The sequence below is a fragment of the Leiobunum rupestre genome, chromosome 5 (genome assembly GCF_980474605.1).
Source record: "Leiobunum rupestre chromosome 5, qqLeiRupe1.1.hap1, whole genome shotgun sequence".
In the NCBI taxonomy this organism is placed as follows: domain Eukaryota; kingdom Metazoa; phylum Arthropoda; class Arachnida; order Opiliones; family Sclerosomatidae; genus Leiobunum; species Leiobunum rupestre.
Genome location: NC_143388.1, coordinates 31,322,184 through 31,382,982, shown reverse-complemented (window position 1 = coordinate 31,382,982; position 60,799 = coordinate 31,322,184). Strand labels below are relative to the sequence as shown.

Here is a 60,799-nt window from a genome sequence, read left to right as displayed (position 1 = left end):
ATTTCATATATTTCATATTCGAGGTCACTATTGAGGTTTACGCTCGGGAATAACTCTTCGCTTAAAGAATATGGGTGCGGATTTGGTTTGAAATTGGCCCGGTTGTCTACGAATTCCATTGAATATCTGAAAGCCTGATCACTATACCCGTAATCGGTGTCCAATTCTGTAGTTTTTATTATATACTATAGCAGGAATCCATACTTCTACTTGGAATGCTTATCACTGCAGATTTTCGTCTCGATGTGGCTGACGGTTTTTTTTTTGACGTCACTATGTTAACTTAACAACAACAACGTGAGAGGGGAGCGCGCGCAAAGGGGATTTTTTATCTCGTAGGCGGGGCCCAAGCGGTCAGAGTGATCTTACCATACGCAATTCGCCAGGATAAGCATTCCAAGTAGAAATATGGATTCCTGACTATAGTTATTACCACTGTTTTCAGATTAAGTATTACAAAAAGCTGTACTCAGTTTCATATTTTTAACTGATTACCGATTTAGTACCACCAAAGGCTGTACTTACAAGGAGACGACCCGAGGTGTTACACACCGATTTTGTTCAAACTCGGGGGATTGGTAGACCTTCATGGAACTTGAAAAATCCTAAAGGGAATTTATTCAGTAGGCAACGGTTTTTCCATGGCAACGAAAAATGTTTTTGACAACATAAAATGGAAATTTTTCCTATTTATGCCATATCGGTTCATTTTCACCCATTTGGTTCAAATTGATCAAAATGTGATCAATTTTGATTTTCTTCGTTAATTTTTAACAATTTTTTTATAATTTTGGTATTTTAAAACTTTTCAATTTTTTAAAATCTTTCACAGGGGGGGGGGGGGGGACCCTTGGAATCGGTCTAAAATCCATGTTATTTTCAATGGGAAAATTTCCATTTCATGTTGTCAAAACATTTTTCGTTGCCATGGCAAAACCGTTGCCCATTGAATAAATTCCCTTTAGGATTTTTCAAGTTACATGAAGCTCTACCAATCCACCGAGTTTGAACAAAATCGGTGTGTAACACCTCGGGTCGTCTCCTTGTTAGTATAGGCCAGTAATCGGTGTAAAAGTCTGAAGCTTTGACTGTACTTAATTAAGTGATGACGTAACTAAATACAGATTTAGTATTACTAAAGGTAGTACTTCGTCTCATATGCCCGTAATCGGTGTACAAGTCTGTAGCTTTGACTTTACTAAAACCTTTACCTAACTGATTTAATTACAGATGTAGTATTACCAAAAGTTGTACTTAGTTTCGTATGATAGTAATCCGTGTACAGGACAGTAGCTTTGACTATATACTAAAGTGATTATATAACTGATTACAATTTTAGCATTACCAAAGGTTGTACTTAGGTTTTGTTATGTAGTAGAGAGAACTTGCATAATATGAATTTCGTGATTTCGTGTAGAGAAATCACGTTAAAACAGGCCTGATTTCATGATTACATTCTGTGATTTGTTACAATGGACGCTTCAATAAAAGATACTCAGTTTCTACTCCCCTCTCCAAATTCATCTGGGAAGGAACTATTTCCGGTCGGTTGGTTAAACGGTTAGAATGGCTAGCCAAAAAGTCATATTTAAGCCAATTGCAGACGCGTTTTTGCCCTCATGAGAATTTTGCGTCAGATAAGAAACGCGTCGGCTCACGTGTTTAAGGAACATACTAATGTTAATTTTCGATAAAATATTTTAAGGTAAAATATATAATGTTACTAAAATTAAGTATAAGAAGATAATATTATTATTATTATCATCCTCTTATGGTATAAATAATTAAAATTATATTATTATATTACCGGGCAATTTTAAGGCTTCTCATGGAGGCAGAGTTAATTCATTTCGTATAAAATTATCGTTCGGAAAAAGATGAAAACTAATCAGCTAAAAAATCAGCTAGGCTAATACCCAAGGCACCACCTTAGGTCTAAGTCATCAAGCGACTTTTGAAGCCTTTAATTCCTTACGGTATGAAACAAGTGTTTCCTTTTAACCAGGTAACTTTTTTTGGCATGTTAAGGCTTAGCAAAAAACCGATGTTATTTTCGAGAAAAGTTTCCAGCTTCTAATATTTCAACAAGCACTATATAAATAGTAACTTATGAGTCCTGGCTGTCGGAAATATTACTTCTTGGCGATTTCTGTGAAGATGTTTTATTTAAGCGCCTATTGAGTTATTTATTTCTTGATTCCGTATAGAGAAATCACGCGAAAACAATAATAATTTTGTTATTTAGTTTTATTATGTATTACAGAGATATCGAGTAATATGAAATGAAGTCCAATTCAGTTATTTCATTATTTAATATAATGAAAATAGCGAGAAAATCAGCCTGATTTCATTATTACATTTTGTGATTTATTACATAGAAATCGCGTGATATGAAATGAAGTCCAATTTAGTTATTTATTTCATGATTCCGTATAGAGAAATAGCGTAAAAACCAGCATAATTTCGTGATTTTTTTGTGATTTATTACAGGAAGACCACGTGATATGAAATGAAGTCCAATTCCGTGATTTATTTCATGATTCTATATAGAGAAATCGCGTAAAAATAAGCATAATTTCGTGATTTATTACAGGAAGACCACGTGATATGAAATGAAGTCCAATTTAGTTATTTATTTCATGATTCCGTATAGAGAAATCGCGTAAAAACAAGCATGATTTCGTGATTTATTACAGGATGATCGCGTGATATGAAATGAAGTCCAATATCGTGATTTCGTATAAATAGATAGCGATAAAAACCTGATTTTTCGAGTTCTATTTTAGGATATTGTACACGATTTAGCGTGGGATTTTGCAACATTCCGACAGCATACGAACCATCAAACCTGATTACAAAACAATAAAATTTATCTTGAAGAGTTGTATCTGACTGCTCAAATATTTCCGTTTCCCAAAACGTAGCTACAGAATAAAATTAAATTGTAAAATTGTAGCTTTGATGAAAAGTATAGTATAAAGGTAAATATTACAGTGTGACTGACCAAGCGTGTGCTCGCTAAAGAGTGTCGGAGAGAATTATTAACCCCCCTGAGGTCCACACGATCCCCCCGAACGAAGCGTCGATTCTATAAAATTGTACAATATAATATTTTGGAGGGGGAACGCCACTAGCGTCAAATCATTCTTAAAAATTTGGAGTGTACGCGTTCCTATCTGTAAATCCAGGAGGGTTGTAGAAGCCAGGTCAAGTACCGGGGACCACCATTCGAATCTTGTACAAATAACATTTTTTAGATCATATAATGCGCATACTGGTTCGAGATATTAAAATTTCAATATAAAATGGTTGTGGTATAGTGGTCTTTGTCCTAAAAACCCAATCTGTCCATTCTACTAAAGACGGTCCCAATCTATATTACTTATTTTATTCAACCACAGATTTAAATGAGACGTCATAATAGGCAGGAAGAACTTAACTTTAGTATACAGATAGCGAGGGCTCTGAAATTCGTACAAAACCCGAACACTCTAGAGAAAAATGATTTTAGAAATATGGGAATCAACTTGGAAAATCCCGAAGATCTCTAAATCTGCATAAAAAATCATAAATAAACTAGGGGTGCACCGATATATCGGCCTATATTTCTAATATCGGTATGAGACAATATCGGCTTAAACGAGGACGATATTGGCCGATACCGGTATTAGAAAAATATTTTAAGGAATAACTAACTAATTATATTATTTTAATTGATTGGCCGCGCCACTTAAGCCAAACTTCAGAAGATAGATCATACCTTTTTAGACAGGGGGTTACGAGTGTAAACAAATAGAAAACAACAATATTCGATTTGTGATAGAAAATATTTATCAAGTCAAATGAAAAGAAACATATTCGGATATGCTCTTGCAAACTTTTTTTAATTAAAAATGTGAATAAAATTGTATGACAGTGCACTTAACTGTCTTTTACAATTATTTTATCATATACACTACTGTTATGATAGATAACTTTGTTAATATCGGCTGTACCCATATCGGTGCATCCCTAAAATTAACGCGAAAATCGTACTCTGAAATCTCAAAATCAGTTTCTGATTTCTGAAATCGCTTTTAGATTTAAAACCCCATACGCAAAACTTGCAAATGTCGAATCCAAAATGTGGTTAAATATCACAAAGTCGATATGCTATTCATTTTATGTGACTTTAATATTTAAAAACCTTGTTGTATGAATTAGTTGACTACATAAAATCCCGGCTTTTCTCTCGATTTTGGAGATCCCGCGGACTCATATTTTTTCCGCAAATCTTTGCGTTGCGTTTACCTGATTTAGACAAAAATGCTCCGACAGTTAAACTAGGTAATTAACTACTTTAAAAGAAAAAGCACCAGGATTGACAAATTAAAATATATTTAAGAAACCCAAGTTTAACAAGTGCTTTCTACCTGGAAAAGCCAATGTCAATGTAGGTTACCAAAGTCGTTTATAAAATGGAAAGGTCTTATGGAAATTTTCCACAGGCCACCCAAAAGCTCCAAAGAATCTTATAAAATGGTAAAGGCTTATGGAGATTTTCAACCAGCCACCCAAAAGCTCCAAAGAATCTTATAAAATGGTAAAGGCTTATGGAGATTTTCAACCAGCCACCCAAAAGCTCCAAAGAATCTTATAAAATGGTAAAGGCTTATGGAGATTTTCAACCAGCCACCCAAAAGCTCCAAAGAATCTTATAAAATGGTAAAGGCTTATGGAGATTTTCAACCAGCCACCCAAAAGCTCCAAAGAATCTTATAAAATGGTAAAGGCTTATGGAGATTTTCAACCAGCCACCCAAAAGCTCCAAAGAATCTTATAAAATGGTAAAGGCTTATGGAGATTTTCAACCAGCCACCCAAAAGCTCCAAAGAATCTTATAAAATGGTAAAGGCTTATGGAGATTTTCAACCAGCCACCCAATTGCTCCAAAGACTCTTATAAAATGGTAAAATCTTATGGAGATTTTCAACAAGCCACCGAAATGCCCAAAAATTCTTATATATATATATATATGGAAAAATATTATGAAGATTTTCAACAAGCCACCGAAATGCATTTACAAAAGCTCAAATGTCTATTGGGTGTAAATATTTTGTAGTTGACACACGGCTAAAATCACAACATAATTTTCATAGATAAGCGCAATTTTAAAGATACAAGAAACGCGGAATTCTACTTAAAAAGTAGATCACCCTGAGCAAAAACGCCTTGACGGTGACAATCGGCGCCAAAAAACTGTATTAGGCCTAACGGGAAATTTTTGCCATGGCGTTTTTGATCTAATCAAAACCAGCCCTTAAAGGGAGTACGGTTCAACGAAATTTAGGATTTCCGCCACCAGGTTTAACAGAAGTTAGTGATCATTGGCGCTAGTTACGTGTAAAACCAAGTCTAAACGCGTGTTAACGGGCGTTTTTTTTTGGTTAGTTCATACTCATTATAATAAGAAATATCGCGTAGGAGGAAGAGAACTGACCATTGCAAAGGTCAGAAGGTGATTGCTCGATCATGAGGTCGAGGTGGTTGGGCGTGTGGTGTCCGACTCCCCTGCGGTGCAGTTGAGCTCCGGGGCTCCGGTTCTCCAAGTTGGGCTTCCCGGCGGCCAGCGCTGTCGTCGATCGAGGGGCTGGCGCACCCCCGCTGGACGACAAAACTCCGAAAGTTCCGATGACGGCGGCTGATGGACGCCCGCGGACGACCGACAATGACCTTTACCACCGCCGCACCACGAACAACGATGACTTCCAATCTACGAAACGACCAAAACACCGACATTAGTACCACTTTTTCATTGATATATGCGCTAATTTATCCAAAGATTGATGGCAAATGTGCCTATAGAAGCGACTTAGTTCAGTTGAATATGTTTTCTTCGCAGGCTCGACGTGGATTCCGTTGGACGCGAATTTCCGGATGCTACACCGCTTCACGGTTGAGCCGCTTAAAGATATATATATATACATATATATATATATATATATATATATATATATATATATATATATATATATATATATATATATATATATATATATATATATATATCTAGGCCTATATACTAAATACTTCTGGTTTTAAATGTAACTTTAGTTTAAGAATCGAAGGCATACCCAAATTACAATATGAAAAATTAAATAAAGGTAGAATTAATTTGTTTATATATTCCAACCGCTTCTAGCATTCCCAAATTTCAATTTCAAAAATTAAATTAAGGTAGAATTAATTTTTTTATATATTCCAACCGCTTCTAGCATTCCCAAATTTCAATTTCAAAAATTAAATTAAGGTAGAATTAATTTTATTTATATATTCCAACCGCTTCTGGCATTCCCAAATTTCAATTTCAAAAATTAAATTAAGGTAGAATTAATTTGTTTATATATTCCAACCGCTTCTAGCATTCCCAAATTTAAATTTCCAAAATTAAATTAAGGTAGAATTAATTGGTTTTTTAACTTTCTACACTTAATTAACTTGTAAGAAGACTAGCAATTGTTTAATTAATTAATAAAGCTATAGAGAATTCGATCAACTATTTTGTTTTAACCAAAGAATCGTTCAGTAAATTAATAAGAGAAAAACGTAAATAAAATCAAACCAACCTTTATTTCTCCAAATATATCACGTTGCGATAAAACACCGTATTTCCCCTCACTCGCAATATCAATACAATTAGAAACGACGTTCGAAAACCACGGTAGAAATTCGGACGACAACTGGCATGATTTTCGTCGCCTAAGCTTCGAAATGGGCCGACTAAGTTAGCCGGAGCGGAGAGTCGAGAGTTGGATGGTGAAATCATAGGTGAAATCCAACGCAGCCCGAACATCCGGAGAGCGATGGGAGGGGGGGAATCGGAGGAGGGGATGGAAGGCGGAGGTTCGGAAGATGCTGCGCCTCGCTTCTCCACTGCTCCCGAAGAGGGCGTTACCTACCAACTGACAGACGGAAGCGACGGACCAATAGGAAGCGAGGGATGCGCGGAAACAGAAAAATGGACTGAAAAACCATCAGATAGTGTCGACGGAGGGTGGAGAAAGTGAAGATTTTGCGTATATTAGACTACATTTTTCTCCGGGTTGTTTTTTTGATATTGTTTAAGCGTAAGCCTGAAGGGTTGGGGCACTTTTTATGCACATTTGGGGCTATTTCTTTTTCATTTTCACTTTATCTAGGGGTTGCTTTTTGTTCTCGGTCCAGGCGGGGGGTGAATACTTTTCTTTTCAATAGTTATTGTTCCAAGAATTATGCGCTGGGGGGGGGGGATTAAGTTATATGAAAGTGAAAGGGGGACACCAGGCTGCACCGAATAATACCATTTCTCCACTTCCCTATTGCGTATTTTTGGTACGCTCCTAATGTTTTGTCAAGTAGGTTACAGCACGTCCAAAAAGAGAATTTTGGAGAAAGGTTTGAGAAGCTTATATACATTTTTTGGGGGAAAGTACCCAATATGAGTTGAGGACTTGTTATATATAAATATATAAAAACATTTCTTTACCTAATTTATACACTTTATTATATTATATTTTCTGAGACGGTTGAGGTTTTACAGATTAAATATAACAGAAATGCAGAATTAATAATTTTGACAGAAATAACAGATACCAAATCTTAATAAATATTAGGGTCTACACTTTTTATTCAACCGAAAAAACCTAAATATTTTCAAGTTTCATAAGATATTTCCAAGTTTATAAAATATTTTCTAGTTTCGTAAAATATTTTCAAATTTCGTAAGCTATTTTCAAGTTTCGTAAGATATTTTCAACTCTCATAAAATATTGTTAAGTTCCATAAGATATTTTCAAGTTTTGTAAAATATTTTAAGTGTGAATTTTTTAACTGAGCCTGATTTTGACAATAACACTTTCGACTTGGACCTGCACTAGGGGGCTCTGTGCTGAAATAAGCCGCAACTACTGAATAACAGTTCAATGAGAATTTTTCATATTTATCACTTATTGTTATACTTTGTTACAATGTTACTTATGGCATCACAAATTGTTATACTTGGTTTTAATGTTACTTATGGCATCACAAATTGTTATACTTGGATTTAATGTTACTTATGGTATCACTAATGGTCATACTTTTTATAATGTTACTTATGGCATCACTAATAGTTATACTTTGTTACAATGTTACTTATGGCATCACTAATGGTCATACTTTGTTATAATGTTACTTATGGCATCACTAATGGTTATACTTTGTTACAATATTACTTATGGTATCACAAATGGTCATACTTGGTTATAATATTATTTATGGCATCACTAATTGTCATACTTTGTTATATTGTTACTTATGGCATCACTAATGGAAAGTAATGTATTGAAATTACGAAAAGTTCTATTAGTAGATCTATTTAGTAAACCTACTTTTAGCAAAGTAGGTTAGTATAGCATTTCTAAAACTCGCTAAATTTCCCACGAGATTCATCCGCTGAAGCCAATAAAAGCTAAACGCGTTGATATTGAAAGTCAAAAAGCATGTGGCGTTATGAAATACTAACATTGACCAATTTCGTGGCGCGTCAAGTGGGACAGTGTAGTGCGCTATTAAATATAGAAGTTAGGGACCAGGAAACATTCCCACAGTACTTGTAAAATTGTCCGATTGCACAATGGAATCAACAGGGTAGAAATTAAACGCTTATATAATGCAGAGTCTATCAAAATACATCTCTGTCTGGCGCGCTCTCCTCTTCCGTGTTTCGCGGAGGTAAATATCGACGAGCGGGGGCCCAGTGGCGACATCTCTCGCCGCCTTTTCCTCCCCCTCACGCAAAATCCGAAAAAAAAAGCCCGCTTGGAGGCCGTTTTTCCGGCCAAGTGAAGATTCTCACCGCTAGAACGAATTTGAAACGACGCTGCGTTCCCCCCCTCTCGCCCCCTTTATCCAGGGCCGCTCATCCGTGATTCTGGTAATGCCACGGTCACGTGTTATCACATTCGACAATTCTATTTAGTTTTATCGGCAAATTTTATTTCTACATTTGTCGAGGATCAAACCAGGATGCTAGCTAGCTTCGAGAGATCATGGGAAAATTTCCTCTACAATAGGAAGATTTAATTTATTTTTCATTTGTAATTCAATTGGAAAGTAATTGAGTATTTATGCACTATCGTGTAATCCCCTTTTAGGCCTTGGTTCGAAACTGTTCTATTTAAGTATACCCCTTTTAGGCCTTGGTTCAAAACTGTTCTAGATTCTATTTAAAAAGCGATATTGATGTGAGTATCATTGTAGATCTAAGCGGGAGAAGATCCTTTGGCAAGATCTAATTTGAAAATACTTTTAGAAAATACTGTAATTAGAATTTTCAATCTAAATTTAGCACTTTTTATATTATAGAGTAGTAGCACTAAGTAGCTTTGGCCATGGCCGCCATTTTGGTCGCAAATTTTTTATCTATAGGAAAGAGCATGGACGTCACAGTGCCATCTTGGATGAAAAATATATATATATATTTTTCATCCAAGGTGCCATTGCTCTATTAATAATGATAAATGATTCGCGAATGAAACGTAACGGCGCTAGATTATCCAAGGTGGATTACCCGACTCCGAGGTTTCCCCTATGATCTAGCGTCTGCTACTGAAAAATATAAAAGTCATAAGAATGTTTTTTCTTAAATAAATTTATCAAAATATAAGCAAACGATGCAAAAATTATATTAAAATGCAAGTATCATTATTTATAAAGTCAAATTTACGAATAACGAAGAGGAAAAACTAATAGCGTCTGCTTTAGCCACTACATATCTAGGTTTCAACGGCGAACCAAATGGGGCGTAGTGATAGTTTTCGGTCACGAATAAACAAATAATAATACGAATGAAATGTAATTATTATCCTTTATATTAATATTATATAAAATATCGTATTTATAATAATATAATAATAAGACGACCGAAGCTATAGGCTTCGAGCCTAGGAATTATAACGCCATCTGCCTTAATATCACTCAACTAATTATGTGAAGAAATAGCAGACTACTTTTCAATTTCGTTGTTTTTCGGTTGAAACTTTCAGCTGTTGTGCAGAGATAATTTTGAACGAGCAGACAGCTTTCATGTATTCCATTTAAAATTCGGTCGGTAGGCGGCGATACTTATGACCCAAAATTTAAACTACGCACGAAGCCTATTAACCGTTATTTCGCTTTCTCGGAGGACATCTTGTATATCCTCTTTCGTAATGTCATTGGGGACGCCTATAGTATTCTTGTAAACTGAAGAGGCGGGTGATTTTCAACTAATAACCAGTGCCGTATTTCCGCCTAGGCCAACCTTGGCCGGGGCCTAGGGGCCCTTCAGTGACCGTAATTACTGTATTCGAAGGCATAAATCTAGAATATCACTCGTCATTTATATTGGAGAAATTCCTAGGTAGAAGATTTTGTTTTAAAATTAGCAAAATTTCTGCCTGGCAGTTTACGGACGCAGCCTTTAATCGCAATGTTGCATAATTATCGCATATTTAGTCGACGCCTGTTAAGAGCTTTTATTTAGTAATATAACCGTAGAGCTCAGACTTCTACGCTGAATTAGGGAAATTCAGGCACAGCCTAGTTCCAGGGATAAGAGTAAATGCAGCGCGTGAAAAGGGGGCCCAGACTCCTTATCTGCCTATGGGCCCAGGATCTCTAAGTCCGGCATTGCTAATAACTATATATCCAATATACTCTTAAATAAAACCTGTTCAGCGATTTGCCATAAAAGTAGTAATACAGAGAGCCAGGACATACTTGTAAAAGCGTTATATTTTAAAGCTCCATGTAGAAGGGCTCGTTCAATTTCGCACGCGCCTCCTGAGAAAAAAAATGCGCTCGCATTTTCAACTTTAGCCTTACAAATAAAACCATATACTAACATAAACACGTGACTTTTATTCAGGGAACGAATGAATGAATATTTTAATTAAACTTATTATTTACCATGGTGAATATTAGTAGAAATTATGTTTAATTCAGAGAAAACGGCATGGTATTAGAAGATAAAACTTATTTTATACAAGACGTTTCGAGCCGAGGCTCTTCTTCAGTCGTTCGTTAGTTTTAATTTGATTTAAAATTTTACCACGCGCCATATTCAAGTTCTAATATCACGCGAGCAGAAGGTCAGCGTGTTAAAAAATAAACAAAAGTTTTACTGATTTTAACAATTTACGTGTGTAATAGAATCAATGTAACCGATAAATCCAAAGTATATGTAAGTCAGTGTGAATTATTAAAATATAAATATAAAATAAAATAAAATTTTAAATCACAATATTACCCCAATTAGTTACTTCTTGACATCCTTTATCTAAATTTAAATTACCTAGTTTACGAATATACAATCCTTCATAGAATTTTCTTTTGTACCAATTGGTTTCCCGTTTTAAAATTTTGTAATCATCCCATTTAATAGAGTGGTTTAACGTAGACCAAATATGTTTTGAAATTCCGTTTTGAGCCTCGGCTCGAAACGTCTTGTATAAAATAAGTTTTATCTTCTAATACCATGCCGTTTTCTCTGAATTAAACATAATTTCTACTAATATTTTAATTACCTTCCAAAAATACAATGGTCCCTTTTAAAACAGGGAGGAGTTCGTATGACTCGTAGGTACAAAGTATATTAAAATTTAAAACTAAAATTTTGAAATACAGAATATATATACACCGTGATCAGAAAATCTTCGCTTTTTAATAGCTTCGCTTCTAACCCATTTCCAAAAGTCTATTCCAGGGACCCCAGAGGTCCTATAATTCCTATAAAATCCTATACTTTCAAAAATGTCCTATCACATCCTATATTTTTAGAAAAATCCCTAAAAAGTCCTATAAAATCCTATAATTTGATATTTTGCCCATTTCAAATCCCGCCACTCACGACGTCAGTAAATTGCTAAATTCCTATACCAAGTCATTCTTGTCTATACTTTTGTTATTGTTGACATGGTTAGCTATTATAGTATATTTTGGTGACAATATGGCGAGAGGCGGATCACTTTGTTACCGGGTGTCCTAATAATCATGATTAAATTTTTAATTATGATTTAATCATGTTTATTTTTTGTACAACCTCAGCTACAGATTTAATTTTAATCTAATCTAATCATGATTTAATCATACGAGGGTGTTCTAATAATCATTGGAGTGAGCTGCCCCTCGTAAAATGGTTAAATACTTTCATTTTTTAAAGTGAAAATCAAAGATTTATTTCTCTAAATATAGATTTGGTTTTTAAATGCATAAAGTTAGTAAATGAAATAGCATCTGTAGTCCTATAAAATCGTATAATTTTGTAAAAATAGTCCTATAAAGCCCTTTATTTTTAGAAATATAATCCTATTTTTCCTATAAAAATATTGAAAATTTGAGTGGGGGCCCTTTCAGAAACGCATGGGGGTAATTATTCTGAAATCATCAGACTTTGCTGCATGATAGCGTATGTAACATAATTACTCATAAGTATGCCTCTGTATAACATTTCCGTATAAAAAATTTCAATGAGACTTTGTTTCAGACGGAACATACAATAAGTGGACCCACAAATGCAAAAAATTCATATAATCATTGTGCTATTGAAAAGGTTACCATGGCACGAGCTAAATTATGGATTGTTAAAGATTAGTTAGAAACGCTAATTTTCGTTTCCCAGCACTAAAGCTGATGACGCGTTTTTCGTCACGGAGTCGGAAATGACGTGATTTGCATCATATCCCGTAAACAAGGTTTCATTAAAGGAAATGCTTTTATGACATACTTATGAGTGCTTATGTTACAAATGATGATAGTAACAGATTTTAACAAAATTTTTTTGTGGATTCATCTACCTCTACAATGAAGATTTCCGAAGTTAAAGAGATAGTGTCAGAATTTTCTACGTATATGAAGTTTTTTCATCAATTATTTAAAAATATAGTAAAGAAAAATATAGCTATAAAACATTTGGTATAAATATAAATATTCACGATTAATTTAAAATTTTAAAATAGAAAGATAGCGTAACTTTTTTTTATCACATACTGTCTACGTCATAGATAGGTTGATGTTTATTGGTTGCTACTAGAGCGAGATGGAAATAGAATTTTTAGGGGATTACAGGAGGAAATTTTACTCCCATCGCTTTCTTTTGATCCGAGTTTCCCGCTTTCGCACGCTTTAAGACCCTCATTCGATGGAAAGTAATGGAAAGATAAGCCACTTTTGTTGTTATTATTAATGCAGGAAGGAACTGCACAATACACGGTCTTCGGTGCTTTCGGTGGCATCTTTCCGTAGAATATAAATATTGTTATAATGACTACGTATAAGAAATAATGATATAATTTATAAACAATACCTTGTTATCGATTTTTTCTTCAATTTCTACTTTGAAAATAATATTTTTACACGTAGCCGACTAGCCGGCTCGTGAAGTCGTGATTCGAGACAGTGGCGTAGCTAAGACCCGCGAGGCCCCCCCGCAAAACAATATTCGGAATTTTATCCGGTATCTAGTATATACTTTGATATGAAATTAGGGGGCCCCTAAAGCTCCGGGGCCCCCCCGCACTGCGGGGTCTGCGGGGGCCTTATCTACGCCACTGATTCGAGATTCTCGAATCGCGTGGTCCGCGAGAAGAAAGTCAAACAACGCGCTTACAAATCCTCTACGCGATAGTAGAAAAAGACTACTGGAAATTCCCCGCCGCTCGAGCGCGCCGAAATCTACCAAACTCATGACGTCAACAATCTGTGAAGTTTTGCGCGGCTATTGAAATACCATTATTTTACATTAAAATATAAAACTAAATACTAATTGAAAGTGCTAATATGTATATATATTCTGATTCAGGACTTAAAAATCTATCATAACGTGTAAGCCAAAGAACAAAATTTTAAATTAATCTGAGTTGGCACTATCTCTTTAACCGGAAAAATTTCAAACATTTTAAAAGTGAAGAATCATTTTTGAAAGTTAAAATCTGCGCTGAAACGTCGCATCCACGGTCCGACTTCTTGCCTGGCCAATACGTTGCCACAATTTTGGACCGTAAGTTATATTTTGAAGTTGTTAGAGAAAAAATGAAGAATGCAGAGAATCACTTATTAGTTTATTCACCCCCACGGAATATCGAGCTCTTACAACTGGCTAAATGAACCTTGGTTTTCGGAATTTTACATTCTTTCTAGTTCCACATCACCAAGGTGTTTTTTATATTACTATATTATTGCCATAAATAATTGGTCAAAAATGAGAAAAATGAAATGAAATAATCCTTAGACCAAAATGATATTTTACAAGAACGTTTCTGTGTATAAGAGGTTGCACTGAAAAAGTCTTCTTGAACATACACCAAAATTAAGCCAAAAAAACTCAAATTTCAGAAAAACAGAACTTTTAAAATTTTTGAAATTTTTCCGGTAAACTTCGGAAATCTTCATTGTAGAGGTAGATGAACCCAAAAAAAAGTTTGGTTAAAATCTGTTACTATCATGCAGCCAAGTCTGATGATTTCAGAAATAATTACTCAATATCGACCATTTTTGACTTTTTGAGTTTAAATGTTCCTCATACTAATTTTAGGGCGCTAATTCTAAAATTGAAGTGTGGTCTAGTTTTTGAGATTTGAAAATGCAAAAACGCATTAAAATCGAAAAGTTTCGAAAATACTCCGCAGAAACGCATTAACGACCGGCGGCAATTTGGAGACCCCCCCCCCCCCCCCTCGGGCCTACCTTTTTAAATTTGACTGTACTAAATTTCCACCCCCTTCTCGACCCCCCTCGTAACATTAACGTACTTCGACTCCCCCTTGACGAATTTCTGGCTACGCCACTGAAGAGTCGTCATATCGTATAATTTCGTCTGCTCTAATTTCTTCAGCGTTAATCGTTGTCATATTTAAATTGCGGACTAAAAGAATCTCCCAACAACTAGTTTTCAAAATACAGTAGTTTTGTTATATTTCATAAAAATGGCAAAAATCGATTTATTTCGAAATGCCATTTTTGGAGATAATGCGGTACTGAAACGTAGGGCAGCCTACCTTTCACCCGCTTTCCCATTGGTGGAAATAGCTTAAGGTCGGTTGCACACATGTCTGCGAAATTAGCAAAATTCTTAATTTCGCACACGCTTCGTTTGCTCGTGCGCGAGCTAGGTTTTTAAAACGACGCATGCGTGCGCTCTCGAAATCGCTGGCGATCTTTATGTGTGCATCCGGCTTAACTCCTCTGGTGGCGCCATCTAATCTGTACTCGGGTTAAGTTTTCCATTTAACATAGCGGACTTGAAATCTTTATTCTAACAATTATTTCTGTATTATAATCTCTTGTTTGTTTGTATTTTAATTTACTTGCATTGTTCGCTACAGGAATCCATACATCTACTTGGAATGCTTATCCTGGTGTATCGCGTATGGTAAGATCACTCTGACGGCTTTGGCCCCGCCTACGAGATAAAAAAATCCCTTCTGCACGTGCTCCACTCTCACGTTGTTGTTTGTTAAGTTAACATAGTGATGTCAAAAACACCGTCAGCCACATCGAGTCGAAAATCTGCCGCGATAAGCATTCCAAGTAGAGGTATGGATTCCTGTTGTTCGTTAAGTTAGCATAGTGACGTCAAAAAACCAGTCAGCCACATCGAGTCGAAAATCTGCCGTCCCCCCCCCCCCCCCCGGGACGCGAAATATTAAAAATCTCCTCTATTACAAACTATTTAAATCCCACGAAAATACACGTTTAATTTTAACATCACAGATAAATTGTAATCAATCAGGGTAAAACGTTGTAAATAACAAATGAAATGACGAATAATGCAGCGACTTGGCGGGAGATTTCGGGAAGTGTCAGACCGTGGGAGGGGATGCGGAGTATGATTCGGAAACGGGCGGTTATTAGGAGGTCGCCCTCAAACTGGAGACCCCGGGTCACGTGTCAACTGGCACTAAACAAGACCGTCTATACGCCCCATAAACCGGGCAGGCCCCTAGGGCGGAATAGCCCTTAGTCCGTCGTCGTCGGGGATTACGACTTCTTGGGCACGTGGCTTCGGTCTCATATTGGAAGTGATCCCCCAAAAGGAGTAATGAGCTGCGGGGAGTGATATGGGACGATTAGTAAAACGGGGGGGGGGGGGGCTGACTCCCACCGACTGAGACGCCCCTTAGATTCCCGCGGCTCCTGTTGACCAAATAAAAATATATTGGGGGTACGCGACCCCCACCCGGACCGGGGCTGTGAAAAAGCGGTAAAATACTGGATACCTAATGCGATCTGGTACGCTGTCTGGCTTGAGCGCACGCAGGGCCCAAAAGTGTAGCGAGGGGGGGGGGCATCGGTGTTTTGTCCCGGGCAACAAATATTCTCGCTACGCCACTGAGGAGGGCAAACTGGGCAAATTACCACTTTGATGAGCTATGAATAGTGGCGCACCCAATAATATCTTCTGGGTGGGGGCCGTCGAGAGCTGGCCCGGGTCCGGGGAAATTACAAGTTTCGGGCCCCAAGGAGATAGCTTTAATTTTGGGGAGAGTAACCCGGGATAAGTATCCCTCGTTTGTTCCTAGGAGCAACAAACACGACACCCCACACAAGGAGAACGCAACCCGTCAAAAGTTGTGGATTTTCTTGCGTACAGTTTTCATTGGTTAGACGCTTTAGCGCCTGCTGCCGTCGGAAGGGGAAAAGTTGGAAATTGTCTTCCCACTTTGCGTAGAACGTGCAGCGTAAAGGCTCGTCGAATAGTTAGCCTTCTTCAGTGCTTCCTTAGTTCTTGACTTCCCAATTTTTACTTCGCGTGTAATATTCATTTCAGAAACGCTTTCATTGACACACTTTTGATAGTGATGTTACTTTTGGTATAAAAGTTAAAACTTTGAACCATGGTTAATTATGAAATATTTTTTAAAAAAAGCTGCTACTTCATGGCTGTAAAATAAAACTTCTATTTAAATCGGAGCTTTTGGACGGTGGTTCTTCTTCAGCGAACGACTATTAAAAATTACTTTTGATATAACTTTAAGCAAGAAGTATTTCCCTCCAGATAGACATAAGCCATGTTCACACTTAGAATCGCTTTCAAAACGACTAGGCGGGGGAGTAAAATTGCTCGTATTTTCAAAAACAAAGGGAATACAATTCTAAATTATGTCAAATAATATTACTGTATGTATATAGTAAACACGATTAACTTTTGGGATACATTTTAGTATTTTCAAAATTCTGGTCATAATTCGAAATGGCGTTAAGCCTTGGCTATAAGCGAACCGGGGTGAAGCGATTTCGTACGTGTGAACCAAGTATTATCGTCGGCGGTCAAAAATGGTATTCAAACCGACCTAAACTGGGTTTTAAACTCTAGTGTGACCGTGGTTATAGTTTTGAAGCGCTCCAAGTCGCCATTCGTATTCGGGGGGGAAGAAAAAAGGGGTGGGAAGTGCTGAAACGGAGCCACGCGCGCTTCGGTTTGTTTGGTGAGTCGCGCTGATGTCGCAGGGACACTCTTACCCCGAAGCCCCTAGTTTTTATAGCGAACTCTAAACTGTCGGGCATGCGCCGATTTAAGCCTCTGCGGCCCGTTTCCGGTTTTCAAAGTTCTCCCTGGCGCGCTGCACAAGCTGAAAAAAAGATCCATAAATCTAGAACTGTTTACATTTTATACTATAAAAGCTAGACTAAAGTTTGGCAGCTAGCGGGTGGTCACTGGAGGATTATTTCCAAATTTGGGAGGTCAAGACTTTTATTTGGCGGGAAGTGAAAGGAAGAAGAGTCCTGGTCACTTCCGTTGTCTGTTCGCGCCTTTTCCCCGTCGCTTTTTCTACTTCCGGATCGAGGACGTAATTATTCAAACCGGCATAATCTATTCTTCATTATTAATAGTAAATATGAAAATTTACTATTTTCAAACTCGATACTCCCACGACACGACACGGAAATTATTAAAAATTCACGAATCACGACGAAAAAAGGACAAAAGCTATCTCTACAGTGTGAAGTGTTGATCTCCGTCAGCGGTAGGTGCAAAAGCCGCGCAAGTAGGCACAAAAGCCGCGCAAGTAGGCACGTGCCTACGTTGAAAAATTTCGAGCCTACTTTATGGGCCTCCAAATTTTGAAATATGCCTATATGGGCTTCTAATATTTAAGTTAAAAGGAACCACGGCTATGGACCGCATTGCAAAGGATGATAAAATTAGCGGAGAAGTAGATTAGTCCATTATGAAAAGGGATAAAAAAGCTAAACCCTAAACAAATTTGAAGAAATTTATAAACTTACAAATAGCTCGTGCCTATTATAGGTCTTCGAGCAAACATAAAGACGCGAAACTCGGACCAAATAGATCTTCGAGTGAAAAACTAAAGTAAATAAAATAGCCAGAAATTCCAACGGTAGACCGGTTTCGTCCTATTTGGGACTCGTCAGTACCGTGTGGGAAATCTGTCTCGCGACTATTACACCCAAAAGATAAACAGCCCCCCCCCCCCCTATTATCGGACATTTGGATAATGAATCGGACACCACTGGTCCTTTTATCGGACGATGTACCTTTGGTTCGGACACTAGGAGCTGAGAACCGGACACACGAACTTAAGTTTCGGACACCAGTGCCAGAGATCCTGGCAGTTATAACTGCCAGGATCTCAGCCAGTGCCTTCTAGCGGGACAAAAAACTTAAGTTTCGGACACCGGTGCCTTTCAACCGTGTTGCGGGCCCTGTTAATAATAGAGCTTCGATACTGGTCCTAGATATCATCGGGTTTCATTGCGAGCCCTATTAATAATTGAGCTTCATACCGATATCATGGGAACTCGTTACGAGCCCCGGTATCATCAGAACATTTTATGGGCCCCTGATATCATCAAACCTCGCTAGAAAGCTTTGAGCATCGTTGCAGGCCCCAGGTTTCATCGAACCTTGTTATAGGGCCCCAGATAGCATCAAACCTCATGACGGGCCCCAGATAGCATCAAACCTCATGACGGGCCCCAGATAGCATCAAACCTCATGACGGGCCCCAGATAGCATCAAACCTCGTTACGGGCCCAGATAGCATCAAACCTCATGACGGGCCCCAGATAGCATCAAACCTCGTTACGGGCCCAGATAGCATCAAACCTCGTTACGGGCCCAGATAGCATCAAACCTCGTTATGGGCCCAGATAGCATCAAACCTCGTTACGTGCCCCTGATATCATCAAACCTCGCTAGAAAGCTTTGAGCATCGTTGCAGGCCCCAGATTTCATCGAACCTTGTTATAGGGCCCCAGATAGCATCAAACCTCATGACGGGCCCCAGATAGCATCAAACCTCATGACGGGCCCCAGATAGCATCAAACCTCGTTACGGGCCCAGATAGCATCAAACCTCGTTACGGGCCCAGATAGCATCAAACCTCGTTACGGGCCCCAGGTAGCATCAAACCTCGTTACGGACCCCAGGTAGCATCAAACCTCATTACGGGCCCCAGGTAGCATCAAACCTCGTTACGGGGCCTAGGTAGCATCAAACCTCATTTCGGGCTCTAGAAAGCATTGGTCCTATATTTTGGCCCCTAGACATCATCGAACCTCGATAATTCACCTCGGATTACAGGTATTTCGATGTAAAATGATCTGGGTCACACTTCTCAGTTGTAACTAATCTAATCGTTCTAGTAATAATTTTTAATGACCTTGACGACTTGGTTCAAGGTCATTGTATTTTCGTTATTCAGTGACCTCCTAAGCGAGCTATGCCACATGAATATTATAGTTTAGGTTTTTCGTGAATTTCAATATGGTCACGGTTTATTTGGTGATTGTTTAAATAATGGAAAATATGGGTCTTCTGCTAGCTGTCTCTTCCGTGTTCTTCTCATGTGCCCGTATGTAGCGTAAGGTATCTATGCTACTTCACATATCTATGGTATTGGCAAAGATCCTATAAGTTTCCATTATTTCCACAAGCACTATATAAACAATACCTTGCGGGTCCTAATACTTCTTGGCGATTTCCTGGGAGGATGATTTATTTATTGTGGTGAGATCATGGATAGATTTTAGAGGATCGGTAAAAAGCCTGGTTTTTAGCCCCCGTAAACCAATCACACTAAGGGAGTCGTCCAAGGTTATTTGAAAAAAAAACAAGTATCGGTCTACATTACGCCCGACTTTGAACAAAATTGGCAATAAACACCTCGGGTACTCTCCTTGTAAGAGTGGACGATACTGTTCGAAAAAAGAAAAAAGATAAACATGAAGTACATTTTTACGCCAAAAGGTATTTTTTCACGTTTTTATAGATTAAATATGATATACTAAATATCGGTTGATAGTTTTTATTGAATTAAAAAACCAAAATTAAAAATTACTAAAATATAAAGCGCCAAAAATTACGTAACAATATCAACCGCATTAGATTGCCATTTTGAAATTTTAAGATCACGTGGTACAAACGACCTTGCAAGACTCCCTCGGAGTCTCTCGAGCTGATTGATACGCGGGGAGAAATCAAATGCACTGTGGATGGGTATCGAAAACCTGTCCTCTTAATTTACTGTCCATGGTGAGATGTACGAGTAAGAAGGCTGACATGAGAGTTGAATCGCCAGTATTCTTTGTGAGAGCACGCCATCTATTTTAAACAAATTGAATTGAATTTTTTTTAATAGATGGCGCACTCCTGCGTGGATTAGTAGCGATTCAACTCTCACTCACGGCATCCTTCTAGCTTGCCCGTTTTCCTTGAGATTACCGGATAGCACAGTGGTTCTAGTCTCATTTCTATTTCTATGACAGCAATAGCGAAGAATCACTTTTTGACGATTGCAAGGTCGTATTTAATATATTTGGAGATAGATGGCGGTATATCATTATTCGCAAAATTCAAATATCAGAATACGCCATTTGCGAATTATGCATGGGATCCGGCAAATTGGCTTAAAATTGAAATTTCGTAACGCAACCATAAACATAGAATGAAATTGACGAGGGCCTACTAAATTTAAGGCAAGTATTCGCGACCGTAACGAGTCTAGGTGTCGTAACGGCGCTACCTCAGAGTAGCGCCTATGAGGTAGCGCCTGCTACAGACAAATTAAAAAGTTATAAGTACGTTCAGTTTCGTAGCTTGCATGGGTGGAATCCGGCGCGGATATCATGGTGTGCTACTAGACAAATAATTATTAAAAAATCATTCTTTAATCATTAAAAAATTACACGCAATGAGATTAATCTTCATCGCTCCAAATGGATCCTTCTTCGATGGGAATGGCCAACTCGGCCAATTCATCGTCTTGTTCCTCATCGCTGGAGCCCTTGACTTCGTCTTCCTCCATGGGCGCGCTGGGTTGGGCGTCAGGGACCTCCGCGTTGGGATCTGGAATGGGTTTGGTAGCTTGAATATGGGCCTTCATAACCTCCACTTTCCCGTTGTACAGTTCGTAGACAAAGTTCATCATTTGGGGCATGTCGCGAATCGCAACGCTGTTCTCGCCCATTAGGTCGTTCGGACGGTCGCGCTCTTGGAACGTCTCGTACGGAAGTACTTGCAACACCGAGGAACGTTTCATGAGAGTGGTGAAGGTATTGGCTAGTTCGAAACAGTTCTTGAACAAGGAGATGCGAGCGAAGACGTACAAGCCCAATCTGGCTCGGGACATGGCTACCACCAAACGCCTCACGTCTCGTAGATGACCGACAGCCTTGGTTCGAACCAGAGAGAGTAGAATGTAGTCGTTCTGTTGTCCCTGATACTTGTCAACAGTCGTGATCTTGTGGGGACGGCCAACCAGAGGGTTATCGGCGCACCTTTTGTTAATGACGTCTCGAATGAGATGCTTCTGACCGTTGTACGTCGTTAGAATGGAGATTTTCTCGGCTGGGTAACCCAATAACCTCATGTACATAAAAGTACCAACCACGAATTCAGCTTCCGCTAGATTCTACAAAAGAAAGTCAATTATTAAATTGCCCTAATTACTGAAATGAAAAGTAACATAACAGAAACTGATTTATTAATGTTTATGATAGTCTGTAATGGCGCGATTGTGGAAGTTTTGATGGTATCAAAATACGCAAATTTTGAAAACGAAGCGTATCCTGTTCTTAAAGGCCGACTACATAAATCTTCGGTTTACTCTGTCTTTCACTGGAAGTAGGCTGACTGCATGGCACATGTGTTTTGCAGTAAGCCTACTTCCAGTGAAAGACAGAGTAAACCGAAAATTTATGTAGTCGGCCTTTAATAGCAAAAGTGACAATTCCTATAATTATAATACAGGGTTCATACAATATTTCAAAAACCATTTTCCCTGATATTTCCAGGTCTTCCAGAGTAGTTTTGAATATTTTCCAGGTGTACTTTTTAAAACAATAGGGGTCTCTAAAATGTTAAAAGCATTACTGTTACACTTTCTAATATAATCAAGATTGAACGTATGAATTGCACATAATTTGGAGTTCTCATCATTATTTTCCCTGATTTCCCTGACAGGGTTTCCACAAAATTTTGATATTCAAATTCCCTGACCATTTAAAAAGATTTTCCCTGACATTTTAAGGCCAAAGTTTTATTTTAAATTTGACTTTTATCAGAAGTTAATAAATTTTAATGAACTTATATTTCAGTAAAGAGGTTATTGCAATGTTGAAAAAATTTGCCAAACTTTCAAGGAAATAAATGATAATCATAGAATTTGTCATAGATCTGGTCTAAAATATAACCTTAAAAAAGTGCCAAGATAAAATTTAATTCCTTGACTTTTCCCTGACTTTTTACAAATTTTAAAAATTCCCTGACATTTCCCTGACTTTTTAGGTCCATTCTTAAATTCCCTGACTTTTCCCTGACGTGTGGCAACCCTGCCTGATTTTTCAGGAAAAATTTCATTTTCCCTGACTTTTTGCTTTAAATAAATTTCACTGATATTTCCAGGTTTCACTGATTTCCATGTTTGTATGAACCCTATAATATAATTAATTCAGAGTGTTAAAGTTCATATGCATTCCAATGCTAAAGATTTACTGGACGCTGCTATCGAGATAGACCACATAGAAGAATAGGCTAGGATGGACGATGTGCACTTATTGTTTGGTTCTTTCGTGTTTTGATGGATGGCGGTAGCGTTTCCGTCGATTGTCAAAAAACTCATTAAGCCTTCTCCAGTAGGGGTGTGCGTCCCTGTTGTTAATTAGTCCATGGAGCAGAGTACTCGAACTCGATTCGAGTTAAGCGAGTGTTCGCACACCCATGGACTAATTAATTAGTCCATGTCTGCTTGAAACTTGATAAGAATTGTCCAGAAACTCGATAAACTATCGAGTTTAAAATTTGTCCAAGGTTAAACTCGATAAAAACTCGTTAAGCAGTTTTCGTATTACCGAGTTTTAGGGCTATTAGTTTTAGTTCGAGTACTCGGATCAAAAATGGAAAAACTCGCCGAGCTTTCGTTCTTATCGAGATTCAAAAATATTACGTCATAACTCTCTACCAATCAGGGCTCACAAAAAACATGTGACATATTTCGAATTTTGAATTGCCATGTGATGTTTAACAGCTAGCATTGGCTGTGTCGTTTTAAGTTTTACCATAAGTTAATGATACCTCTAAGTAGACAAATAAGCCCTTTCAAGGTGGAATCTTTGTCCAGAAAATGTGATGTCAAATCTTGTCTCTCCGATTCCCGCGACAATGAAAGATTTGAAAAATATCTCGGACCCAGCGCCGCTGTGCGGTTGAGAATGAAACTATTTTGGGCTGAGAGAAATAAACCAATAGCAAAAAAACGTTCTTTGGCCTCTGTGGGGGGAATGAATTTTCTAAGGGAATACCGAAATTTACCTCTTTTGGGGAAGTTCAAGCTAGCCTTGCACCAAACAGGATTAAAGAAACGTAAGCTTCGGCAGTTCCAAGTGTATGTTAAGGCTACTTTGATACACAGTACGGGGAGACATAGGTCGATTTGGACAAGCATATCCGCCATAGGCAGCATAGCCCTTTGTCTACTGAGAGGTATCATTAACTTATGGTTTTACTTTTGGTTTCAGAAATAAAATAAAATACTACGCGAACTCCGTACATTGTCATTTCGTCATTTGACTAATTTCTGATTAATTTAATTAGAAAATAAAAAGTTAAGCACTGAAGAATCTCCAGTGCTTCCTTAGTACTCGAAGCTCTCACCAGGCGACACTGTTTCTACTTTTGTACTTCATTCCCTCCCCAATGAATACCCTCCCTCCTCCCCTCGCAACTTTTACTTCACGTGTAACGTTCATTACAAAAACGATTACATTGATACACTTTTGGTAATTAGGTAACTTTTGATAATAGTCAATGTTATGTTCCAAATTATTTTTACTTTTAATAGCTTATCAATTGACCTTGGCCGATTTTAAAATGCTTAACACCAATCGCTAGGAGAGTTGTCAGTCGTTATCCACGTTGTAATTGATATGATCATTGGCGAAACAGACTATCATTAATCAAATGATAGGAAAGTGTCATACTTCCGTTATTATGTTACTTACGTTGGCAATAATGCAAAATGCTTACTTGGTAAAAGTACGGGTTGGGTTCCGATTCACCAATTCCGTTGTAGTCGTCGACTTGTACCAGCTGATAGTCGTACTGGAAGCCCGGATTAGCCGATTTGTACTCGTCCCATTGCAACACGTGTGGAAGATCCCCCAAATTCTTATAACGCCAATTGTAAAGTTTGCAAATGCTGGGCCTGGATCGTCCCTGGGCATCCAACTGCACCGTCGGCACTCCCAGCCGCACGAAACGGGTGAAGAGCGACTGTTCCATGTTGCTATACTTCTGGAAGGCCATATTTTTGATTACGGGCGGAAGTTGATGGTGGTCTCCGATCATGATCCACCTCTTCAGGCGATTGTAACCGTCCTGGGGATTCTGCAACAGGAGAGGAATGAAGGTTTCGATTTCGAGAATTTGGGCCGATTCCTCCATCAGGATATTGTCGTACTTGAACCCGAGTTCGACCAACTCTCTTCGTTTGAGGGCGGCGTGCGTGCAAGTCATGGCGATGATTTTTGCCTCTTTGACCAGCAGGTATCTCGAACGATCCAAACCGCTTCTGAGCAACTCGAACGCTCGGAATTCTTCGAGTTGGGTGAAGATATTCTTTATATACCGGAAGCAGCCATCGGCGATTTCCATGTCCTCTTTGTAGGAAGCGCCTTTGAAAAGAGGTTGTGGCGCGTTCTCGAAGAACTTAGTGAATGGGAATTCCTCCTGCACCTTTTGCGGTTCGATGGCGGATTTCCCTTTGGTAACTCGAACTTTGCTTAAGAACTCTTCCCAGCGGGAAAAGACCTGGTAGAGGTAAAAATGGCCCGCTGTTTCGCAGGTGTACGAGACGTCACCGGGAACGTCTAAGCTGGTCTGCAACCGACGAACTTCGTTGAGAAGTTGAAGTCGCTTGGCCAATACGTAATTAACTCTTCCGTATCGACTGAAGTCCTTTTCAGTCTCCAGAGCTTCTTCTCCGTGTCCCAAACGCAGCAAATGGCGTTCGTCTATATCCAAAGCCATAATCTTCTCAAAAAGTTGGTTAAGAGCTTGATTAGAGTGGGTTACTATCAACGTCCTCTGTTCCGGGAAGTTGTGGTAGAGATTGGATATTATCTGCACTGCCACGTCCGTTTTACCCGTTCCGGGTGGCCCCACGACCATGGTCAAACCAAGATTCATTCCGGAGCGAATGGCTTCGACCTGCGTGGGCGTGAACATGACTCCGTTTCGTTTAGGTTGTTCGTAAGGGTAGGGTCCCCGACTGGGTAACTGATGAGGTTTGACTATTATTTCTTCTTTGGGCGGTTCTTCTCCATTTTCAGCGGTTGTCTGACTCGACGGTGGAACGAAGGTTAATTTGAAGGGTGGGATCACTTCTTTCCCTTCGACACTCTCAAGCCTGATTTTGCATTTTGGAAAACTAGCGAGAAGGTGATCGGCGCTTAGGAAAGTGTCGTTGAAGTCCAAGGTTTTCGTTTGGTTGGGCATTTTCGTGTAGTGGGCCGCGCTCGGATCACCGTATCCCAGAATGATATCGTGTAACCAATCAGGCACGACGCATTCGGTGTTCATTAAATCGCGAATGGTTTCGAGAACCGCTTTGAAGTTGTTCTCCTTCGGTTTTCGTCGCATCAGGATATTGAAGGAATCGTAGACGTCTTCTCCCCCCTGCGACGCGATCAAGTTCGCTTTTTCCATGTCCAATCTGTACTGGTTGCAATCTAAGAGTACCCTGAATGTCCTGTTGTCACCCAGCAGTTCAGGTTTGGGATCGGGACCTTCTTCAATGACTTTGCCACTCTGGTCCAGCATACCCTCAACCTCGCATCCCCGGACGTATATCAATCCAACTTGGGGTATGAATGGTTCGCGGTAACGATATTGGGTACCCGGAGGACAAGATGGTTTGACTGATATAAGAAAACAGACATCGTGTTTTCGCAAGTTTTCCCATTCCGCCTTTACTTCGCGGCGAACATTAAGGTTAATTGTTGTATCAGCTTTCACTCTGGAAGGTTGCTTCTCTCCGATGTTTGGCTTCCCAACCTCAACGACGGCAAAGGCAGTGACTGGCTGTGCCATTCTAGCCCACCCTCCGAACATTGCGTTAGTATCTTCAGACTTCCAAGGCTTCAGGCGACTAACGGAATCTTGTATGTCTTGCCTAATCTCATACGTGGACTCCAAACGGAACAAATGAAAATTTCTCAGCAAATAATCGTGTAATGTTAGAAACTGCAAGTTCAGTTTGGGTAGAGCTAAGCAGCCTTCACCGGTAAAGTATTCGGAGGGAACAATATTTTCGTCCCATATTATTGCTTCAGTTGGATAAAGGGGCATTTCGTTCAAAGCTTCAAGCTGCGATGGTCTTCTCTCGTGTCTGGAAACCAAAATCTCCAAAAGTAAAGGAATGGCGAACAAATCCTTTTCAGTTTTATCGGGAGAGGGTAGAAGGGCCAAAAAGGCAGCAATTTCTTGAAGGGTGGTCTGATCCAAAGATCCAAAGTGTTTTAGCAGACTATCCCTAGTATCTACACTGGCTACGTTGGTCAGAGCAAATCTTCGCAACCCTGGAAACATTTTGAAAGCGGCTTTTTGTAAGGCGGTAATGCTATCATAATGCATTTGCATTGTGTCTTTTTCGGTCAAAGCTTCTCCAGTTTGGTCATTTATCTCAAATAAAGTGTAGAACTTCAACATGTCCAATAATTGGCTGAATAGCTTTCCCTCCTCACGTTTGTATAAGTTGGAAAGTTTACATCGAACCACAAAATGGCACCCATCCAAAATGACATTGAAAAATCGCCTAGTTGGTAGCAAAGCTTCCAAATCCACCATAAGTTCAATGAGCCTTTCGCAGTAATGGACTTTCTCCCAATGACTGACGACTAATACCGGTTGTTTATTCTTGTCAGGTATGGTGTCTAATATGTCAAAAAATTTCTCAATTAGGAGAGCCAAAAACCGCCTCTCAAACTTCACTCTCTCCATATCTTCTTCGCTCAATTTTTTATCCTTTTTCTGAATAGCATTCCAGAATTTCTTTAATTTGGGTGCTCGTCTGAACTCCAAATCCCTTCTTTCAGAAATTAAACAAATCCATATTGGTAATGAGACTAATTTCTGAATTCGTTCTCGAATCAAATCCACTTCTATGCTGTTAAAACTATGAATAAGAAATACTAGAAGCGCCTTCTGTTCACGGATTTTCAACGGATGGTCTTCTTTAAGAACGTAAGTTAATATTTGATTGAAAAGATGAGGAAAATGTTCGGGTTTTTTGATGAAGGTGTCCCAAGCTTCAACACGTTCTCTAAACTTCTCATTTACCATTATAATTATTGAAAGGACATGAGCGACACTAGCACTCTCAGGATCGTAATTTGGCCACAGATAATTCTCCAAATACTGACTGAATTCCAACATCATGATTCTTTTAACCGAGTAATTTGAACCCAAGATTTCTTGCTGGTAAACATTTTCAACGATACTCGCATCATAATCTAACCACGGAGTTTTACTGTGAGGGGCCCAATATTGAGTAGCAAGTTGAGTAATCGCATCAGATTGAATTTGACTCACAGTAGGAGCTTGCGCTATATTTTTTTTGGAACTCATTTTTAAAATATAAACCCTTCGATTTAAATAACTAACATGCCGGTAGTCAAACTTAAAACTGCGACTTAGAGAACTACAAAGGGCGCCCTTTAGTTCAGAATTTGTAGCAGACAAAATCGATTGCCTACAAACGGAGCCCCTGTCGCCATCTAATGTCAGGCCCGTGTAAAATCGGATCAATAAATTCGGGAAAATGGCAGGAGGACGTGCGAACTATATTTCTACAGTTAAAAATATTTTTAAAAGGTAAAATTTTTTAAAATTCTTAAATTTCGAAGTAAATGAATGTATAATAAATGATTTTCTTAAAGAGATATCATGAATTTTTAAAAATAAGGGTATTTTTACCCTCCTTTTATGAATAAAATAGCCTGCTAAACAAGGCTTACGACCACAAATAAATATTGTAATAGCTAATAAGCAGTACTTATATGAAGTTTTTGTTTTGGTTTAACAGATCTTGCAATAAACCGATTCAATTAAGAAGGCTCCGAAGCACCGATTCGTCAAAAATATCACAGAGTGATTTAAATAATGTACCATTAACTGACCCTCTTCCTAACCTATCCCCGCCAGTTTATGCAAAGGTTACTAGTCAACAATCTGAAACAAAAGTTACAACTCTTCCCAACGGTTTAAGAGTGGCATCTCAAAATAAATTTGGGCAGTTTTCCACTGTTGGAGGTATACTTTGAAATAGACATGGTTTTAACTCATTCATTTAAATTGAATTACTTTTAATTATCAGTTGTAATTGACTCTGGATCGAGATATGAAGTAGCCTATCCAAGTGGAATCTCTCATTTTCTAGAGAAATTGGCATTTAACGTAATTTTTGTTTTAATTTATTTAAATTTAAAAATAAAATACAAAAGTAACATTTGTACTTTCTTCAGTCTACTAGCTCTTACAAATCAAAAGATGAAATTTTACAAGAACTAGAGAAACATGGCGGAATATGCGATTGTCAGGGATCTAGGGATACCATGATTTACGCAGCATCTTTAGACACTAGAGGATTAGATCCTGTAATAAAGCTGTTGGCAGACGTGGTCTTACGACCCAAATTAACAGCTGAAGAGGTATATTAAACTATTGAAATAATTCTTAGCAGTTTAATTGAACAATAATTTTTTGTAATTTAGTTGGACCTTGCCCGTCAAACTATACTATTTGAATTAGAAGATTTAGACATGAGACCTGATCAAGAACCCGTCCTCTTTGAAATGATACACGCGGTATTGTTAAATAACCAATTAAGGCTCTAGCTATTAGTAACAATACTTTATTTTCAGGCGGCTTATTTTCAAAACACCCTAGGTTTACCGAAAATTTGTCCCCCTGAAAACGCTACTGTTATAGATAGCAACGTTATATTCCACTACTTGCAAAACTACTATACACCGAATCGAATGGTGGTAGCCGGAGTTGGTGTTGACCACGAAAAATTTGTGGACGTTACGCAAAAGTATTTTCTTGATAAACCAGCAATATGGGAAGAAAATAAGTCTTTACCGCTTAAATATAAAATGGACTCGGATAGCTCTGTTGCGCAGTACACAGGAGGGGAAGTTAAGGTATAAAACAACAAATATTCTTACGATAATAAAACCATTTTGAAACGTAACATCCAACAGATTACGAAAGATTTATCCAACGTTAGTTTGGGCCCCACGCCGATTCCAGAGCTAGCCCATGTTGTCTTAGGATTAGACAGTTGCTCCCATCAAGATCCAGACTTTATACCATTTTGCGTATTAAACATGATGATGGGAGGCGGAGGTTCCTTCTCAGCTGGTGGACCTGGAAAAGGAATGTACACTAGACTTTACACTAACGTTTTAAATAGGTAAATTTTTAATTTAAAATTATACAAATATCCTCAAAATCGAAGTAAAATTTTACAAAACTTAGGTACCATTGGATGTATAACGCTACTGCTTATAATCATGCGTATAATGATTCGGGAATCTTTTGCATTCATGCGAGTGCACACCCCTCACAGGTTCATTTTTTCATTTTACTAACCCAAGTTTATGTACTAATTGACTCTTTAATATTATTATTATTAGTTAAGGGACGTAGTAGAAGTTATTGTTAAAGAATTTACAAACATTACAGGACGGATATCTTCAGTAAGTCATTCAGTTGATAAACTTGTTTGGATATAATTAATTTTGTCTCCGAAATATTAGTCAGAGCTGAATAGGGCTAAAAAACAACTACAGTCAATGTTATTAATGAATCTGGAATCGAGGCCTATTGTTTTTGAAGATATTGGACGTCAAGTATTGGCAACTGGGGAAAGAAAACCACCAGAATTTTTTATTGATGAAATTGGTAATAATCAATTTTCTCTCTCAATGAAACTGAAAACTAATTTATATCCTTTTTTAAAGGAAAAATTAACGAGGAAGATATTCGTAGAGTGGCTCAAAGAATGTTACGAAGCAAACCTTCCATTGCCGCCTTAGGAGAATTGAATGGGTTACCAGCTAAAGATGAAATTGCCTATGGTTTAGTTAATGGAGGAATGTCAAAGGCTGAGAGCAAAAGGTTCTCTCTCTTTCGGTGAGTTTAGTACAATCTCACCTTTGTGGTGAATGTATTTAAAAAAAAAGGATTCATATTTGTAACTAATATACAAATAAAGTTTAGCGAAATAATATTCTGAATTATTTCTTTAATAAATTAAAATGCATGCATACTTCCGTTCAATCATAATTTGTACTTGAGAAAGATTTCGTAATGTATTCCTCAGTTATAATTACGATTGTATGAAATTTATCAGAAATTAAATAAAACACCTGCACGGAAATTAAATTAAACACCTGCACGCGTGAACTTATTTGGCAACTAGCTTTGTGGCTAGAAATGAAACGTAAAAATGGGCCGACATTTGAAAGCGCCACACTGGGAAGAGTTGTACTATTTACATACACAGTAAGAAGACAATATTGAGCTAGCAGAGCCCAAATATAGAAGTATCAGTTCACCCAGTAATAATATAAAATTAATAAAACGTTCCTTTCTTCTAAAAAATGTATTCCCAAAATTTCTTCTTTTGTTTTTAAATTCGCCAGTTTCCATTATGTAATTATGTAAAGGTATTTAAAAATAACTCAAATACAGCCAGCTTTAATGATGTACCTTTTAAGTTTATAGAATACGGAATGTCGGAAACATTGAATTGGGAATAATACTGCTAGAATTACAATTACGATTTCGGTTGCCATGGTTACGTGGGACCAGGGGGCCTATTCTATAAATATTCGAAATCCAATTTTCGATCGAAAACTAGATTTCAAACTTCGAGATCTCGACGAATGGTATTCGGTAAAGATTTCGAATAAGCATAAATCGACATGGTATAGGGCATCGAGATCGAATTCCCATTCGATTTTTTACAGAATTGCCCCCGTTCTGATAAGACTGTACGAAATTCATCTTTATAATTAGGCGGTAGCGCCATCTATATTTTGTTAGGTTATATGGTTATTTGTTAAGTTATATGGCTAAAAATTAAATAATTATTAGCTAACTCACCGTAACTTGAGTTAAAAAGGATCGTGTTGACATAATAAAATTATTTTTAAACAACTTCAAACGTTTGTTTGTTACGAGTAATCATAAATTTCAATTTCGCATCAGATTCGCGAAATAATTCAATTTGAATATAGTTGCCACCACTAGAGACAGATGCCACCACGGTAGAACGATAAAGTTGATAAAGTCTCCTTATTGAACGAAATTAGTCCCGCGCCAGCCAGATTTAGTTGTACCTCTATTTATTTCCAACTCAATGGTCGGAAACGTACTTCCTTCCCAAGTTCCCAGATGAATTTGGAGAGGGGAGTAAAAACCGAGTATCTTTTATTGAAGCGTCCATTAGCTGTTTCATTCGAAGACATCGCCACGCGGCCAAAATAAAAAAAACTCACTACAAAATAATTTTGTTGAGACGCGAACGCGCTATTTTTTCGTTACCATGACGATTATCTGATTTGATTTTTTAATAGATGTACTAAAGTTTATTTTCACTTCCCAACAAAATCATTTTGTTGGGAGCACGTGAATATTTTATTCATTCATAAAAAGTTGCCTTCGCCGAGAAAGATTTTTTATTTCGGCCGCGTGTCGATGTCTATGAATGAAATAGCTAATTGTTGATTTAATAAAATGTCCTTACGCTTGCCCAACTTGTTGAAATGTTGCCCTGGAATAGTTCAGCCAATGCCTAAGAATGAGTTCATAAACTCTTTAGTGGGAGAGAAAACGGATCCACAGCTGAAGCGGGGAAGCAACATTTCAACAAGATAGCCAAGGTTATTTTATAAAAAGAACTATTTACGTGAAGGTATTAAAATTTAATGTTAAATGAAGGGGTCTAAATCGGAAAAATGTCATGGAACATTTTCGTCTTCAAATAATCTGTAGAACCCGTAGACGCTCGGTCCTACCACCATTTAGGGAACACCCTGTATATATACGCTGCTCATTTGGCCGACCCTTGCCGACCAGAATTTTGGCTAAAAGAGTAGTCGGCCAAATGCACCCCACCCGTTTGAACCATTGAGTTGGCAATATACAACTAGAGAGAGATACATAAGAAATCGGGATTTCGCGGGACAAATTCTTCTGTGGTTGTAATCTTTATCATTCGGCGGTGGCGCTTTCTATCTTTTCCAAAAAACTATATTTTTGCAAATATCGTCTGCTTATATACTTTTTGTGCAAGGGTTCACGTGTATCCAAAAGTAAATAGGGGGAGAAAGTCTGGCACTTGGGTCCAACCGTACGACGTCTTATTTGAGGGGTAAAATTTTTTGGCTTCGGAAATGACTTCCCCCTCGCCTCTTTACAGGGACACAAAGGTATCGGTTGTACTCCGCCACGATGAAAAATAGTTCTCTATAAAATACGTGAATATTAAACTTTTGCTTTCGATAATTTGGTTAATTTAGTTCCTAAATAAAGTAGATATATGATAGAAACTAAAATGCGACATTTTAAAAATAATAACACGACTTTTGAAAAGAAATAAACCGTAACTAGAATAACGCTCACTCAAATCGTGGAGAGCGTGGCGCCATCTAAGAGCAGAGATCGGGACTAATTGGTAAATCTACGATGTTAAGGCCTAACAATTTGCAAGTTTAACTGAAATAATAGCTATAACTACGAGCTTTTTTTGTTTATTTTACAATTGATATAGTAATTATTAATTAAAATCAACCGTTATCGAAGGAAATAATGGTCAGCATTTGACAGAGAGACTATTTGAAATCGCGAGGCGGTGACATGGTTGCCAGGGAAATTTTCATCTTGAGCGCGGACCGGAATACCACAAATGCACAACTTCGCGCGTAATGTGCTATCCTTATTGGTTAGAAATATCACGTGATCACTAGCTCTTTAAAAAGGGTGTCAAGCATGGTGGAAGGTAAAATCTGAAGGCAGTGATAGACTTTCTCCCCCTATTTACTTTTGGTGTATCTGAATGGTGATTTGTATTTAGATATTTAAATTACTGGGAAGAAACTCAAAATAACGTTTAATATTCTGATAATAATAATAGAGCCCCCTCTTATATATTTGTTTTGATTGTGCTATATTATAGCATTTTTTGCAAGGAATCTATTGCTGTTAAAATTATTTTTCGGGTTCCAATATTGTCCGCTGCCTTCCTTATCTTTTCACACCTGCGGCGCTGATAATCGCTGATTGTGAAGGGAATAAAGGAAATTGATGGGGTATTAATTTCCGGAAAACAATTTTAACGGCGCCAAATATCATCGCTACGCCACTGACTTGCCTTATAGCCTCAAGCCTTTCCTTTACTAAAGTCGGTCTTTTAACTGGGACTCTAAATATTAAATCATGGCTTCCTTCTATGCCCTATTTCTATTTCTAATTATACACTTATGCATTGAACATTTTTGTTTCTACCGGTATTAACACAACCTTTTGCAGAACATACGGATTATTACTTTTCATACGTGCCTTTCACAAGCTACCGGCACCCAATTCAATTAATCTCCGGGTGGTCACGGAAGCAAAAGTAACCCACCACCCCTTTAAAAATTCGACTAAGGTGTTTTCCCGCTCGTGTTTTCCATAAATGTTTTTGGTTAAAGTGTGTAAAACAAGTACGCCAAGAAGGCAATAATATTATTTCGTGCCCGTATTCCATTTAATCAGGTAGCATAAAATCATGAATTAGTAATAAACCTTAAATTAGAGTGAAATGTCACTTCTGGCCATACACGGCTTCGATAAGTAAGTGCCACACTTTTTAACACTTCTGGCCATACACGGCTTCGATAAGTAAGTGCCACACTTATTTATTACTTCTGGCCAAACGGGGCTTCGATAAGTAAGAGCCACACTTTTTTAACACTTCTGGCCAAACGGGGCTTCGATAAGTAAGTGCCACACTTTTTTAACACTTCTGGCCAAACGGGGCTTCGATAAGTAAGTGCCACACTTTTTTAACACTTCTGGCCATACACGGCTTCGATAAGTAAGTGCCACACTTTTTTAACACTTCTGGCCATACACGGCTTCGATAAGTAAGTGCCACACTTATTTAACACTTCTGGCCGTACCCGGCTTCGATAAGTAAGAGCCACACTTATTTATTACTTCTAGCCAAACAGGGCTTCGACATGTCACACTTATTTATTACTTTCGAATATTAACAAATAGGCTAGGCAAACTTATTCTAAATTGTAACTGAGCTAGTTCCTTCCAAGAGTTATCCTTCGGGATAATTAGATAAACCGGCATTCAGGCCTTGAATTGGACGCAGTAGTTCTTCTGACTGAGCATTGGAGCCTGAATGTGTTTCAAATGCAACTGGCCCCCAAGTAGATTCTTCTGACTGAGCATTAAATGCATCTGGCTCCGAAGTAAAATAATATAACCCCCTATTTACATTATTATTCGATTTTAATCATGGACACTGTATCTCTAACCGGACGGGAAAAGCTGTAGCTTCCACCATACAAAATCACCTGCCGCCTGTAAAAAGGGGGGGGGGGGGGTCAAGAATTTTGAAAGTTTCGGGCTGTCAAGGTCATATAATTCGTCACGTGGTCGACAAAACATTCCGTTTGAAATGGCGGTTTACATTCTTTCGAATGACCTTAACGGCCCTGCGAATCGAGTACGGCCGACTATTTCAGATAATACGAAGTAGGACGCAAACGGACAGTGAGGGGGTACCTCTTTTAGGCTGCTTTTCCCGTCCGGTTAGAGATACAGTGTCCATGTTTTAATGATCCGGCTATTTATTGGCCTTCTTTCACTACTACCAAAGGTGTGCGTTCTATTGAGGCTCGTCTGTTGTAAATTGCGCCAACATATTACTAGTCCTACCCGTCTCACGTTTTTTTTGGGATATTCCCCGTAATATCTCTCACCTTCCCCCTTTCGGTAATAGCGACCTCGACATCCTTTCCTTTTCCCTCGATTGTGTATGCTCTGCCCCCTTACAGCGTCCGGCTCCTCCGCGGTACGCCTATGGTGGCGGCGACTATGATCTTTACCGCGCGGCCTTGTAAACAAAGGACTGGTCTAGTATCCGGCAGGTTCCCTCTCTAGATTCCAAGGTCAATTTGTTTTTGAGCCTTGTTTTTGAAGCACGACAGGCAGGGGCGGCTTAAGGGCCGGGCAACCCGGGGCGCCGTTTTGAGAGGGGCGTCAAAATTGAGTTGGCGCCTTTCTAGTTATCAAGAATTGGATTTGTTTATAAAATTTGTAATGAAAGCATAACATAATTTGAAAAATCTTTAGCTAATAGGTGGTTAAACAAACCCCTCTCTGACTGTCTTGCCCCCCTGTTGAAAAATGCTGATCTATGCATAGAAAATTCACAGCTTGGGCAGTATAAAGAGAAACCACTGACAAACCAGTAATGTGTCCATTCGCGGCAACACAAACTGTATAATAATGATCTTTTATTTAAAGGACTAATACCAAAATGTCCAACATAGTCGATGATCGTTTTTTGGCGACTATTTATTTTAAAATAGTAAATAAACCATAAAATTACGGTGCATACATGTAGTTCTGACGGATAAAGCATTTTAATGGTATTTTCATTATAAACCAGGGTATATAATATGAAAAAGAAAAAGTGGTTGGGCGATACTACAAGAATAGAAGTGTGTCAGAATTTTAAGTCCGGTGTACCTAGCAACAGGGGCCATACCACCGGAGGCCTATCATCATAGTGCCCTACGCCAGCGTCCCCAAGCCCGGACAGGTGACCAATCCAGCCGAAGTCGGAGGTGGAGATAGGACCATTTGATCAGAGCTAACATCTCCCAGTGCGCCACCGCCCTTATGGGTTACAAGAGCCGGACCCCTACTCCCCGGTAAACCCACCAGTTATTGCACACTCTAACCAATTTAGGGCCACAAGAATAGAAGGAAGCTCAAAGTAATACAGTACTTCTATGTACTTGCTTGCTATTTCGTTGTCATTTATCCAGCTTTATGATAAATAAACTAGCAGGCCATTTTCAAGAATTCTATTTGTTTCTTAGACTGTTATGAACCTACATTTAATATTCTAAAATGCATTTAAATCGTTTTCGATGGCTAGTTCTTAAGCAGTCTATCGGTACGATTTAATCTTTCGTGTGTCCGTGGTTACAGTTAGTCTCTTCTATTTTACGCGCACGCGCAGAAAGCCATTTATTAGTTTCAGTTAAATAGTTTTTGTTAGATAAGAGTCACGTTGAATTGAATTAAGTTGTCCGAGAAATAGAAGCATTCTGGTTCTTTTTATAAAAAAAAGTAAATTAAGAGAAGCCGTTAAAGCAGAAAAGCAAGCGACAGCTTTAAAAAGTTCATAAGTGTAGGCCTTAAAAAATCCCACAAAAAGTTTCTTAATTAAAGCAATTAATGTAATGAATAAAAGAATTAAGTTTACTAAGAACAACCCGTGAGTTAAAAATAAAAAAATCCAGGGATTATTTTTATCTTTTACTCACGGGTTCTTCGTAAACTTAATTCTTTTATTTCACATATTAACCGTGATACTATTCAGTATGGACATTATAATTAATGTACTTAAGGTATACTAGTCTTGCCATTTTACCTAGTGTTTCAAGCTCCATGTAAAATGACCCTGTAACATAAAGAAGGTATTAAATATGTTAACACAAAGTATTTAGAAAGTGATTAAAGGGATTATTTATTGTTAGGAAAACGGTAAATTTATAACATGGACATGGTAATGTTTTTTACGGGTGGGGGGTAGTTTAATTTAGTCTCAAAATAAGAGGGGCGCCAAAAATCCCCCTTGCCCGGGTGAAAAATATTTCTTGAGCCGGCCCTGGCGACAGGAAAGTGTCCCCCTAATAACTGTCCGACCCTCACGTCGCTCGGTACTCCGTAAGGAACCATGGTGGACGTCAGATACTGAGTCTCTCATTTGGGCCAAGCGTACAGCGTTCCGGGCATTTCGTGCTTCCCCTACTATAGCACTTCGACATGAGTTTGCTACTCGCCGTAATGCTCTAGCCAAGCATATTCGTGCGTCAAAATTCAAATACGAAGCTCGTCGTGTTGATGAGATTCCCAACAATCCAAAGGTGATACACTCCGTGAGCCTGAGGCCATAATTGAGGCGCTTAATGACTTCTTTAAATCCGTTTTTACACCTGAACCCCACTTGGAAGCCGTCTACCTCGGAGACTTTGCTTCAGGGATTGATCTAAATGAGTCTCTAAATAGCGTAGATTTTTCTCTATCCGACTTTGGTATCACTTATACCTCTGTTCACCGTTACCTTGGCCGTTTACCTATTCACGAGTCTCCTGGCCCTGACAACCTTCATCCACGCCTATTACGCGAAGGCAATGCATCATAGCTAGTGCCGTATATCCACCTAGACCGTGGCCTAGGGGCCCATCCTTGGAAGGGGCCCTCGAGTGACCGTAATTACTGTATTCGAAGGCATAAATCTATAATATCAATCGTAATATATATTGTAGAAACTCCTAGGTAGAAGATTTTGATCAAGGCCAGCGAAATTGTTCGTGACCTTGGCGTCATGTTGGATGGAAAAATGTTGGGCACCACTCACAGTCGGGTGGCTTCTGCCCTGTATGTTTTCAAACGTTCGTTTTCCCATTTCTCTATCAAGTCCTTTAAGGTGTAAAGGCTGGTTCACACGGGCAGTGTTTTCCTGATTTTCTCTATTTTCTCGTTTTACCACCTTTTCCCGTTGTTCTGGCGCGCGGGAAAACGACTGTACACACGGACAAAATTAAACGGATTTTTCCGCCGTCAGCGCTGCCGGTAAACGAGAAAACGGAGAAAAAAATGTTGAAATATCTCTACTTTTTTTCCCGGTTTTCTGAAGCACTTTGAGCTCGACTAATCAGCGAGCGTTTCGCTGTCACGGGATTTTGAAATTCTTTAAAAGTAGGCTTAAGAATTTTTGCGTCTACCACGTGACGGCATAACGCTCGCTGACTGGTCGAGCCCAACGCCCCTCAAAAAAAGGTTATCCGTTTTCTCATTCCCCGGCAGCGCTCGCTGTGATAAAATCCGGCAAATTTTGTCCGTGTGTACAGTCGTATTCCCGAGCGCCAGAACAACGGGAAAAGGTAGTAAAACGAGAAAATAGAGAAAATCAGGAAAACACTGCCCGTGTGAACCAGCCTTTATATCAATCTTATGCCCGTCCGCATCTCGATTATTGTTCGAGTATTTGGTCCCCTCACCTGGTAAAGGATATTGAGAGGCTTGAGAGAGTGCAACGTAAGGCCACCAAGATGGTCTCTGACCTTCTTTCTCTGTCTTACCCTGGACGTCTTGAGCGCCTTGGTCTTTTCTTTTGTCCCTTTCAAATAGGCGTCTGCGAACTCATTTGGTTGAGGCCTTCAAACTGATTTATGAGTTGTATGATGTCCCGGCCCCCGCCTTCTTTACCATTTGCTGGACGGGCAGGAAAGCTCCTACGATATGTAAGGAGCATAATGCTTGTACCGTGTTTTCTTCACACAGCGAGTAGTAAACTCATGGAATGCCCTCCCTTCCCTAATTAAGATTAAATCGTCTAGTTCTGCCTTTAAGAGTCGGCTCGACAAGTTTTACGGGTGGTAAATATCTTTCACGTATATAGTTGTATAAAACGAAAAAAAAATTATATCTTACTTTTCCTAACTGTACCTTAAAGTTATGTCCTATCCATCGCCATTGCTGTTATTTCATTCTTATTTTTGTGTAACCTTTATGGTATTTAATATTATCTCCATTCCCTACTAAAGCTGGGCGCAATAAGTGTAAACTTTCTTTTCCTGTTCAATAAACTTTATTATTATTATATAGCCCAAATATCGGAAATATATTTAAATTATCGCAAAAAGCGTACTATTAAAATTATAGTTCGGAGAAAATCAAAGTGTTTATCGTATTGTACGATAATAATAACACGATTGGCAACGCTAAATGAAAGTGGAATTTTGCCCCGCCAAAAAGGGGCTACAGACTAGGAATATGAAAACTCGGTACTTGAATCCTCCTAGCTACAGAGAGCGATGCGATTCTCTTTGCGAGGAACTTTGGTTATTCGGAGCAGATCGCCTTCTTCTATCGCGTCATGCAGTCTACATAACCCCGCAGGTGGTCCGACACGGGAGTGGAATTGCCAGATTAATTTTAAGGATCCCGCACAGTCAAAAACACTAAAAATTGGAAAACTAGCCCAAAAGCTGGCCAAAACAAAAATTGTTCTCTCTTTGATACCGCCATAAGTGGTATAATTACCCTAAGTGTGCCAATAAGAGCCTTTCCCATTGAAATTCACCAATGAGAGCAGTGGCGTAGCGTGGGAGGGGCAAAGGGGGCCATGGCCCCGGGCGCGGCTTAGATGTAGGGGGCGGCCAGCGGCCTGGAAAATTGAAACGAACGCGATTGGCCGAGATCGTGGACCGCAAAACTGATAATAAATTATTGAAGGTCTACAATGTGCACGTTGAGATTAACAAATCTGGGTATCTTGGCAATCGAGCAAGATGTACAAATTAATATTGACCATTGCATTAAATAGTTCACGTTGCAAAAAACACGCAGAGTAAAATTTTAATTTTTATACGACTTGAATCCTTTTACAATCAACAGAGCAACAGAGTACCACAGAATTTTCACCGATTTTTTGCTTAGTTGCGAAAATAGGGGGGGGGGAAATTTAGGGTTCGCCCCGGGTGGAAGAAATACACGCTACGCCACTGAATGAGAGCTTGTTCTACACGGACCAAAGAAACGTAGGACTCGCGAATTCCGGTCTAGTACCCTATGTGGTCTTTGTAATGTTCCCGCCAATTTCGTCCCCGAACAGGGCGTAGGAACCAGGGGGGGGGGCAGGGGGGGCAATGCCCCTCCCTAGAATTTTGCTGGGAGGGGCAACTAATGTTATGGCCCCCTCCAACTTTTTGGTCTGTCTGTTGAAATCTTCAAAAGTCTCAAATGCTCATTTTAAACTTATATTAAGCTTATAGAACCACACTGTGTTTAAATTTCAGTCTTTCCCCACCAATTCACATAGTAGTAAAAAGTACACATGCACTCGGAGAAGCTACACTCCATTAAAAATTAAAAACCATTCTTTAGACCCCTTTTCGTTTCTCTTTGCCCCCTCCAACTTCTAGAACGTTCCTACGCCTCTCTCCCCGAATAAAGTGACGTCATTTAAACAAGGTATCATTGTAAAATTTCTCTTACTGACACACTTAGGGTAATTATACCACTTATGATACAGCCCAATTCCAGTCCAAGGAAATCGCTGTTAAATGATTAAAGTAAGGAACTACGAAGGCACTTTAGCCTTGGGTAGTGGTATCAGGGAAGGTATATAGCCTTTTGAACAATAATTCGAAAAAAATAAAGACACTTATATTTATCGACGTACATAATAGCGTATTATGAACCATAAATTTTACATAATTTTAAAAATTATGAAATTATGATAGAAGTAAACATTTTTTAATTGTCGTCGTGCATTGCCCAACGTTTTTTTTCGGCAATAGCGTTCCCAAAGTAGCCCTATTTTGGCGGGCAACTGCCCATCTGGCAGCTTCCCAATCCCTCTTTCATTATTTCTTACCCGGGGGGGCACGAAATAAAAACCAAGATGGCGGCGCACTACACTCACAATTTTTCAGTTTCAGCTTTGGTTCCAGCAAAGTGTTTGGTTTTAGGTTAAGAAAGGCAAAATATCTAGTATGTTTGACGGAATGATACTTGCACGAATTTCCGTTAAATTTGCGGCGGGAATTTGGAATTTCACCTGTTTGTGGTTGAATTTCTAAGTATACCCGCGTGTGTTATATAATTTTGGAAAATACCAACTATTGCGTTATATTTCAAAGTTATAATTAATTAATTAACATAGATAACATTTAAAAACAGTTGTAATCATTTAATTTTAGTACTACAAGTGAGCCATACCTAAATAAATTCCGTTTGGCGAGTCCAGGGTAAGTATAGAACGGGTAATACCGAGATTTCCAGGTTGACGTACATAAACGTGCGATTTGATGATTGTTTAGGAGCGTAATACTAAAAATTCGCATTAATGAAGCTTAAAAATAATAATGTACATTAAATGTTTATTGATAACTTGGAAATTTACACAATTAGACAATACTAAAATGAATTAATATACCACCCACAGGAAGTTTTAGGAATTCAACGGAAAATAGGCGAATTTCGAAATTCCCGCCGACGATTTACCTGATGCTAGTATCTTTCCACCATAGACATAATAAAGAAATATACACAAGTTTCTACGGGCGGTTAATACGGAAGCGACTACTCCAAGCAGACAACCGGCAGTTGTTTTGTATTCCTGCGGTACTACGTATTAGACTAGCTGCTGATTATTGTTATTATTATTTTTAGCGACGCCTGTCGAGTATGTGAGAAAATAAAAATCATCACGTGTTCGTATTTCTAATCTTTTAGGTACTCGGACGTGATTAGCGAATATTTCGGCTGTGAGAGGTTAGCATCACCGGTTCTTTCTATTTCACTTTCAAGTGGATGTTATTTCTTTATATGAAATAAAAAAAATTATTTAGACTATTTTTACTTGTTTTAATTTTATAGAAACAAAACCTGAGTTGGAATAACAGCCCAGGGCCCCCAGCAAGTTTTGGGGCCCCGGAAAGGCCAGCCATACAGTCTCTACTCTAGGGATGAGGGTTTAGTTGGTTAAATATTATTTAATATTTTATCAACTATATTTAATATTATGTATCTTTTAGTTACGTATAAACTAATTTGACTCATCGCCACATCGCGTATCCTACGGTACCAACAATTTCTAAAACCTAATAGAGAGTCACTGTCAGTAAAAATCTTATTTTCAGTAGGCCTATGTTATACTTTTGAAATTAAAAGTTTTGGTTTGATTATTGTGTAGTTGAATTTAGACAACGGACATACAAAGGCTGACCGTTGGGGATTTCATAGGTCTTAAGAAATAATTTAGCCCAGGGCCCCAAAAGGTCTAAAGACGGGCTTGCGTCTAGCCAATGAAAAACGTACACAAGAAAATTCACGACTTTTGACGGGTTGCGTTCTCCTTGTGTGGGGTGTTGTGTTGGTTGCTCGTAGGTGGCAGAACCACAGTTGTCTCTTTCACTGTGGCACGGCCCCCTGCACGCGCTCACGCTGCTCGCGACGATAGCGGCCCCGGCGATCGACTGAAAATTGCGAAAGTGAAATTAGTTAACTTTTTTCCTACATCGACCTTTGGCGCTCCAATTTTTAGAGTTTCATTAATTATTACTAATTGTGTAATTTTAGGGTTATAATTTCTTTCCGTAATCTTTAAAATACTTATTAATAAATAAGTAAAATACGTTTGGATATTTTTTAAATCAAAATACGCGCCGAGAAAACCAGACAAAGAAGACGCTGTCGACGTTAATAATGTAAACAAAAGAACTAGTCATGTGTCCGCTTATCAGCTGTTGTTTTTCGATTTTATTCTTAGAGTTCTTTGATAGTAAGTTGTTTTAATATTTACAAAGTTAACTTCAATTTAAGTGAATAAGTAGTAAATTTAATGCAGATTATAAAACTATAATATTATTTTTACAGTTAACAAAGTCAGACAATGTTGAAGATTGCTGAAAATCTATGTATGAGACATGTAAGCATTCTAAATCACAGACTCACTAGTCTCACTCACAGTTCACAAATCACAATATGGGTTAGGCCTAAATGTAGAGATTCCCATTTTCGTTACCATAATTTAAGTTAAAATTGGTTTTGGTTAATTGCTTTTAATCCATTCCTGACTAAGAATCTCGATAACTTAGTAGTCCCACGCTCACATTAAAGTAATCAGCTTTTTTTAAGTAAAATTCATCAAGATTCAATTAAAACTACTGGATGATGTAGGAACATGCTGGATGATGTAGGAACATGCTGGATGATGTAGGAACATGCTGGATGATGTAGGAATATGCTGGATGATGTTGAAATTTTCAGTTAATAGGTTGAGAAACCATCAAGTACCGGAGTATAGTCGCGTTAGACTAGCGCCCGATCGCTCTAGGGAGGAAAGAACATTCTCCGAATTTCAGAGGTGGCGAAAAAACCGTTTCCAAACTAACAGAGCTGTCGGCAACCTCAAGGATGGTGATGGAAAAAACTTGACTCCTGGCCTGCCTTCGGGGAATCAGGTTTAGGAATTCACGAAACCCCGATTTCCAATGTGGGATGCCGTTTGGCTACCCGAAGGACACGCAGGGGAATTCGTAAAAAATATAGACGTGTCCAATCTCTTTTGGCAAATAGTGTAAATAGTTCTTTAAAATTTGGTTTTCTTAATATGCAGGGTGCTTCCATACAAAAGTGGATGGAAATCGATTCAATTTTTAGTAACAAACAATTAAATTTTTTGTGCCTTTCTGAGACTCATTTGCGGGAGGGGAACCTTCCTCCTCCATTAAAGGGTCTCACATGGTTCGGTTTGAATCGTAAGGGTCGTGAGAAGAAAGGTGGAGGGTTGGGAGTTCTGTGCCGAGCTAGTGAATCTTGTAAACTTGTTAAGTCTTGTTCAGAGCATATTTGGTTTTCTCATGAAAGGTTCCCGGATCTTGTCATAGCTCTAGTGTATTGTGCTACGGGTAAATGTAGTGGAGTTTACAATCATAAAATCTACGACTGTTTAGCTAAGGATATTGAGGAATTTCGGGCTAATGGTGTTCTTAGTTTTTGCATCGGCGGAGATATGAATGGACATCTTACTGAATTTGATGGTTCGGATTGCTATAACGGTAAACTTTTGAGAGAATTTGCAGAAGAACAAAGTTTTACCATAGGGAATTTGTTAGACAATTGTGTTGGTCGCACTACTAGAAGTAGTAGGAACAGTAAGTCTACCATAGACTACGTCCTCTTTAGTGCTAACGTTGTCGATAATGTTATGTCGATGGAAATTGACGAATCTGGATCAGATAGCCTTGGTAGTGACCATAACTTGGTTTCCGTTTCACTTCAGCCTCGTTCCAATTTAAAAGCAAACAACGATCAACCAAAAACTAATTCAGTTCCTGACGGTGTACCAGTGAAGACATTCTGGGACTTCGATAACGAGACAACTCTAAAGGCTTACAGTGACGAAATGGAAGAGTGGGTGTCTACGCTAACTGCTCAACCCTCGTATGGTGATTTTGTGGAGGCTATGGAAGCAGCAGCGCGGAAAAACTTAATAAAAAAATCACCTAGTGTCATTTTGAAGAAAGGTATTGTGCCAAAGAAATGGTGGGATAAGGAAATTGCTGATGCCATTCGTGCCAGGAAAAGAGCGTGTAAGGATCATAGACAGGCGAAATCTCAGGGCTGCACGGTGGAAGTGGTGCTTACAAAGTGGGTCTATTATCTACAGAAGAAAAATGAAGCTAAAGAATTGATAAGAAAAAAGATCCAACTTGTTAATAAACGTATTGAGAATGATATTATCAAGGCTGGCAAAGCGCAGGGGAAAAAGTTCTGGAGGTATATTTCTAAAATGCGACGTTTATCCTCCCAATCTGATTCTGGATTAAAGGGTTTTCGGTCTAAGTCTGGTATTCTTCTGTATGAAAAATCCGTCATGCAAGCCCGAATTCAAGAATATATAGCCGACATGGAGGCAACGCTATTGAGTCGTCCTACTGTGACGGATAGCCAAGCGCACTCCGTGGTGAAAGTTCCAACTGTAACTCCAGCCGAACGCCTTAATGAACCATTCTTACTACCGGAGTTTTTGGCCGTTATTAAAAAATTACAACGGGGTAAAGCAGCTGGGATGGATGACCTCTACGGGGAACTAGTTCTGGCTCTTGGTTCTTCAGCTCTTCAATGTCTGTTGTCCATCTATAATGAAATCCGAAAGTCTGGCGATATTCCTAGTAGTTGGAAGGAGTGTCGAGTCAGCTTGATTCACAAGGGAAAAGGGAAGCCCGAAGATTATTTGGATTCCTATAGGCCGATAGCCGTTACTTCTATTATGTATAAGGTGTACGCAATTTTGTGGAAGGAACGTCTTGCTATTTATATGGAGTTGAATGTTTTTTTAAACGAGGCGCAATATGGGTTTCGACATGGTCGACGAATTGCTGATAATTTGTTCGTGTTAACACAACTTATTGAACTTTACCAATTAAAGAAGCGTCCGCTTTATTGCGGTTTCCTGGATCTACAGAAGGCCTATGATAGTGTTAGGTTACCCCAACTTTGGATGACCTTGAAGAACATGGGAGTTGATTCTGATACGATAGACAGCATTGAGCGCTTGTATGCAGGAAGTAGTTGTGTCTATAAAGCGCAAGGAGTTAACACCACTCCTATGAAGACTTCTGTCGGCCTTCGTCAGGGTTGTCCATTGTCCCCCCTACTGTTTGTTATCTACATAAATGGATTGGCTGATCGCCTGGAGTGGTCCCCTCATGGTGCTTTTGTGAACGGGAAATATGGACGTCGTTTGAGCTGCTTGCTCTTCGCAGACGATGTTCTCTTGTTGGCGGATTCAGCGGGAGGCCTTCAGGAATTGTTGAATACTTGCACCTCTTTTGCGGAAGAGTGTGGATTGCGCTTTGGGAGTGATAAGTCTAAGGTTTTGATCTTTGGGCCAGAGGATGGAAGCGATTCGTTCACTTTGCATGGAGCTAAAATTGAGGTCGCTACAGAGTACACGTACCTAGGAATTATTTTTTCTTCAAACGGAAATGGATATTCGGAAGCCTACGAACGGAAGTTGGTGTCTAAGGCGACGAGTCTCCGATGGGCAGTGAAAAATTTGGCGAAAAATTCTTATAACAACTACTCTGTTGGGCGCACTTTATGGAAGTCGGTGGCGGTTCCCGCCCTTACGTATGCAAATGAGGTGATGGCACTCTCGAAAACTTCCATTGCAGCGCTAGACTATGCACAAAGAGAAGCCGGTAGGAGTGCTTTGTCTGCGGGTCCCTGTACTCCGAATGCTGCTATTAAGGGGGAGCTTGGTTGGAGCACTATGCGTGAGCGTGAGGCGGTCAGCAAATTGAAGTACTTGGGTCGGCTGATGTTGATGCCAAGCCACATGTTTCCTGGTATCGTGTTTCGGGCCTTGCGTCAAGAAAATGTTAGTACAGGTTTTTTTCGGCGGCTAGAACATCTTGACAAAATTTACGGTATTGGCACTAAAAGGAGTGAGGCTACGAACGAACATCAATGGGCCACTATTGTAACAAAGGACGTGCGGGAATCTGCAAGCAAACTGTGGAAGACTGAAATAAGAGAGAAGCGTAGCCTCTGCCTATATCAGTTGAAAAGTGTTCCAGCTCCAGAGCCCTTCTACGACGGATCGTGGCAGAGTGGCCTACTTTTTGATGCCCGTTGTGGTGCTTTGTTAACTGGTCAACGACAGGCCCAACTTTTCGGTGACTTGCCGGCATGCAAACTATGTAACCATGAGGTCGAAGACCTAAGTCACATCCTTCTGTCGTGTCCAGCTTTGGAGAACCATCCGGGAGTGTCGGAATGGCGGATGGATCACTTACACCTCCCTACAGAGGTGCTTATAGGCTTCGGTAATACTGGTTCAGATGTCCATCAGGTCAAATGGATTCTTGGGTTGTGGAAGAAGGCCAAGGACGCTTGGCGTCGTTTGAATAATAATTAATCGGTTTCCTTCGCTCTTATAGTATTATCAGAAATACATGTATTTCTGGTATTATATATCTGTATTTTTATTTATATGCTTATTTTGAATTGTGTTTTTGGCGGGTTTTATTTCTGCTTTAAAATTCTGGATTGGGTCTTTGGTATTTCCTGGATTATATTCGATGCTGGTTTTGTGTATGTATTTTGTATTTTTTTCGACTGTGCTCCTCGTTTGTGAGTGAGCCGCCCTGTTCCAAAAGGGTTGTCAGTAAATAAATCTTAAATCTTAAACTTCCCGCCTCTGTGATAGATTCCGGTTGTTACACCAGCGTTCCAAGCGACGGAAAAGCGACGATAGCGGCCCCGGCAAAGAATTTCCTTCCCATGTATTTTCGCGACAGCGATTTTCCGTCGCTTGGAACGCTGGTGTAACAACCGGAATCTATCACAGAGGCGGGAAGTTTAACATACGTTTCAATGGCGATGAATTTGCATTAGTGAAGTTTTTTTCCAACTGTTTTATTGAATTTGGAGAAGTTTGTAACAAACAATTAGTAATTACACTTCTTAAGTATGTAAGTTTTCATTTCAAAATTTTTTTTTTAATAAATATTTCAATATTTTGAGTGGTAACATTTTATTGCTAAGCCTAACCATAAATGGTTTAAGTTTTGTATTGGCAATGAGTTTTTAAGTTATTAAAAACTGTATTTTGTAGTTATTTAAGACTATAATTATGATAACTGCTCATAATTTTTGTCATATTCACCAAACTTTGTTCTTTATAATTTGCATAAGATAAAACATTAATATTTGCTCAAATGCCATTACCCTGGCTGCTTTACATCCTGTTTTTTTAATAAGTGAAAATTACCGGGAGGGGCAGGTCACTTCCATTTTGGGTGCGTCTTAATCATAGTAAAATTATGAAATCAAGGTAATCGTGATTAAATCAGCGTAATTAAAATTAAAAAAATTGTTGAAGTTTTCAACAGCAACACGGAGCAGAGCGCAGATACCGAAATAAATCCAGTGACATCAGCTACAAGTAATGAATTGTTTATTTTCGACTTGGTTAAAATATATATATACATAGCAATTAATGAAACGATGGTAGTACAACAGAAAACTGACTAGTAAGAACGGACTAGTACTGTTGAATGACTTTGTTACAAAATATCTTCATTGTTTTTTATTTCTTCAACAAAAATTAATCAAGATTAGAAAATCTAACCACGCTTTAAACGAGATTTAATCATTCTAATCAGGATCTAATCTTTTTAATCAGGATTTAATCAGATTTAAACATTTTAATTAGATTTAATCATTTTAATCACGATTTAAACTTAATCATGATTTAAACATTTTAATCACGATTTAAACTTAATCATGATTTAAACATTTTAATCACGATTTAAACTTAATCATGATTTAAACATTTTAATCACGATTTAATCAATATAATCGGTCGAATCGAGATTTTATCAGGCGCGGTAAATACGAAATAATAATTCTAATCACTTAGTAAATTATTCTAATAAGCTCGATAAAATCACGCACAATTATAATCATTCCAATCACCAATATAATCATTCTGATTCTCGTTCTAATTTCTAATCGCGATTTAATCATACTAATCACGATTTAATCGTTTCAATCAGATTTAATTGTTTCAATCAGATTTAATCATTTATATCAGATTTAATCATTTATATCAGATTTAATCATTTATATCAGATTTAATCATTTATATCAGATTTAATCATTTATATCAGATTTAATCATTTATATCAGATTTAATCATTTAATCATGATTAAATAGATTTAAAGATTATATTAATTAATTAAACATGATTTAATCAACATAATCGTGATTAAATTGAATTTAATCAAAATAATAACGATTTAATCTTTTGAGAGGTGCGTCGTTAATCAAGGAAGTGACCTGCCCCTCCAAATTACCCATTTAAAAAATACCAGCATTGTTCTGTTCCATTGTGTTCATCTACTTTTAAGAAGACCAAAGTGTCATTTCATCAGTTACCCGCTGATGAAAATTTATGCAAACTGTGGATTAAGAGCATCTCTAGGAATGATTTTGTAGTCAACGAAGCATACACTTCACATGGAAGATTGGTTTGTGGTTTGCATTTTAAGGAACTTCAGTTAATGATAGTCTGTTGTGAGGCTAATGCGTAATCGTAGGATTTGGAACCAGATGTACGTCACTACCTATTACTTAATTGGTGGCATTACATATGAGCCAATATACGATTAGGTCTCAAATTCGAATATAACTACCATCAGAAACGAAAAGAATGTTTATCCACATCATCCAGCATATTTCAACCTCATCCAGCATATTCCTACATCATCCAGCATATTCCTACATCATCCAGCATATTCCTACATCATCCAGCATATTCCTACATCATCCAGCATATTCCTACATCATCCAGCATGTTCCTACATCATCCAGCATGTTCCTCCATCATCCAGCATGTTCCTACATCATCCAGCATGTTCCTACATCATCCAGCATGTTCCTACATCATCCAGCATGTTCCTACATCATCCAGCATGTTCCTACATCATCCAGCATGTTCCTACATCATCCAGTAATTTTAATTGAATCTTGATGAATTTTACTTGAAAAAAGCTGATTACTTTAATGTGAGCGTGGGACTACTAAGTTATCGAGATTCTTAAAAGCAATTAACAAAAACCAATTTTAACTTAAATTATGGTAAAAAAAATGGGAATCTCTACATTTAGACCTAAACCATATTGTGAACTGTGAGTGAGACTAGTGAGTCTGTGATTTAGAATGCTTACATGTCTCATACATAGATTTTCAGCAATCTTCAACATTGTCTGACTTTGTTAACTGTAAAAATAATATTCTAGTTTTATAATCTGCATTACATTTACTACTTATTTACTTAAATTGAAGTTAACTTTGTAAATATTAAAACAACTTACTATCAAAGAACTGTAAGAATAAAATCTAAAAACAACAGCTGATAAGCGGACACATGACTAGTTCTTTTGTTTACATTATTAACGTCGACAGCGCCTTCTTTGTCTGGTTTTCTCGGCGCGTATTTTGATTTAAAAAATATCCAAACGTATTTTACTTATTTATTAATAAGTAATTTAAAGATTACGAAAAGAAATTATAACCCTAAAATTACACAATTAGTAATAATTAATGAAACTCTAAAAATTGGAACGTTTTCGCCATATACTCCAGCCATTTCTTAGTTGTTACGTCAGCGCCAAAGGTCGATGTAGGAAAAAAGTTAACTAATTTCACTTTCGCAATTTTCAGTCGATCGCCGGGGCCGCTATCGTCGCGAGCAGCGTGAGCGCGTGCAGGGGGCCGTGCTGTGGGAAAGTTTCAAATTCCCAAATATTATGACGTCACGCAGTCTCATGCGCAACGGCGATGCGCGTTAGTGTACGAGCTTCTCTCTACCAAATATACCGTTGAGTTTACGTCGCCCCCTTTCTAAATATCTCTCCCCTTCCTTCTTTCTCTATGGCATCTATGCTTTATTATTCCTCCAAGTTTGAACCATTAACAACGTGAAATACAACGTGATCGTTAGTCCTATTATTTTGGCCAAAAACTGAAATTTAAACAATGGCAGAAAATATTACCGAAAGAGATATTAGGAAAATCGTAAGTCCTTATGAAAACTACTCTACTCTTATAAAATGTAACTATTTTTATAAAGGCTATAGATTTAGCGAAGGAACTTCAAATTGCTCAACTAAGTATTAAACATGGCATTGATAATTTGATCGAAACCGAAACTAAAGACATCCAAGGAAGGATAGAACAGCTAAACCAAATTTTGAAGGAGGTAAGCAAGGCTAATTCTATAAGTTAATAATTATTTTTTTACTTGGTTCCAGAATTTCGATTATGTAACTGAGAATTTTGAGGAAACGCCATTAGAAGGAGAACCAGAGTTGGATGAAGATAATATTTTTTGGCAGAAGGAACAAGATCTTTTTCACATTGAACACCAACTTACTAAAGAAAAAGAAATAACTGGTTAGTGGTTACCTTTGTGCAAATAATTGAAGTTCTTAATTATTTTGTCTAAACCAATATCTTTTTAGCTTTACCGCTAATTGCTGATCATCAAAAAGAAGACCTTACTGACTACTTAAAAATAAATATCCTAAATGATAAAAAAACTTTTAAACAAATGGAAAAGCAACTCGAGTCTCTTAAAAAGCAATCTAAAATGTATTTTTGTTCCTATAAATGTTAAATTTAAATAGCCTATTTCTCTAAATGTAGTTTTTCAGGTTGAATGAAGCCATTGATGCGCAAAAGAATATAAATGAACATTTGACTAGCTACCTCTCCTCACAACATAATGAACCAAGATCTCATCTTAAAGTCCTCGAAGACAAATATGAAAGTTTGAAGACCCTGGAAAATGACCGAGCTAAGAAATTGGTGAAAATCAATATATTATGATTTATTGTTTGGGTATTCTGTCTGTGTTTATTAAATTCTATTTTATATTGACAGGGTGAACTGTGTGAAAAGTTGTTTCCATCACCAGATGGTAGCGATATTGCATCAACCAAATCGGACAGTGTGATTGTTAGTTTGAAACAAATTCGAAATATAAAATTTATAATAAAATTTTAATTTTATCTCATAGGACATTGATAAGAAATCACTATCTGACATTCTTGAGCTATTGTTGAATCGCTACATTAATTTTCGACATGACCCTTGGGTGGTTATAGATGAAACGTTTTGGGTTGGTCACATCAATACTTTGAAAAGAGTTAGTATAATTAAAACCAACCCAATTAACAAAAATTTAATTTCATTGGATTTTGATATGTAAATAGCTAAACTTCATTCTTCGTTTCTTTATTATTTTTAAGAATTTTTATATTCTTATATTCTAAATTAAATTGGATAAGAATCTCCAATTCCAATATAGTTCCTATACATGTGACAAAGATTATTCATTGTTGACTTAATAAAGTATTTTAATCTAAACATGTGTTCTATATTTATTCTCTTTTTATTTAGTATAAATTAAATTTAATGTAGTTTAAAAATTCCCACCGAATTTCAAGTAGCTCCTCCCTTTCTGTTTCCCTCACGTTGCTCCGGCCACGTCCAACTTTGATCACGCGCTATAGAACATATCAAAGGGAAACTATTTCGAATATTAACCAATCAGCGAGGCGAACTTATTCTAAATTGTAACAAACGCTTCAAAAGCAAAACTATAATACTATTCCGACGATGAGCGTTCTGAATAACGAAAGTAACTCAGCGTTACCATGCCACAAAAATGAAATTATATCAGTATGGGCAACTTTGATTACTAACTACAGTGTGGTAGCACTTGGCCAGAATTGGGCGTGACTCGCATTTATTAGCAAATTTTAAATTTATTTATTGGAATATTATAACTTCCTATTTACATTCCTAAGTTAATAAAAAGGTACGTTCTAAAACGTCTTTGGTTATCGCCCAAATATCGGAAGTATATTTAAACTAGGAATATGAAAACTCGGTACCCTGGAATAGAAAAGTGTATTCCCCCACTACGAGCTCCCCTCTTTCTCTCTACGGCAACGTGGCGCGAGCCAGAATCGCGGACATACGAGCTTAGCGCCACCTTTTCTACATGTTTTTAAAAAAATTGTCTGCTAGTTTTCGAATAATAAAATTCATTGTCTATTCTTACTAAAAACACGGGACTAGAAATACACGAATAGAAAAACTAGCAGACGAAAAGCCGATTAAAAGTGTTCTACGATAGATGTTATGTCCGTGAATTTTTTACTGCCCCGCCTAAAACGGGAGACGACCACTCCCGGTTTACTTGAATCCTCCTAGGCCAAGCTGTCTCCATGTCCCAGCAGGTGGCCCGACACAGCATGTCCATTTAAAGAAAATGTGTGTTTGGTCAAAAGTAAAAAACCCCTGCTTTTGGTACATGCTAACCTGCACATTTATTTATAACTTCTAGCTATACACGGCTTGTGCAGTTGACATAATATTACTTCATCACACTTATTACGGATAGTTTGGATTATATGTAATGAAATTTGAAACATAATCCCCCCTTCCGCTCATGCACCAATTTATTACTTCTGGCCATACGAGGCTTCGATTACGCGTCAACCGAACTATACGAGTTACGTAGTTTAAGCTTGCCACACTTAATCATTACTTCTAGCCATAAGTGTCATGTGCAGCTACGGATCCAGCCCCCCCCCCTCCAAACCGAGAAATTATTTATTACTTTGTCACACTTATGTATTATTTCTGGCCATACACGGCTTCGATAATCTCCATGACCCAGCAGGCTCACACTTATTTATTACTTCTGGCCATACACGGCTACGATAATCTCCATGACCCAGCAGGCTCACACTTATTTATTACTTCTGGACATACACGGCTTCGATAATCTCTATGACCCAGCAGGCTCACGCTTATTTATTACTTCTGGACATACACGGCTTCGATAATCTCCTTGACCCAGCAGGCTCATGCTTATTTATTACTTCTGGACATACACGGCTTCGATAATCTCCATGACCCAGCAGGCTCACGCTTATTTATTACTTCTGGACATACACGGCTTCGATAATCTCCATGACCCAGCAGGCTCACGCTTATTTATTACTTCTGGCCATACACGGCTTCGATAATCTCCATGACCCAGCAGGCTCACGCTTATTTATTACTTCTGGCCATACACGGCTTCGATAATCTCCATGACCCAGCAGGCTCACACTTATTTATTACTTCTGGCCATACACGGCTTCGATAATCTCCATGACCCAGCAGGCTCACGCTTATTTATTACTTCTGGCCATACACGGCTTCGATAATCTCCATGACCCAGCAGGCTCACGCTTATTTATTACTTCTGGCCATACACGGCTTCGATAATCTCCATGACCCAGCAGGCTCACGCTTATTTATTACTTCTGGCCATACACGGCTTCGATAATCTCCATGACCCAGCAGGCTCACGCTTATTTATTACTTCTGGCCATACACGGCTTCGATAATCTCCATGACCCAGCAGGCTCACGCTTATTTATTACTTCTGGCCATACACGGCTTCGATAATCTCCATGACCCAGCAGGCTCACACTTATTTATTACTTCTGGACATACACGGTTTCGATAATCTCTATGACCCAGCAGGCTCACGCTTATTTATTACTTCTGGCCATACACGGCTTCCATAATCTCCATGACCCAGCAGGCTCACGCTTATTTATTACTTCTGGCCATACACGGCTTCGATAATCTCCATGACCCAGCAGGCTCACGCTTATTTATTACTTCTGGCCATACACGGCTTCGATAATCTCCATGACCCAGCAGGCTCACGCTTATTTATTACTTCTGGCCATACACGGCTTCGATAATCTCCATGACCCAGCAGGCTCACGCTTATTTATTACTTCTGGCCATACACGGCTTCGATAATCTCCATGACCCAGCAACCTCACGCTTATTTATTACTTCTGGCCATACACGGCTTCGATAATCTCCATGACCCAGCAGGCTCACGCTTATTTATTACTTCTGGCCATACACGGCTTCGATAATCTCCATCACCCAGCAGGCTCACACTTATTTATTACTTCTGGACATACACGGTTTCGATAATCTCCATCACCCAGCAGGCTCACACTTATTTATTACTTCTGGACATACACGGTTTCGATAATCTCTATGACCCAGCAGGCTCACGCTTATTTATTACTTCTGGCCATACACGGCTTCGATAATCTCCATGACCCAGCAGGCTCACACTTATTTATTACTTCTGGACATACACGGTTTCGATAATCTCTATGACCCAGCAGGCTCACGCTTATTTATTACTTCTGGCCATACACGGCTTCGATAATCTCCATGACCCAGCAGGCTCACGCTTATTTATTACTTCTGGCCATACACGGCTTCGATAATCTCCATGACCCAGCAAGCTCACACTTATTTATTACTTCTGGACATACACGGTTTCGATAATCTCTATGACCCAGCAGGCTCACGCTTATTTATTACTTCTGGCCATACACGGCTTCCATAATCTCCATGACCCAGCAGGCTCACGCTTATTTATTACTTCTGGCCATACACGGCTTCGATAATCTCCATGACCCAGCAGGCTCACGCTTATTTATTACTTCTGGCCATACACGGCTTCGATAATCTCCATCACCCAGCAGGCTCACACTTATTTATTACTTCTGGACATACACGGTTTCGATAATCTCCATCACCCAGCAGGCTCACACTTATTTATTACTTCTGGACATACACGGTTTCGATAATCTCTATGACCCAGCAGGCTCACGCTTATTTATTACTTCTGGCCATACACGGCTTCGATAATCTCCATGACCCAGCAGGCTCACACTTATTTATTACTTCTGGACATACACGGTTTCGATAATCTCTATGACCCAGCAGGCTCACGCTTATTTATTACTTCTGGCCATACACGGCTTCGATAATCTCCATGACCCAGCAGGCTCACGCTTATTTATTACTTCTGGCCATACACGGCTTCGATAATCTCCATGACCCAGCAAGCTCAAACTTATTTAATACTTCTGGACATACACGGTTTCGATAATCTCTATGACCCAGCAGGCTCACGCTTATTTATTACTTCTGGCCATACACGGCTTCCATAATCTCCATGACCCAGCAGGCTCACGCTTATTTATTACTTCTGGCCATACACGGCTTCGATAATCTCCATGACCCAGCAGGCTCACGCTTATTTATTACTTCTGGCCATACACGGCTTCGATAATCCCCATGACCCAGCAGGCTCACGCTTATTTATTACTTCTGGCCATACACGGCTTCGATAATCTCCATGACCCAGCAACCTCACGCTTATTTATTACTTCTGGCCATACACGGCTTCGATAATCTCCATGACCCAGCAGGCTCACGCTTATTTATTACTTCTGGCCATACACGGCTTCGATAATCTCCATGACCCAGCAGGCTCACGCTTATTTATTACTTCTGGCCATACACGGCTTCGATAATCTCCATGACCCAGCAGGTTCACGCTTATTTATTACTTCTGGACATACACAGCTTCGATAATCTCCATGACCCAGCAGGCTCACGCTTATTTATTACTTCTGGCCATACACGGCTTCGATAATCTCCATGACCCAGCAACCTCACGCTTATTTATTACTTCTGGCCATACACGGCTTCGATAATCTCCATGACCCAGCAGGCTCACGCTTATTTATTACTTCTGGCCATACACGGCTTCGATAATCTCCATGACCCAGCAGGCTCACGCTTATTATTACTTCTGGCCATACACGGCTTCGATAATCTCCATGACCCAGCAGGCTCACGCTTATTTATTACTTCTGGCCATACACGGCTTCGATAATCTCCATGACCCAGCAGGCTCACACTTATTTATTACTTCTGGACATACACGGTTTCGATAATCTCTATGACCCAGCAGGCTCACGCTTATTTATTACTTCTGGCCATACACGGCTTCGATAATCTCCATGACCCAGCAGGCTCACGCTTATTTATTACTTCTGGCCATACACGGCTTCGATAATCTCCATGACCCAGCAGGCTCACGCTTATTTATTACTTCTGGCCATACACGGCTTCGATAATCTCCATCACCCAGCAGGCTCACACTTATTTATTACTTCTGGACATACACGGTTTCGATAATCTCCATCACCCAGCAGGCTCACACTTATTTATTACTTCTGGACATACACGGTTTCGATAATCTCTATGACCCAGCAGGCTCACGCTTATTTATTACTTCTGGCCATACACGGCTTCGATAATCTCCATGACCCAGCAGGCTCACACTTATTTATTACTTCTGGACATACACGGTTTCGATAATCTCTATGACCCAGCAGGCTCACGCTTATTTATTACTTCTGGCCATACACGGCTTCGATAATCTCCATGACCCAGCAGGCTCACGCTTATTTATTACTTCTGGCCATACACGGCTTCGATAATCTCCATGACCCAGCAAGCTCACACTTATTTATTACTTCTGGACATACACGGTTTCGATAATCTCTATGACCCAGCAGGCTCACGCTTATTTATTACTTCTGGCCATACACGGCTTCCATAATCTCCATGACCCAGCAGGCTCACGCTTATTTATTACTTCTGGCCATACACGGCTTCGATAATCTCCATGACCCAGCAGGCTCACGCTTATTTATTACTTCTGGCCATACACGGCTTCGATAATCCCCATGACCCAGCAGGCTCACGCTTATTTATTACTTCTGGCCATACACGGCTTCGATAATCTCCATGACCCAGCAACCTCACGCTTATTTATTACTTCTGGCCATACACGGCTTCGATAATCTCCATGACCCAGCAGGCTCACGCTTATTTATTACTTCTGGCCATACACGGCTTCGATAATCTCCATGACCCAGCAGGCTCACGCTTATTTATTACTTCTGGCCATACACGGCTTCGATAATCTCCATGACCCAGCAGGTTCACGCTTATTTATTACTTCTGGACATACACGGCTTCGATAATCTCCATGACCCAGCAGGCTCACGCTTATTTATTACTTCTGGCCATACACGGCTTCGATAATCTCCATGACCCAGCAACCTCACGCTTATTTATTACTTCTGGCCATACACGGCTTCGATAATCTCCATGACCCAGCAGGCTCACGCTTATTTATTACTTCTGGCCATACACGGCTTCCATAATCTCCATGACCCAGCAGGCTCACGCTTATTTATTACTTCTGGCCATACACGGCTTCGATAATCTCCATGACCCAGCAGGCTCACGCTTATTTATTACTTCTGGCCATACACGGCTTCGATAATCCCCATGACCCAGCAGGCTCACGCTTATTTATTACTTCTGGCCATACACGGCTTCGATAATCTCCATGACCCAGCAACCTCACGCTTATTTATTACTTCTGGCCATACACGGCTTCGATAATCTCCATGACCCAGCAGGCTCACGCTTATTTATTACTTCTGGCCATACACGGCTTCGATAATCTCCATGACCCAGCAGGCTCACGCTTATTTATTACTTCTGGCCATACACGGCTTCGATAATCTCCATGACCCAGCAGGCTCACGCTTATTTATTACTTCTGGCCATACACGGCTTCGATAATCTCCATGACCCAGCAACCTCACGCTTATTTATTACTTCTGGCCATACACGGCTTCGATAATCTCCATGACCCAGCAGGCTCACGCTTATTTATTACTTCTGGCCATACACGGCTTCGATAATCTCCATGACCCAGCAGGCTCACGCTTATTTATTACTTCTGGCCATACACGGCTTCGATAATCTCCATGACCCAGCAGGCTCACGCTTATTTATTACTTCTGGCCATACACGGCTTCGATAATCTCCATGACCCAGCAACCTCCCGCTTATTTATTACTTCTGGCCATACACGGCTTCGATAATCTCCATGACCCAGCAGGCTCACGCTTATTTATTACTTCTGGCCATACACGGCTTCGATAATCTCCATGACCCAGCAACCTCACGCTTATTTATTACTTCTGGCCATACACGGCTTCGATAATCACCATGACCCAGCAGGCTCACACTTATTTATTACTTCTGGCCATACACGGCTTCGATAATCTCTATGACCCAGCAGGCTCACGCTTATTTATTACTTCTGGACATACACGGCTTCGATAATCTCCATGACCCAGCAGGCTCACGCTTATTTATTACTTCTGGCCACACTCGGCTTCGATAATCTCCATGACCCAGCAACCTCACGCTTATTTATTACTTCTGGCCATACACGGCTTCGATAATCTCCATGACCCAGCAGGCTCACACTTATTTATTACTTCTGGCCATACACGGCTTCGATAATCTCCATGACCCAGCAGGCTCACGCTTATTTATTACTTCTGGCCATACACGGCTTCGATAATCTCCATGACCCAGCAGGCTCACGCTTATTTATTACTTCTGGCCATACACGGCTTCGATAATCTCCATGACCCAGCAACCTCACGCTTATTTATTACTTCTGGCCATACACGGCTTCGATAATCTCCATGACCCAGAAGGCTCACGCTTATTTATTACTTCTGGCCATACACGGATTCGATAATCTCCATGACCCAGCAGTGTGTCAGAATTTATAGCCCGGTGTACCTAGTAACAAAGACCATACCACCGGAGGCCTATCATCATAGTGCCCTACGCCAGCGTCCCCAAGCCCGGACAGGTGACAAATCCAGCATGGGTAGCAGAACCCCACTACTGATGGTCTCACCTTTGACGCAAGCCACTCAACCCAGTAGAAGGTGCATCAATGGGTGGACCAATCCCCACTTCGCACACAGCAGTGGGATTTAGAATGGATGCTATAGCAACTCCAGCCGACACCCTACCTATGAAGGTAAGGAGCCAAACCCTTTGGAAAGAGCTCCTAAAGGGGAACGACGAGCACACAGCAGCCCAAGTAACCCGGCACAGCTGGCACCGGAGATCCCGGTGGGCCCCAAAAGGCCGGGAAACAGGACCGCCGTGCCCGCATATGGAGGCTCGCCGCCCCACAGCAGGCTACCCAATCCGCCGAGGCGGCCAGTTTGCCTGGACCCTCTCCGTTAGCCTGAACCGAAGTTCAGTATCCAGCCCAAACCTGACCGAAGTCGGAGGTGGAGATAGGACCATTTGATCAGAGCTAACATCTCCCAGTGCGCCACCGCCCTTATGGGTTACAAGAGCCGGACCCCGACTCCCCGGTAAAGCCACCAGTTATTGCACACTCTAACCCATTTAGGGCCTCCATGACCCAGCAGGCTCACGCTTATTTATTACTTCTGGCCATACACGGCTTCGATAATCTCCATGACCCAGCAGGCTCACGCTTATTATTACTTCTGGCCATACACGGCTTCGATAATCTCCATGACCCAGCAGGCTCACGCTTATTTATTACTTCTGGCCATACACGGCTTCGATAATCTCCATGACCCAGCAGGCTCACGCTTATTTATTACTTCTGGACATACACGGTTTCGATAATCTCTATGACCCAGCAGGCTCACGCTTATTTTTATTTATTACTTCTGGACATACACGGCTTCGATAATCTCCATTACCCAGCAACCTCACGCTTATTTATTACTTCTGGCCATACACGGCTTCGATAATCTCCATGACCCAGCAGGCTCACGCTTATTTATTACTTCTGGCCATACACGGCTTCGATAATCTCCATGACCCAGCAACCTCACGCTTATTTATTACTTCTGGCCATACACGGCTTCGATAATCTCCATGACCCAGCAGGCTCACGCTTATTTATTACTTCTGGCCATACACGGCTTCGATAATCTCCATGATCCAGCAACCTCACGCTTATTTATTACTTCTGGCCATACACGGCTTCGATAATCTCCATGACCCAGCAGGCTCACGC

At 39.3% G+C, this 60,799-nt stretch overlaps 4 protein-coding genes across 4 annotated transcripts; 3 read left to right on the top strand and 1 right to left on the bottom strand.

Moving 5' to 3' along the window:
- Positions 1 to 21,149: 21,149 nt before the first annotated feature.
- On the bottom strand, positions 21,150 to 28,231 carry LOC149944140 (RNA helicase aquarius). The gene is made up of 2 exons (XM_090175889.1): positions 24,525 to 28,231; positions 21,150 to 21,912 (listed from the first exon to the last, which is right to left on the bottom strand). The coding sequence occupies exons 1-2, from the start codon at positions 28,122 to 28,124 to the stop codon at positions 21,199 to 21,201; spliced, it is 4,314 nt and encodes a 1,437-aa protein (XP_090032015.1). The 5' UTR covers positions 28,125 to 28,231; the 3' UTR covers positions 21,150 to 21,198.
- On the top strand, positions 28,219 to 30,792 carry LOC149944139 (mitochondrial-processing peptidase subunit alpha). Its single transcript, XM_090175890.1, has 11 exons — positions 28,219 to 28,370; positions 28,582 to 28,808; positions 28,873 to 28,952; positions 29,021 to 29,206; positions 29,270 to 29,362; positions 29,420 to 29,701; positions 29,762 to 29,973; positions 30,039 to 30,129; positions 30,197 to 30,259; positions 30,320 to 30,464; positions 30,524 to 30,792. Exons 1-11 carry the CDS (start codon positions 28,318 to 28,320, stop codon positions 30,697 to 30,699), a joined length of 1,608 nt encoding a protein of 535 aa, XP_090032016.1. The 5' UTR covers positions 28,219 to 28,317; the 3' UTR covers positions 30,700 to 30,792.
- A 13,194-nt stretch (positions 30,793 to 43,986) lies between these two features.
- LOC149944138 (uncharacterized) lies at positions 43,987 to 47,301 on the top strand. The gene has a single exon (XM_090176293.1). It carries the CDS (start codon positions 43,987 to 43,989, stop codon positions 47,299 to 47,301), a length of 3,315 nt encoding a protein of 1,104 aa, XP_090032419.1.
- Positions 47,302 to 50,886: 3,585 nt separating this feature from the next.
- On the top strand, positions 50,887 to 52,314 carry LOC149944137 (uncharacterized). Its single transcript, XM_090175488.1, has 7 exons — positions 50,887 to 50,967; positions 51,023 to 51,151; positions 51,204 to 51,345; positions 51,414 to 51,543; positions 51,606 to 51,759; positions 51,835 to 51,909; positions 51,971 to 52,314. The coding sequence occupies exons 1-7, from the start codon at positions 50,929 to 50,931 to the stop codon at positions 52,160 to 52,162; spliced, it is 861 nt and encodes a 286-aa protein (XP_090031614.1). The 5' UTR covers positions 50,887 to 50,928; the 3' UTR covers positions 52,163 to 52,314.
- The last annotated feature ends 8,485 nt before the right edge of the window (positions 52,315 to 60,799 follow it).

Excerpts from the sequence above, each read along its gene's own strand:
- LOC149944140 (XM_090175889.1), bottom strand. The coding sequence starts at position 28,124 with ATGAGTTCCAAAAAAAATATAGCGCAAGCTCCTACTGTGAGTCAAATT. Across the intron at positions 21,913-24,524 it reads CCAACCCGTACTTTTACCAA|AATCTAGCGGAAGCTGAATT; the intron begins GTAAGCATTTTG and ends TTTCTTTTGTAG.
- LOC149944137 (XM_090175488.1), top strand. The coding sequence starts at position 50,929 with ATGGCAGAAAATATTACCGAAAGAGATATTAGGAAAATC. Across the intron at positions 51,152-51,203 it reads TAAACCAAATTTTGAAGGAG|AATTTCGATTATGTAACTGA; the intron begins GTAAGCAAGGCT and ends ACTTGGTTCCAG. Across the intron at positions 51,544-51,605 it reads CTTAAAAAGCAATCTAAAAT|GTTGAATGAAGCCATTGATG; the intron begins GTATTTTTGTTC and ends GTAGTTTTTCAG.
- LOC149944139 (XM_090175890.1), top strand. The coding sequence starts at position 28,318 with ATGGCAGGAGGACGTGCGAACTATATTTCTACAGTTAAAAATATTTTT. Across the intron at positions 29,974-30,038 it reads TACACTAACGTTTTAAATAG|GTACCATTGGATGTATAACG; the intron begins GTAAATTTTTAA and ends TACAAAACTTAG. Across the intron at positions 30,465-30,523 it reads ATTTTTTATTGATGAAATTG|GAAAAATTAACGAGGAAGAT; the intron begins GTAATAATCAAT and ends CCTTTTTTAAAG.
- LOC149944138 (XM_090176293.1), top strand. The coding sequence starts at position 43,987 with ATGCAGGGTGCTTCCATACAAAAGTGGATGGAAATCGATTCAATTTTT.